The sequence below is a fragment of the Diadema antillarum genome, unplaced genomic scaffold (genome assembly GCF_040938485.1).
Source record: "Diadema antillarum isolate AM-2024a unplaced genomic scaffold, OU_Dant_1.0 seq00000442_RagTag, whole genome shotgun sequence".
NCBI lineage: Eukaryota > Metazoa > Echinodermata > Echinoidea > Diadematoida > Diadematidae > Diadema > Diadema antillarum.
In genome coordinates, this window is record NW_027271417.1 from 359,824 (window position 1) to 431,912 (window position 72,089).

The 72,089-nt window shown below is 38.7% G+C and overlaps 1 protein-coding gene and 3 long non-coding RNA genes across 4 annotated transcripts; 1 reads left to right on the forward strand and 3 right to left on the reverse strand.

Moving 5' to 3' along the window:
• Positions 1-8,472: 8,472 nt before the first annotated feature.
• On the reverse strand, positions 8,473-12,863 carry LOC139732648 (uncharacterized). The gene is made up of 3 exons (XR_011711035.1): positions 12,751-12,863; positions 11,005-11,161; positions 8,473-8,580 (listed from the first exon to the last, which is right to left on the reverse strand). It is a non-coding gene; the product is annotated as an uncharacterized lncRNA (long non-coding RNA).
• Positions 12,864-14,108: 1,245 nt separating this feature from the next.
• Positions 14,109-17,030, reverse strand: LOC139732649 (uncharacterized). The gene is made up of 3 exons (XR_011711036.1): positions 16,889-17,030; positions 16,017-16,156; positions 14,109-14,174 (listed from the first exon to the last, which is right to left on the reverse strand). It is a non-coding gene; the product is annotated as an uncharacterized lncRNA (long non-coding RNA).
• A 4,037-nt stretch (positions 17,031-21,067) lies between these two features.
• Positions 21,068-23,341, reverse strand: LOC139732651 (uncharacterized). The gene is made up of 3 exons (XR_011711037.1): positions 23,290-23,341; positions 21,823-21,873; positions 21,068-21,147 (listed from the first exon to the last, which is right to left on the reverse strand). It is a non-coding gene; the product is annotated as an uncharacterized lncRNA (long non-coding RNA).
• An 18,413-nt stretch (positions 23,342-41,754) lies between these two features.
• LOC139732680 (actin, plasmodial isoform-like) lies at positions 41,755-47,874 on the forward strand. Its single transcript, XM_071643535.1, has 5 exons — positions 41,755-41,823; positions 43,941-44,106; positions 45,222-45,455; positions 46,136-46,382; positions 47,390-47,874. The coding sequence occupies exons 2-5, from the start codon at positions 43,960-43,962 to the stop codon at positions 47,872-47,874; spliced, it is 1,113 nt and encodes a 370-aa protein (XP_071499636.1). The 5' UTR covers positions 41,755-41,823; positions 43,941-43,959.
• Positions 47,875-72,089: the final 24,215 nt, after the last annotated feature.

A 72,089-nucleotide genomic window follows, 5' to 3' on the forward strand; every position in this document is an offset into this window, starting at 1 on the left:
AGTTTTACTATGAGTCCTTTTGTCCAGAGCGTATCATACGCCTTCTCCAGGTCAATGAACACTGCTAGAGACTTCACACCAGTTTCTAAATTCTTCATTATTTCATTTTCCAAATGTACGATATTATCAAGAGTGCAACGGCCTTTTCTAAAGCCATGTTGAAAATTTGCGAGCAGATCGTGTTTTTCTATAAAATATTGCAATCTGTTTTTCACCAGCGTTTCCATTATTTTCATGAAACATGATGTCAACGCTATTGGGCGGTAAGAGCACAAATGGTGCGGGTCCTTACCCTGCTTGAGGAGAGGAATCAAAATCGAGTGTTTGCATGCTTTTGGAATATCTCCAGTATCCCATATTTGGTTGTACAATTTCAGTAATATCTCCTTTTTTGACTCTGGTAAATGTTTATACACTTCATATCCTATCTTATCTTCTCCCGGTGCTGAAGCCTTTTTATCTTGCAGAACTCTTTCCAATTCACTCATCACAAAAGGCTCGTTTAAGGCCAGTTGCAAGCCTTCCTTCTCCTGAACCTGGATCACATCAAATTCTTCCTCTATCTCTTTATAAATTTTACTTTCTGTATTCCCTTTCCCTGTATGCTTCAAATATCTTACAAATTCATTTGCTTTGTCTTTATCATCAACAATAATACGTTCACCTACATATAACACAGACATGCTATGGGTTTTATTCCGAGGAATACCGTTCATACTCTTAATGAATTTCCACAACGCCGAAACAGACGTGGATCGATTCAGACTTGCACAAAAGGCTTGCCAAAATCTGGTTCTTGCCTGCCGTATCGTTCGCTGCGTTTCTGCTTTCTTCTTTTTGTACCTGTACAAATTTTCCTCAGACCAACACCTAGAGAGTCTATTTTTCAATCTATTCCTTTCTTTAATTTTCAGAGAACATTCTTTTGTCCACCAAGGCTGTGACTTTTGGTGTCTATTTTTTCTTCTTTTAACTCCAACTGTATCTTCAAGTACCTCTGTAATGTGTGACATAAACATCTCATAAAACATTTTAGTATCCACGTTAATATTATCTATATTCATAACATTCTCACACAATTGAGCAAATTTTTGCCAATCCATATTTTTTAGATTCCAACCATTGCTTTCATTACTCATTTCTCGGAGGAGAGACTTTCCTCCCACACACAACTCAATACAAACAGGAAAATGATCGCTGCCTAGTTTGTCTGGCTTAACATTCCAAGTGCACTTACTTGCTAACTGAGATGAAATCAGAGACAGATCCAAACAAGATATTTTTCCTGAATGGGGGTCAAGTCTCGTGCCAGATCCGTCATTTAATATGACTAGATCATTTTGTAAAACAAATTCCTCAATCAATTTACAATTTCTATCCAGTTTATCACTACCCCAAAGGGGGTTATGAGAATTAAAATCACCTACAATCAATAATTTTGCAGGATCTTTAGCTTTACTTATAAACAAATCTACAGCCTCACAGCGTATCTCTCTGCAAGGGTTATAATAATTAACTACTGTGAGGAAAAACTTACCCCAAAAAATATCAATCACTTGCAATTCAACTTCAGACTCGCCGCCTTTATAATCGTAATATACAGAGTCATGTACATAGAAACAACACCCTCCTCTACTTTGTGTTGTTCTATTTTAAAACAAACAAGTATAATTTGGAATCTGCAAAACATTATCACTGTTAAACCATGTCTCCTGTATACATATCAAATGTACAATATCAGATTTATTTGTACTTAAAAATTGTATCAATTCTTGTCCGTGTCCACTCATTCCCTGAGCATTCCATTGGAGAACGAGGAAGACCGACATATATAAACTAGCAAGTTTCCCCAACATCAGCTGTCTTGTCCAAGAAGTTTACCGGCTGCTGCATTTATCAGGAGGCGAATTTCATCCTCTGATTTGTCTTTCATGAGATTCATGATCAAAATAACAATGAAGTTGATGAGCTCATTGTCTGTAGCCTGAGCTATACTTTATACAAAGTTTACACCTAACCTGTTTTTGGCAGGTCCCTCTCTTTCTTGGGGTAGCTTTTGCATGTTTTGCTGGGGCTGAGCTTGGTTTTTGCTTTGGTTGGGAATCAACGAAAAGGACCGTGTAGCTTTTGATGGGGGGTTGTTCACTTCAGCTGAATGTGGGGTATGACTCACGGGTTGGCTTGCCCGAGGGGTACCATGCTTCATTTCTTCAGGGCTCTCTTTAGTTTCTTTCACTGCAGGCTGAGGTATGGGTCGTGTCTCTTCTGCAACATTCGGCCTTTGCTCATGTTCTTGCCATTTGCGAGTGGCCTGTGCGTAGGTTAAGTTGTTCATTACTTTCAATTTTTGTATCTCTTTAGCCTTTTTCACCTCTCGGCATCCGCTGTATGCAGCCGAGTGGTTTTCTCCGCAATTAATGCATTTTGGAGTGTCTTTCTGTGGACATTCCTCAAAGGTATGCGGGTCGCCGCTTCTCACACATCTTTGTTTTGCCTTACAATTTGCAACTGCATGCCCAAACCTTTGACAATGGAAGCACCTGAGTACAGGGGGTATGTATTGTTTGACCTGGAATTTCTGGAAGTACAAATCAATGTCTTGGGGTAATGTGGTTGCTTCAAAAAATAGTATGACACTGCGTGTCGGGGTGAGCTTCATTTGCTCGTTTCCTGAGTTGTTTTGATTTTTCTTTTGTTCCTTTCTCATTATTCTTTTCACATGAGACACCTTTTGCTTTTTCAATTCCATCTGAATTTCTGTCTCAGACATTTCCGTGGGGATCCCAGATATTACTCCTTTAATGGTGTACATCTGATCTTGCACCTGGCATTGAACCAATAGATTGAAGTTCCATCAGTTTTCTGTACTGTTTCTCGTTTCTACATTTCACCATAATGTCATTTCGCGTAGACTTAACAAACTCTGGTGGGGATCCACAGCAAGTGTGGATGGCTTTGGCTACCGTAGCCAAGCTTGTGTTTTTTAGGGACCTTTTCTTGTTTATTGGACATATGTACAATCTCAGATCAGGTGGTTTAGATCGGGGGGTACCAAACTTTTCATTACCATTCATAGATTTATCATGATGGTCATCCTCCGAAGAGGAGTCTACTCTTGTCGCAAGGTCCTCAACATCAACACTTCCTTCGCGTATTTCCTCTTTTTCCGACGGACTTGTCTATCAGACACAACAGTTTGAAATTCGTCATCAGGTGTCGCAGTACCCACTTCCGAATCCATAAATAGATCCGGGGGGTTTGCGGCGGCCATATTGGCGCTACTCAATAGAAAGGGCGGGAGATTCAAAATCTATGTGTAAATCTATACTAGCTCTAATAGGTCTATACTAGAATCGTTAGTTGTGCAAAATGGGGTGCAAATGAAGCCCAGAATGATTGCTTACCTCTGAGTGATTCTATCCACAGTCATGAATCCATTTAGCCACAAAAATGGAAAAACAACGAGAGACCAACAACCAGCAACCACCCTGTCCTACGCTACTCGGCACGGGTTGTTGTTGTTGTTGTTTTTGTATTTGAGGCGCGTCATTCAAATATGAATATTTACGCCTTTATCTTTATAATATGATTATTTTACATATAATAAATAAATAAAAATAATAACTTTTGACTATCATTTTTATGCGCGCTATGTGTCTGCTGTTATACGGTTGGGGCAAATAAGTTCTGGTGCATGCTGATGGCAAACTCTGATCAGCCCGGCTCGTTACATTGAGCAGGCTTCTCGGTCGCGCACACAGACCTAGATCCCTCATTTGCCGCACTCAGGACCCTCTGCCCAACGCATGTATATATGGTGCACAAGCAGACTCCCGAATACGATATATAAACATCAAAATTATAATATTATTTCATATATACTTTCCATTAAATAAACATATAATTTACAATAATTCATTTTTTTTTCATTATGTAATAAGCAAACATCCGGTTGTGCAGTGTGCAAATCTAAATTAGATAAAACTCAAAAGATAATTATCTGTATAACTCTAGAAGACTTATATAAGTCTTTTAGAAAACCTTCTTGTTCTCTTCACATATGAGATTAATGCCCTCAAATGATCAACATTTTTTGTGGATAATACTTTTCTGATATCCCGTTGATCTTTGCCTCCAATGTCTGCGATCAACATGGCTCTCTCTATCAAATATTTCGGACAATCATATAAAAAATGACTTAAATTTTCCTTTTCGGGGCAATAGGGGCAGTTGCCTGTTTCATGCAAATTTACTTTCCACTTATCATAATTCAGTCCAATATTACCCATACGGACTTGATGAATAAGTATTTGTTCTTTCCTGTTTTTTAATCTGCATTCATATTTTCCACTTACATACTTCTGTACTTCTTTTAAAGGGGACTGTGTTTCTTCCCATCTTTTTGCCACTTCTTATTAAAATAACTACTCAAAACACATTTAACTTCCATCTTGTTGAGTCTTTATGAACGCGGTGAGCCTTTATGAACGCGGTGCGCTTATGAGCCTTTATGAACGCGGTGCGCTTAGTCTTTATTCAAGGCAGCAAAGGGAATATCCAAAGGGTTATGATGTCAACAGTTGTCACGCGGTGAGGTTAGTCTTTATTCAAGACGGCGAAGGGAATATCCAAAGCTTCTGATAGAGTGTATATCCCTTTATTTAAAAAAAAAAGAAGGAATTCCTCGTGAATTTTGCTGTATTTTTCAATTATTCATCATTTTTCGGTGAAAACGCTACGGTGAAAACGCTAATACCACGCCAATGTCGCTTTATTTCCATCCAACAATGAAAGATAATGCAAAAACGATGTACCAGTACACTACAGTACATTATGATAAATAATATTGGAAATGAACAGAGTGATTTTGGTTTAAAACTGATGTATTTGTTGAGAGGGTAGTATAAAAACAGTATAGAAAGTCCCTTTTATTAGGATCTTACGATATGATAACGGTACATTGTTTTGTTTTGTTTTTCTTTTTAGCAGAATTTAAGGCTTCTAGAATTGTCTCTCGACCCTGCAAAATCTTGCGTAGTTCTTACGATGTTCGCACGACGTTCGTCCATCCGCCTTGCGAGGAGAGGGTTTCGTACGAAGGTAAAAAAAAATCTTGAACAAGACCATTGACCAGGCTACGAACTTACGAACGGTCTACGAACGGTCAACGAATGCTGGTTTCGTACGGCCTTCCTAAGAAGATCGTGCGAAATTGTCTAAAAATCGTTCGTACGGCGTTCATAGCAGTTCGTAAAGGCATTTGTGACCGAGCCTTTATAGATACTGACCTGCGCATTTATTTCTGCATGTGCGTCAATCAAGCAGCGCACAATATCCTCTAAGCCTTTCCTAGCAGCATAATGGAGAGGCGTTTGTCCGGCCATATCCCTCACGTTTACATCGGCATTGTGCTGCAGAAGGATCTCAGTTATGTCGCCTCGATTCCTGTGAATAATTGTTGAACGTACATTATAGAAAAATTGAGGTAGTGTGATCCCAATCAGAGATAAATTGCGTAAATTTCGTTCTGAACGGCCGTTTTTGTTGACTCATTCTTGTTTATCGGCTTTAAAGTTTGACATTGTCTATACTGTCTATATAATGTATGGATATACATTTGATATTCAAAATATGAATTTCAATTTATTTCAATCAAAGCCGGCAGCAAAGATTTTGTACATAATTATATTAGGCAACATTAACAAGGCTGCATCTACAAAATAATTTGCTCAAAATAAATGTCTAAGTATTTGGTTATCAAAATAATCATGACATCTATGAGGAGTCGGCAGGCCTTGCATAGCATATAGTGACCTAAAATGAAGTTCAAAATCTTTGTCGTGCACGTTTTCTGCTGTCGACGAAGGAATCGGTTCTTCATATTATAAGCACCACATTGATAATGAAGCCAACTCTTTGGCAAGATATTCGCAAGTTTCTGATAATATCCATAAAAATCTTTGATTTGTGCTTGATTTCGATAACGGTCTTCGTCATATCCTGTTCAAACACAAAAGTTGGAAGTAATGGATCCATAAAATTATTTGGATTTTAGTTCAAATAGACTACTCACCGGGCGTACAGAGAAAAATATGAAAGAGGTAGGCCTACATCGGGGTTATCCCACTAGACCGACATCCACGAGTCATACGGCCCACGGGTTCGACACTGAAAATAGGTCCATAAGCCCACTAGCTCGACACAAAGCAAGTGAGACTCGTTACTTCGACGGGAGGAAACAAGGCCCACGAATTAGGCACTAGATAGAAAAGGCCCACGAGATCGACATTATATGACATTATAATTCACGAAATGTGTTAGTCTCCTGAGCATCTTTTTTTTTCTCCTTCTTCGTAGAATCGAACTCAGGGCTGTATGCGTGCGTGGGTGTCGAACTCGTGAATTGGCAACTGGCATGCCTCCGCAACAACGCATTCTCCCAATAGGTCTAGAGTACCTCTTGGCGATGTGAGAAAATAGATTTACGTAACTGCCCCCCCCCCCCGTAAAACACACACACACACACACACACACACACACACAAACAAACAAACAAACACATAAAGCAAAAAGCAAATGATTCGTTCGTCGAAAATGAGTCGAGTGTTTACTTTCTTTGAGCTGAATTTTATTTGGATGGATGTCTTCTTACTCTCGCTTGACCTTTGATCCCATGGCCAAAATTTTTCCCTACACATTGTACTGTAATTCATGAGTATATACATGTACGTTGTACCTAGTTTTATTACTTCAAAGCATTGATTTATTCTCCTAATATGGAGAAGAAGCGTAATTAAAATACTTGAATTTTAGCATTTCAACCTGACTGTTGACCCAATGGTTCAAAAATTTTGAATAGAATCAAAGTCAGGCAGTACATGCATATACCAAGTTTCATGATATCACCTTGAGCCATTTCCGAGACATGGGGAAAAAGTAAAATTTCAACTTCTTCATTTACCTTTAACCTTTGATATCTGACCCCACAGCCCAAAAGCTTATCAGAGCAGCTTCATCTTGTAATACATCATTATTACAAGATGAAAAAACTTATACATGTCATGTATACATCTAGTTAAAAAAAAAAAAACGCCTTCAGGCATTGCATATATACAGGGGAAATAGTGACAGTCTTAAGAATTCAACGTGACCTTTGACCCTTGACCTTTGACTCCATGACCCAAGAACTCCAAACAGAATCACTCAGGCAGCACATACGTATTCAATTGCATGACGATACCCTGAGTAATTTTCGAGATATGGAGATATAATGATTTTTTTTTTTTTTGCATTTGCACTTGACCTTTAAACTTTGACCAAATGGCCCGAAACTTTCCATAGTGAATCTGTATCTGGTGACGCATGTTTACACTATAAGTTTCAAGAAAATACCATCAGGCATTGCGTAGATATGGGGGAAATAGTGACAGTTTAAGTTGACCTTGACCTTTCACCTTTGATCGATCTTGAGCATTTTCGACAAAATGTTGATAGGCACAACTTCGTACACTCATACGCCAAGTTATATTTGGATACCTCAATGGTTCTTAAGTTATGTTAATGTAACACAGCAGGTTAGATACAATTGACACAGGACTCCATCATTTTGTTCAGTTTGTGGCAGACTTTATTTTGAGGGTGGCCCTCTTGAGCTCTCTTGAGATTTGACTCCGTGCAAAGTGACTTCCAAGTCACCCAGTGAACTTGAACTCAAGTTCAGATCTCTTGTTTCTCCACAAACTTTGTTGAAACTTCTGGAACTTTTGAGCTAAGACATGCTTCCATCCATCATGCTCCAAGTGTTTCCCTGGTCCCCAACCACATTTTGATGACTACACACAACCCTGAACACTGTATGGTCAATGCTTCATGTTTCACTAAAACAATAGGGTGTGTGAGACACACATTAGGTTTCTTTTGTACCTCAGCAAAAAGAAAACAAAAATGTGAGAGCGTAGTCTACACCTTTCAGACCCACAAGATTAGACTCAAAACTAGACTCGAGTAAGGCACTAATGCCAATTCAAATTGTACGTTGCTTGGTTGCAGAGATTACCCTAACTGGTCTGTTACATTATGTTGTCCACAAAATTGATTACGGACGGACGGACGGACAACGCGAAAACAATGTCTCCGGCGACACTTCATGGCGGAGGCATAAAAAGAATGTCTTCCAAAATGCCCGTTTCTTTCGGAAATGCCACAATGTCATCAAAACAGGGAGAGTGCACGTACATAAAATTTAGGGCCTATAATCCTTTTTTTTTTTTTGAAAACGTAGTCACCGAAAAAAAAAATCATTGTTCCTATCTGAAAGCTGAATCAAATATCTGGCTATCTATAAAAGGAGGAGAAGAATGAATGAGAAGTTTAAGACAATTAAAGACCGTTTTCTTTTTGTTTGATGGAGCAGAAATATTACTGCAAGGCGGAGGGATACCTTTTAATCGCGGAGTGGAGTGGAGTCAGGCCCTCGTCAGTCCTTTCGTCAACTTTGGCTCCAACCTTCAACAGTTCAAGCACACACTCTGCACGCCCACTTATGCACGCAAGGTAAAGTGGTGAAGAACCGTTTGCAGACTACAAGTATAGATCCGAAAAAGAGCATAAAAATAACAGAAAGTAAGACATTTAGGCCCGAATTCACGAAGGTGGTACAAATGAAACCATGGTTTAAACCATAGACAAAACCATGGAGAGCCAAGTGTCGCATGGAATATTTCGTTACGAAATCAGTCATTTCGTCTATAAAATGATTATTTTGCAACGAAATGACAATATTTTGTAACTAAATGAACATTTTCGTCCATTAAATGATAATTTCGTTAACGAAACGGTCATTTGGTCGACAAAATGACCAATTTCGTAACGAAATATTCCGTGCGACGCTTGGCTCTCCATAGTTTTTGTCCATGGTTTAAACCATGGTTTAATTTGTATCACCGTCGTAAATTCGGGCCTTACTGTTCAAAACAGGTGTAACGCATGAACATCCTGAACGTGTATGTAAGATTGTGAAACTTCCTAGATTCTCTCACAACATACGATCACACACCCACATCTATCACCCACTCCCCCCCCCCCTCCCCCACTTGTACACTAACGCACTCATACATAACATGTGATAGATGCTGATATAGCGTATTATTTGCATTACTCCAGCTTAAGGCCGTGTCACACCTTTCCGGGCAAGCTAACCGGTCTTGTTGCGTGGATGGATTTCCGCAAGCAGGAAAATTTTCCGCGGGCGGACAAGAATGTTTGCGAGTTTCGCACCTGTTTCTTACCTACCAGACACGTACTACTTACCTTCTACATGCGTATATTCCGTGTGACCTGCGTGAGAGCTTTGAAACCGATCCTTTTTCTGTTACGAGCGACTTACAGGTACTGAGATGTACCTGCGTCGGAGTTGCATGCGAGGTGCTGCTGGTAAGGGTCTCACACTGGTGATCTGCGTGTACCTCTGCGAGCGAATCCCCATAACTCACCCGGAACACGTTTTGAGCATGCTCAAGGCCTTGTTATACCGCATCTGGGGAAGTTTTGCGGCTTGACTTGCGGGGAAACGAATTTGCTACACGGAGCTCCCCACAGTTGGTCCGCACTTAACAGTACTTAGCGCGTATCTCGCCTGTAGTAGCCCAGAGGTGCGCACGCAAGTCCGATTTAACCGCAGCCAGGTTTTGAGCATGACCAAAAATCTTTTCCGGGTGATGAGTCGCGGGGATGCCCGGAGAGGTCCTCGCAGGACGCCAGTAGGAGGCCCTTATTAGCGGAAGCACCTCGCAGGCAACTCCAATGCAGGTACTTCGCAGTCCCGTATGCAGCCAAGATGATGATATTCTGTGGGACTTCTGACATTCTTTCAGAGGAATTCCTTCACTGAGTTGTCAGCCCCGACGCGACTGGTACAAAGGTCACACAGTAAACTCGTAAGTAGAACGCGTCCAGCAAGTAAGACACATGCACTGACTTGCTCAAATCCTTGTCAGCCCTCAGGAATTGTCAGGTATATGCTGGAATATTCCTACCCTCAACAAGCCCGCGTAACTTCCCCGGAAAGGTGTGACAGGGCCTAAACATAGTTGCGGGTAAAAAGATTTACGTGCGCACCTCCGGGCGACTACGGATGAGATACGTGCAATGCACTGTCATGTGCGGGTCATCTGCGGGGACCTCCGAGTATAGTAAAAATTGTTCTTCGCAAGTCGTATACGCAAGGCTTGCCCGGAAAGGTGTGACACGGCCTTTATAGACACTGTAAGTTGGGTTCTCCGTATCTTTATTTTTATGTTCCTTCTCATGATGCAACATGTTAGGCATACTTGACTTTAATAGCAAAAAATGTGCACTTTTCGTGAATCTGTACCAATAAACCTAAATGAGTCGTTCGGGATTTAAGGCCTCCTTTCACTGAAGTGTAAATAAAGTCTCCATGAGGAATGATTTTACCAGGGAGGTGTTTCCTCTCACCTCCCTGATTTTACGCACATTGCATAATTATATTTTGGTAAAAAGTGTTCAAGCCTTACATATGATTATCATAATCTGTTCATCTACTATCGCTAACTAATGTGAACGATACATTGTGAGATCAGAAGTATAAAAAAAGTAAAGTGTGCTTTGTTTTGCCGGAATATGGAAGTAGAATTTGAATCAAATTGAATTCATGATAGACACATCTCAATGTGGTTATCCTTATGATAATGACGTTTCACTAGATATGTTTTTGTGATATTGCTCGTCAGATGTGAATCTATCACATGCACAAATATGCCTAATGATATGGGGGGGAAAATGGCTTCTTCACTCCGTCATCTAGATTCTTTTCATTCTCTAGAGGTTACAGATGGAGTTTGAGCCGTCAGGCAGACACTTAATTTGAGCAGTAAACAATTTCATTTATTTTCGAAGATATTATGTTTGAACATAATAATAGCTCTTCCGAGATCCCGGTAAGGATTAGCCACTAACTACTTGCATAATTCTTTAGATACTGACCCGCGGATTTATTTCTGCATGTGCGTCACTAAAGTAGCGCACAAGACTCTTGTGGCCACCCTTAGCAGCATAATGGAGAGGAGTTAGTCCGTCCTTATCCCGCACGTTCACATCGGGCTTGTACTTCAGAAGGATAGGAGTTAAGTCACGTCGATTTCTAGGAATTGATAAATATAGACGGAAAAAAGGGGCAGGCAGTGTGATCCCATTCCAACTTTAACTGCGTAAAAGCCCCTTAGTAGGCCCAGTAGGCCCAATTGCAACGCTTCTACAGATGACACTAATTAAACAGGGCCTACATGCCTCTGTCGGTACATACGTGCACATTATTACGACATCATGTTTGCTACTGCTATTGCAATTATGTGAAATGCTTCCATTTGCAGCTTATTGATTGGCCAAGGAAAAACGGGGCACTCATCATTTAACCCGTGTGTAATACGGAATCTGTGGAATGCCAACGCGGGGTGATTCTTCGCCGGAGAACGCCCGGAGAGGTATTTTAAGACAGCGCAGACCTTTTTGTGTATTCGTTTTTACAAGGATATCATCAACCTTTTTATTTCAATTTTCTCCAACAGTTATATATATGAATTCAATTAATTTACCGAATGAGTCATCATGACAAGGGTATAATGATGATTTACACTGATGTATATACACGTACCTCTAGTTTTCTATGTAAATTTTGATTCATTGAATAACATTGTCATGACACTTAACATTATGACCCGAATTCACGAAGGTGGTACAATTGAAATCATGGTTTAAACAATGGTTTCAATATTATACTACATTCGTGAGTTCGAGCCTATATGGCTGTACCTTGTATATTCATATATTGCTTTCGGTTTATTCATTCATAGGCAGTGAAAAGGATAAGATTAGTGAAGGTTAAAATTTCAATATTCTGCCCACTTCCCACAAAAAAGCAGTGCGGTCCGATATGCATTTTTCACGAAATGAGATATCGATCATTTATGTTTCTATATACCCAAGCCGCTCGAAAGTAATGAGATTTTAAATGTAACTTCATCACGCAATTATGATATATTTACACGTAAGTGTAAATAGATTTAATTGCCACTTATCTGGGCTGTTGACTTACCATTCCAACATTCCAATATGATGCGACAGGTTTTAAGCATGCGCGAAATGATTGCATCTCCCCCTTGTTTGTTCTTTAGTTTTTTGTTTGTGTTTTTGTATTTGACATAATAACAAGCGAAGGAACAGAACACAAATATTTCGTTTGTGACTGTTTACAATGCATTTCCAACCGGGCCGTGATAAGCACCGTTGATAATAACATGTACTACAATTCACTCAAGTGCCCCACCATCAACTGGAACTGCATTGAAATCACGTATGGCTCTTAAAGGATATCACCCTCTACATGCTCTACATTCTGATATTAGAACAACAAAGAACGTCTCCCATACAGGTTTGTTTATTTTGTAATGCAACATAATCACTTGATAATCATGAAAAAAAAGAAGAGTGTATGTACATCATGACATGATCATAATATCCATCTTTTGAAAAACGCAGTCGCCGTAAAAATGCATAGTAACTGTTCCTGTCTCTTACAGTGAATCAATTATCTTCTTCATTAGATATCCAGCTTTCTTCATTGAAGTAAAAAGTATATAGAAGATGAATGAATAGCAAGCTTGTCAAATAGACAAAGGTCGCTTTCCATTTCCTTAATAGAGCAGAGATACCAACTGGAACGCGGAGGGATACCTTTTAGTCACAGGGTGAAGAGGAGTCAAGCCCTCGTCGGTCCTTTCGTCAACATTGGCTCCAGCTTTCAAAAGTTCATGCACACAGTTCACATGCCCATTTATGCACGCAAGGTAAAGGGGTGAAGAGCCGTTTGCAGACTACACAGGAACAAGAAGACAACAGAAAGTAATTTCTTGTACAAAAAAAAAAACAGTTATGAAATAGTAAAAGATTCTACCAACGAAAGAAAAACAGGAACAGAATAAAAGAAAAACCTATACACCTGAACATATCGAAAAAGTGTAAGATTGTGCGACTCAGTAAATTCTCTTATGAAAAAAACAAACAAACAACCCACACACACACACGCGCGCGCACCCTTACCCCCACACATATACGAACTCACAAATATAGTTTATATATAAATATACTTGTGTATATAATGTCTATTTGTTTAACTGTATAGCTTGTAAACGGAGAAATTTTGTTCCCCGGGTAACCTTTATAAGTTCTTTCGTATTCTAATATTATGAAGATGCAACCTGTTAGACCTATTTGACTATTTCTGTAGACGGAAGCCTAAACATTGCAGAAAACAACGGAACGATTTTTCGTACACTTCGTAACTGTGATTCGCTATATAATGTTTCATTATTCTTCCACATTATACTTTGTTCATCTCACATTTTTTTAAATGTGAATTAACGAAGTATCTGTAACATTAGAATATCCCATATATTAATATCATATATAATATACACTCACAAAGGATGTTTCTATCACGTTTTAATAACTCAGATGTCTTTTCAAGATCATTATCTTTGTCACATGTGGATACATATCATGCAGAAATTAACATCGTTATTGTTTTCTAATGTGTTTATTGTGTTCTAATTGTTCAATTTTTTCTAATGTGAACTAACGAAGTATTTGCGACATTAGAATATCACACGCACACAAACAAACACAGACATGCACACACATAAAGGGTGTATCTATCACGTTTTAACAGCTAGATGTCTTTTTATGATATCTTTGTAAGATGTGGACTCACTGCATGCAGACATATAATTAAGTATCAACATTGGTTTTTTCACTCCGATATGCAGACTTCTTTCAATTCTTTAGAGTTTAAAAATATAATTTGAAGGGTCAGCCAGACTTTTAATCAAAACTGTAAATATTCTTATGATTTTCTTGTAGTCTCAATGATATATTTTACGTATGATGAGTTCTTCCCTGATCCCAGGAAGGATAACTCCTTGCCTTATGTTTTTATACTGACCCGCGGATTTATTTCTGCGTGTGCGTTAATCAAGCACCGTACAATATCCTCTTGGCCATTCCTAGCAGCATAATGAAGGGGCGTTTGTCTGGTCTTATCCCGCACGTTCACATCGGCCTTGTGCTGCAGAAGGATCTCAGTTATGTCACCTCGATTACTATAAATGATTTTGTATACATAGACAAGAGAGAAGATCAGGTAGTTTAGATCTCATTTTAAGTTTAACTGCATAAACTTAGTTCCCAACGACCTGTTTGTTTATTCCTTTTTTTTTTTACACGGACACCATCAACCATTTTATTTCCATGTACGCCAAAAGTTTTGTTTTGCATTCATTAACATCTATTATACTGTATTTCTCAAAATGATTTGTTACCATGACATTTAATTGGAAGTAACTACATTTTCAAAAATAATTCGTTATCATCTCAACACAAGAAGACGTCAGAATTCTGAAAGGTTAAATATAAAAATCTGCTCAGAATATATTTGTCTATAGTTGTTTGCTAAATTTGGTGCTTGTAGACAAATTTGGAAGATACTGCTCTTTGCAATCATGAAAAAATTGGGTTTTCAACATGTTTTTCAGAAAATTGAATTCATCACATGAAAAAAGATTGTTCATTGAGTATTTTCATCCAAAAAATACAGATAATCGACATAAGTGTCAGATACTGCGGAGGTGTTTTTCGGGGGGGGGGGGGGTAGGCTTGGACAACCGCAAGAAGGCTGCATCAAGTAGAAACTGAATCAATATAAATGTCAGGGTATTGGTTATCAATCATCCTCGTGAAATTGACAGGCCTTGAATTGCAGTTTGTGTTATTCGGCTGGAATTCAACATTTCGTCGTGCTCATTCTTGTCAATTAAAATATCGGCTCTTCATGTCAGCAGCACTAACAAAAAAAAAGAAAAGACACCCCCTTGGTATTCGCCAGTTTTTGATAATACATGTACCGATAAAATTTATTTTTGATTTTGTGGTTGATTTTGATAACGGTCTTAGTCACATCCTTTTCAAGCATCAAGTTGAAAATAACGCCTCCGCGGGATTTTGATAAAGTTCAGAATGATAGACTACGTGTCAAATGTCTCTTGTGATAGGGAAGTGATAAACGAGGAACATGACAACTATGTACCTCTATCATGTCGATGTCGATCGCAAATCTTCCCTTTAGCCGTGTCAGCAATTAGCGCGGAAGTTATGCCATTTGTGGCGGCTCTTTAAGTAGTGCATATCTCATGCACAAACCAACATCCAATACCGTTAGGAACTTTACTGAGAAAAGCGATGGGACCGAACACAAATATTTCATAATGTTTATAATGCATTTCCATCCGGCCGGGTCCGCATAAGCACCGTTGATAATAACATGTTCTACTCAGATGACCCATCATCACCATGGAATGTGTGAAAGTTACAGAAGCTATCTGAATTGACTGAGCAAAACAAATTGGCAACAGCACACACATGCACACATCTAAATTTTTACCTATGTCGCCAAATACTTTCTCAATCAAGACTAGCCATGTATTTCAAGCAATATTGTCAAGTGATCAATCTATCCGCCTATTTCCATAAGCTCCTTGACACTTTGGCATGCAAAAAAGTGAAGGTAGGAAGGGGGAGTTCAATCAATGAGTAGACTGGTAACTACTAGTGCGACATTATGCGGTAAATTACCTTGATGGCATATGAAAACAAACCCGATCTACTATAGAAACAATGCCTAGCTCACTCTGGAGCTGTAGAAGGATATTGCCATCAACTGTGGTGCTAGGGGAAAAAAGTCTTCCATATTGATAAAAAACATAATCTTTCTTACAGTAATGCAACACAATAGTAAATAGGATGAATGTAAATCTCAAAGCTTGATACTGGGAATCTGGGATATCTTCAATAAGTTAAAAGGAGAAGACGAATGGATGAGTAGTAAAAGATAAACTGAAGACAATTGAAAGGCCTTTTTCGGTGGTTTTCGTTGGGTGGAGAGATACCTTTCAACCGCGGTGTGCAGAGGAGTCAAACCCTCGTCAGTCTTCTCGTCAACTTTGACCCCAGCTTTCACAAGTTCATACACGCAGTTCACATGCCCATTCTGGCAAGCAAGGTGGAGGGGAGAAGTACCGTCTCTAGACTAAACAAAAGTATCAAGATAAGATTAAATATAAAGATTTTTTTTTTTCAAGACAGCCGTAATGGAATGGTAAAAGATATTTTTACCAACAAAAGACACTGAAGAAGGAACGGAACAAATTTTTTTCCAATACAGATGAGCATCACGGAATAGTGTAAGATTTTGACTCCCTATAGATTCTCTCTCAAACACACACCCTCACACGCACACACACACACACACACACACACACACACATACATATCGTGTATGTAGCCCTACATTAGTATTTCTGTATAGCTTATAATCACAGTGAGTTGGGTTCCCCGTCAGTTAAGTTTCATCTCATTCTGTGAAGGTGCAACCTCTTATAGTAACCACGTATAATAATTTCATGTAATCTGTAAAAATTAAATAATTCCGGTATAAGTGTTTCCTTTGACGGAAGCGTTTAAAGACTCCTTGGGGATTTTTTTTTTCTTCTACATTCCACAATTGTGTTTCGTTATAAAATGTTTAAGTCTTGCATATTTTACTCTGTTCATCTCACATTGGTGACTATTATGTACACGATCGGCACTAATTTTAGGAGGTATTTCCATACTGTGTCAGTCAGACATCTTGATTTGAGCTGTAAGGATTTTATCTTGTTTTAAGCAAACGGATCCATTAGCACGTATCATGAGCTCTTCCGGGATCTCAGGAACATGAGAAAGGATTGCTGCTTGCATTATGCTTTATCTTGATACTGACCCACGAATCTATTTCTGCATGTGCGTCAATCAAGAAGCGCACAAAATCCTCTTGGCCATTAGTAGCAGCATAGTGGAGAGGCGTTTGTCCGTCCTTGTCCCGCACGTTTACATCGGCCTTGTGCTGCAGAAGGATCTCAAGTATGCCACCTCGATTCCTGTGAAATGATAAACATAGATGAGAGAAAGGATATATATGTATATATATATATATATATATATATATATATATATGTATATTTTTGCGAAAGAAGTCACCGCTACAACAGCTTTTTGGCTTCTCCTGAATAATTTTGCATATTTATGTAAGATATGAGAAAGGAAGGAGAAATCGGTGCGTAGCTTTGACATCATTATGCCTGAATCGCTATGACGTCTCCGTGGCCAAGCGGTTAAGGCGTCGGGGTTCCATGCCAAAGACCCGGGTTCGATCCCCGGCGGAGACCAATTTTTCAACTCTTGCGCGCCTCCCTTGGCTTCTCCTGAATAATTTTGCATATGTAAGATATGAGAAAGGAAGGAGAAATTCGGTGCGTAGCTTTGACATCATTATGCCTGAATCGCTATGACGTCTCCGTGGCCAAGCGGTTAAGGCGTCGGCGTTCCATGCCAAAGACCCGGGTTCGATCCCCGGCGGAGACCAATTTTTCAACTCTTGCGCTTTTCCAAAAAGGATGAACAGTAAGAGGAATAATGATGTCAAAGCTACGCACCGATTTCTCCTTCCTTTCTCATATCTTACATATTAAATATGTATGTATATATATTCACCATTCATTTCGGAACTGTACAAGTTTTTGGTGGCCATCTTGAACATCTCAAAACCCTCAACGATGCAAAAGTTGCATCATGCAGATTCGGATTCAGCACCCTCAAAACAGGGTAAACCCACCAACTGATTTCAAGTTTTCATCATTTATGAAGGAAATACCTGAGAATTTCCGTTTTAGGCGGCCATTCTTGCAGCCATCTTCAGCATTTGAAAAATCACCAAGAATGCATAAGCAGCGCCTTGAGATAGGGTATATCTATGCATCCTTGTTTTCAAATTTTTCACCATTTAGAAGGAAATACATGGGAATTTCTGTTTTGGCGGCCATTCTGGCGGCAATCTTGAATATCTCAAAATTCTCAAAGATGCAAGAGTTGCATCATACAGATTCGCATTCAGCTTCCCCGAAATAGGGTAAAATCATCAAAACAAAAATGGGTGGACGGTAAGACAAGGTAAGGCCCAAAATCTGACTTTGGCACCGGAACTATTGCTGGCCGGCATGGTAGAGGTAAGCGCTCTATTCATTCTGAATAGGTCCCGAATCAGAGCAGAATCGCCAATCTGGCTACATTCGCGAGGCTATTCTGGTCATTCTGACCGCTAATTCGACCTATTCGGCTGCTATTCGGCCGTATTCTGGCCTATTCGGTTCACTTGCTCTTGCTCTGTATTCGGATAATGATTCGGATGGATTCGGGGAGGTATTTGGGACATCCTGGGCAGATTCGGCTCTATTCGTGATATTCGGGTCTATTTGGCTAGATGATTCGGGCCGTTAGTCAGATAATGATACAAATAGGCCCGAATCTGCTCGGAATGCCCCGAATGCCTCCCCGAATCAAACCGAATTCCATCCGAATACAACCCGAATGTGGCCCGAATGAAATTTTTCGGGGACACATTCGGGAATAGTTTTGAGGGTATTCGGCTGGTTTTGACCATTTAAAAACGAGCCGAATTGTTCCAGAAACCCTTCTGATTTTTTGCCCATTTGGGGAAGGAGAACAGAATGCTTCCGAATCCACCCGAATCTTATTATGTGTATTCGCTTGGATTTGCAGCTCCGGTGTAACCGAGGCTTACTCGAGGCTTAATACTGATCTTTCGAAAGACGCAATCAACATAAAAATTCATTGTTCCTATCTGAAACTCTCTCTCTCTCTCTCTCTCTCTCTCTTTGATAAGATGAATCAACTAAGAATGAATGAGAAGTTCAAGACAATGACCGTTTTTCTTTTGTTTTGTAGAGCGCATGCAGATACCAACTAAAAGCAGAGGAATACCTTTTAATAACGGAGTGAAGAGGCGTGAATCCCCTCTCAGTCCTTTCGTCGACATTGGCTCCAGCCTTCAAAAGTTCATGCACACAGTTCACATGCCCATTTATGCACGCAAGGTAAAGGGGTGAAGAACCGTTTGCAGACTACACATGAGCATGAAAATAAAAGAAAGTAAGACATTGAACAAAACAGCTGTAACGAAATAGTAACAGATAATTCTCTTCACAAAAGAAAACCAAAGGAACAGAATGAAAAAAAAATCCTCCAGTACACATAAGCATCCCGAAATAGTGTGAAATTCTGAGACGTCATAGATTCTCTCACAAATCATACACAAACACACTGTCTCTTTTCTCTCTCTCTCTCACACTGCACATAGCATAATTATGTGTATGATTATGGGTATATGTATAGTTGTTAACTGCATGTAACTTGTAAAGAGAATAGCCTACATGCGGTTTTCGGTAAATCTCCAAGTTCCTTCTCATTTCATATGAAATCTTGTTAGGCATACTTTACCATTTACTTTGTTTTTCATGCAAACTGTACCAACGAAAAAGCCGACACTCTTTTTTATACTTTTTATGCGTACTTATTCATAATTATATTTCGTAATGAAATGTTTCATTAGTCCTGCATATTACACCCTATTCATCTCACATCGTTAACTGAAATGTGAACGATGTATTGTGAGATCAGAATATATCACAAAAATAATGAAGTATGTAACACTATATGTTTTGTCGAAACATAAAAAAACAACAATTGAATCGAATTTCGCATAAATTTGAAGTCCTGGATTTAAACACACCTGAATATGGTTATCCCCATATTACGTTTCAGTAGATATCTTCTCATAGTGATGTTTGTCATGCACACACACACACAAAAGAATCAACAAATTGGCTTCTTCACTCCGTCATGCAGATTCTTTCAATTCTTTAGATTTTATAGACGTAGTTTAAAGGGTCAGCCAGAATTATCTTCATTCAGGTTCAAGATTTGCATGTACGTATCATGAGCTCTTCCGGAATCCCAGGTAGGATTGCTGCTTGCGTTATACTTAAGATGGATATACTGACCCGTGGATTTATTTCTGCGTGTGCTCCAATCAAGCAGCGCACAATACCCTCTTGGCCATTTGTAGCAGCATAATGGAGAGGCGTTTGTCCGGCTTTATCCCGCACGTTTGCATCGGCCTTGTGCTTCAGAAGGAGCTCAGTTATATCTCTTTGATACCTGTGAAATGATGCACGAAGACGAGAGAAAATGTAATGTATTAGTATACTGTGATCCCATTCCAAGATAAACTGCGTAAACTTAGGACTAAATGACCGGTTTTGTTAATTCAAGATTGTGACAAGGACAATGCCAACTCTGTATATCAAGGATGACATCAGTATCACGTTCGCCAACAGTTTTGTTCAGATTTAATCAATACTGCTCACTCCACTCATCGTCGACAACAGAAAGGTGAAAATTCTGTCTGAATTTGACATAAAAAAAGAAGAAAAAACCAGTCAACTCCATGCACTCTGCGTGTGCCGTATATAATAAATAGGCAGCTATCACCCTATTTATCAGCCTAAGGAGCTCGATGTCGATTAAGTACTAATCACAAAACGTCTTCCACGCGATCAAACATAATCATGATTATCAGCGCAGAATTTATGCTATTTGTGGCAGTTTCTTCAATAATGCAAAAATTCTTAATTTTCATACATAAACCAAGAGCAGATATCAATTGAAAATGTGTTTCAGAAGCGAAAGGATAGAACAGATACATTTCTAACGCAACTTTAGTACACAAGGACACATACAAGCTATTCAGGTGCCCCATCATCACAGTGATGGCATTATGACAAAATTTGCAGAAGCTTGGTAATGGTTAACTAATCGAGCAAGACATCAGGAAAAGCATCGGAAGACACTTTAAAATCTAAAGCATTGAAGACGTATTTCATAAGTGTGATGCATCTTCTTTGGGACAATTTGTGCTCATTTCCAGAAGCAAGTCCGACAGTTTAGCAAGTGTTACCATCACAAAATAAAAGATCATTACCCTGCAGCTGACTCTTTGGCCAACGATGTGGACAAATTCAGAGCTGTCCGTCCACAGCGGTCTCTTTCTTCCACTTTGACATTCGAATTCAATAACATTTCCACTTGCTCAATTTGTCCCAATGATATCGCCTTATGAAGATCCTGTGAAAAATAACATGAGTAACGTAAGTATTGAAAGAGATAAGAACATGCACTGTTAATGCAAACGGAAATATTAGAACACGAAAAATGTGTCAAACTTAATATTTGTTGAAAGATGAAAAAACAACAAAACTCAGAATCAGCTGCAAAATACAAGCACATAACTTTTTTTTTGTAATGTGGTTAAGTTATTTTGCATTAAGGACATTTAAACCGTTCTATTAATAAATAAAAAAGTTATCTGAAGCATTCTATAGTGAGACTGTTAATTATTGCACAAAAGACACGAAGGTAATATTATAATAGGAACCACATCATCATGTTTGCAGAACGAATACTATTCTATCCTGTACAGTGACGGGGCGATCGTTAACGGGCTGTTAACGATCGCCCCGTCACTGTATACAGGCATGCTAACCTGGAAACATTAAACTGCACATTACTTGAATCTGAGACCCTTCTGAAGCACATAATTTCCACACAATAGATATATAATGTACAATAGATATAAAATGTACTCTTGATGAATCCCACAAGGATTGGAACAATCATCCCCTTTACTGCATTCACACTGATTCCCACTGATCAGTTACTAGCCATCCCCTTTAAACCATCAAGGTACGTACAATTTATATAACCATGTTTTACCTTTACACTATATAGATGAACACTTACCGAAGGCATTTCGTCTGTGTCGTGGTCCTCATACTGACGTAGCAAAACATTCTGCAGTTAAACAAGATTTTGAATATTACTGTCGCATTGGTTCCTTCTAAAATTTCTTAAACAAATAAATGAGCCATCAATTTAGACTTTCTTTAAATGATGACGTCTTCGAGCCATTTCGTTCTATTACGATATTCAAATGAAACATTCCTGATGAGAGCACATTTTTAGAATATTAGCTTATGTCATTGTATCAAGATAAGTATTGTGATTTCATTACGATGTAATATTTTTCTTGAAGTTATTTTGTATTTATTAAACATTCCTCTCATTTAGAAAGTAAAAGTGGACAATGTCAGTAAAGTCACGTATAAGATCGTAGACTGTGACTCAACGGCATCTTGTGCAAAGAAGACAATGACGTTCGATGTATATGTTCGGATACGTAAATAGAAATCATTATGATCAACCAACTGTCATTGACTGTTATTTTCACTGTGTCAGTATTGGCACTATTGTATTCCTCCGAAATTATTAGAAAAGGTACATTAGATATCAGATTTAATGTGGGCCTTATAATCATATGCTTTTGACCCTTTCGTAGATAGCCTTTTTGTCATTTATAATTCAATCCGAAGTCGTAAACATTCTTTTTTTTATTTTTATTTTTTGTGTATAATTCATAAGCCTTAAGTCGAAATGATTAAGACTCTTGCATACTCAGCACTAACAATTCAAGGTTATCAAAATGATACTCGGCTTTTTATTCATTTAATGACACTGAGATTCTATTACCCTGTTGGGTTGCGATGCATGCCAAGTTGGTGAAAATACGTCACGAGGTTATCAAGAAGTAAATAAAAATGTATAGGCCTACAAAGATTATGCAATACGCGCAGCGGACGACTGACTAGCACGACGCTAGCACGACGCTGATCGATCACAAGAGCTCACCTGTGGTTTAGACTGATATGTTTTGTTGTTTCCTTCTGACATTTTTAGTATAGATATATCTGTACAAGGCCTTGATACAGCTCTAAAAGGTTCTTTTAGCATTCCGTATAGGTATGGTTCTTGTGTTGTTTATGACTGATTCCAATAGAGCGTACGCTTGTTGTGTGTGTGTGTGGGGGGGGGGTTATTTGTATGGCTTCAATCAAAACGATTGTCACGTATATTTAGGAGTTTGTCAAACAATTTGGGGAAAGGCAGAAGGATAAACAAAGCCGAGGAAATTCGTTGCTTAAGCTAGTACTAGTGCAATTTTGGTATCCTTGGGGGATTTGAATGATTTTAATGACATTGTGTGTGAGAGGGTGTTTTTCAGATTTTTTCTGATGCCTCGCAAAATAGTGAAGCCATCCACCCACAACACGCTAAAAAGTAGATGATTTTTCATTGCTACATGAGAAACAATTGCTTAAAATATTTAAGTATAAATGTACCGTTTCTTCCCTACAGTACATTAACACTTACCGACAACATTTCGTCTGTTTCAGAGTCTTCATCCAGACTTAGCGAATTTGTCTGCAGACAAAATAGATTTTGAATATGACTGTCGCATTGGTTCCTTATGAAATTTCTGATACACTTAATTTCTTTTCTTTTTTCAAATTCATATGTCTGATACAAAAAAATTATTAATGCCCATGTATATTCGGCACGAACAATTCAGAATTATCCAAACAATATACAGATATATAAACCTGCAAGAAATATCAATTTACAGGTGCAGTACTGGTGTATTACGGAAAAAAAATAGAAAAGGCAGGATACACGAGGCTAAAGAAATTACCTGGTATCAAAACTGGTATCTTTGTCTACGTGGAGTTTTTCTGTTATTCAAATCGGATCTTCCGTTTCTTCTTAGTCTTTTGTGATACTTCTTAAAACACTGGAGCCACCCAACAACAACACGCCCAAAACTTTATGACTCCAGGTTCAGGTTTCAGTTCAGTTCAGTTTATTTTTTTTTATCAAACAAGAGGTGAAACAAAATAAAATATGATATAAAGCATGGGGAAAACAATCACATGGTTGGTTAATTTCCATCAATCAAAACAGAAAATCTAATACAAAACGAAAAGTGAATCGCATATACCTGTAGTATATAATAACATAATTAATATAACTGAGAACACTTAGTCATGCTCTGAAGGACAACAAAGTAGGTATAGAAAAAAAAAAGAGTGGTCCACCATGAAAAAAAAGCTAAGATTGTAATACATGGACCACTCAAAACAAACATCACTCAAACTGTAATTATTTTAAAGTGCAGGAAATACGATGAGAAACTCAAAAAAGTGCATGCATACATACACACATGCGCGTGCATTGCCTGCATTTGTTGCTATATGGCGTACATTGCCTAAATCACTAAGGTTTACCTTACCATGTTTCTCCCTTGCACTAGATAACCACTCACCGGGGATAGATCGTCTATTTCAGAGTCTTCACCCAGATTTGACGTATCTGCCTGCAATTAAACGAAATATTGAATATAGTTTGTTAGCGCACTGGTTCCTCTGAAATTCACACTTGCCATGGCCCATCAAAGCTTTCCAATGAAGTCCTCTTCAAGAACTTTAATCTATCACGTGGACAACTTTTACGATATATGAAACATTTCTGCTGACAGCACATTTTTAGAACATGAGTGTATGTGAATATTATAATTCATGATTGGTGTTCGAGTAGTAGTGTTTATTTGAAATGTTGATTTCAACATTCCTCTCATTGAAAAGTAGAAGAAAACGGTGTCAGTAAACTCACATTCAAGTTTGTAAAATCGTAGAATATGACTGTATCTTATGTAGAGAAGACATTCAATATACATTGTAGTAGTCATATATACTATATGCACGCACTGAGAGGTTCTATAGTTGAAATTTTGGATTCTGAGGCGACATAGCATAGCACTATTTTCATGATTTTTTGAGGGGCGCAGCCCCGAAGAAAATACTGCTATGCCAGTCATGAAAATACTCCATATCTTCAGATGGAACCTCGAAAGGAGTAAATGGCATTAGAATAATCTACATGTATATTCTACAAGAGAAAAATCTAGACTTAGATAAAGATAGTAATGATATAGATGAGTAAAAACTGAATTGTAGCGATAGCAACTTTACAAGTTTTACATTTTTAGCTACTACAAGCCCTAACGATACAGCAATAACGATGAAAAAACAAAGTTGAATTGAAGTAAATAAAACCCCGGTCACACAGCAATTTACGGCTTAATCACGACCAAAACACGTCAAAAAGTGGTTTCCCGTGAAGCAGACGATGTTGTTCGCGTTGATGTCGAGTTTAAGACGAGCTACGGTCGATTTATAGACGTGGCAGGACGCGGGGAAAAATCTGAACTGAACGGCGTCGGACGCCGTAAAAAGTTTTTAACTGTTCAAAATTGTATTCCGCGGACAACCACGGGCGGCACACGTGGTAAAGACGTGCAACACACGTGAAACAAACGTGATAATCCGTGTTCCGGCAGTGATTAAAACTTGGGGAGACGCGGTAAAGACGCGAAAGTTTAGCGGTCTGTCACGGATATAGAGCACGGTCATCTGATGCGTGTTACGCGTTGGCATCACGGGAAATAGCGTGTGTTTAGCGGCTTATCGCTGACAAATGGATTTTTCCGCGTACACACACGTGGCTGGACGTGGTTAGCCGTGCTTAGGCAGTGCTTCAGCAGTGGAACAGCCGCCAACGGCCATACCCCGTACAAAGCATGGCCAAACCAAAACTGACCAAAAAATTACCACTTGCAACCACGCCCACCAGATTTTCATAACTTTTTGTACGTGATTTGGACGTGGAGTGCTATGTTACCGGGGCGAAGAAACGAGTAAAACTGGAATACGAGACGTCATTTACAATGTCTATCTATACAATCAGTTGTTCGTGAGTGCGGTTGTGGGAGTGCAGGGTATATTGCTCGTGCACAGAGTGCATGCAGTGTACAGTGCGAGAGCGGCGCACACATTGTAGGAGCGCAGTGCACTGGTACAGCGCAGTATGGTGTAGTGCAGGCGCTCGTCGCTGGCTCAGCGAAGCCTCATCGAGATTGCATTCACTTTGTCGAGATATCAATAGCTGTAAAATATCATGTTATTGTCAAGAAATGACATCAAAATATCAATAAATTGAAAAAAAAATAAAACGAGGCTGACGTCACGAAACATGAAATTGTTTTAAGTCACATAAGAAGTACCCGGCCAATCCTAGTTCAAGAGAATTTGATGCGGTAGGAAATGATGATCAATGTACGCCTATTTTAAGTTTGTATGCATGAATGTATGTATTATGACTTTCATTCAAATTGCATCTTTAATTAAGAAAGCATTTTATTTCTCTATCTTTCTTTATTGCATTGTTGAATTCATCTGAAATTATAAATGAAAGGAACACCAGATTCAGGGCTTTCATATGACAATTATGCTTTTAACCCTTTTCAAAGAAAGTCTTATACTGACGTATGACTCATTCCGAGGTTAGACCTTTTTTTGTCAAATTCATAATATGCGTGATATCAAAATGATAAATTCTCGAGCGTAACCGGAACGAGCGATTCGGGATTATACAACGATACATGAAACTGCAGAGTGTAGGCCTATCTGATTTAGATACTAGAGCTTGTAATACATGGATCACTCAAAACATGATAAATAAATATACATCATCTTTATTCAAACTGTAATTATTCTAAAGTGCAGAAAATACAGTGAAAAATTCACAGTAGTATAGATACATATAGTACGTGTCAACACACATTCACGTGCATTGCCTACACTCGTTAAAAAGGAGAACAACCAAAAAAGAAAAGATAGATATAATTGAAGAGTTTGTTCGCAAAAACCGATAAGTCCATTTTTGAAGATTTTAATGTACGGTCTCTGTCATAGAGTAGAAAATAATAGCTTTTAAATGATATATTGGTCACTACATATGAAGGTACATTTTTAAAGTTATGGTCAAAAGAAGCAAAAAAAATCTTATTATTCTCTTTATTTTTCTTGACATTTAATCGCATATATCTCCATTTGGCAAATATGGATTTATCAGTTTTTGCGAACAAACTCTTCAATTATTGACAAGAACGAAACATCGCACAAGAAAGACAACTTAGAACACTACAAAACTACAGAGAGAACAGAAGAGAGGAAAAGAAGGACAGAAGAATGCAGAAGAGTCTGCATATTTCAGAACACGCCACCCCATCGGCGCGTCAAGCGAAACCACGAATATCATTATATGAAAATTAAAAGGTATTACATGCCAAAAAGTAAATATTTTCTCAATTTATATATAAACATAGTAAGTTTACAAGATCTCTTTAATACTGTCTTGACTGCAACGGTTGCCAAGGTTATTCCAAAGTTCTGGTTCAGTAGAGTATGCGAATTCATCTTGGGTATACACTGTTCTGAATAAGGGAAGATGGAATTCAATCGATTGTTGCATGATATGACCATTTCTGTGAAATAAATCTTGAAATATTTTGCGGAGATGTTTACTCTTATAATTGGACTTAAATTGGCCAAGCTAAAGTGAACAAAAACCCTTTATCTTCAAGATTTTGTGATCGGAAAAGAGAAACAAGCAGTGTGCGTTATAGTGAGTGGAGGTTAAAAACAATTATGAGGGTCTTATTTTGCAATAATGAAAGATTATTTAATTTGATTTGATTTGATTATTTGATTTGATTATCTAACATATTATTTCTGATAAGTATTACCCCAAGCTAATACTCCGTAATTCATATACGGTATACCAAACTTGAATATACCATCATTACTGTTGATGAAGGAAGCCAATATCTTAATTTATTTATTACACCTATATATTACGTGAAATGATTTTACAAATATAATGTGATATTTCCCTGAAAGTTTATTATCAACACAAACACCTAAAAATTGGAATGGAAGAAACTACTTCTAAGGTAGCACTATTTGATATAAATTTTACCTGGTGGCTTATCTAACGAACTATACTTAAAAATATACATTAGTCTTTGTTATATTCAGTAATAATTCTTATTCGCGTAAATATATTGTGTAACATTCTTTGACTTACTGTTCTTATCAAAACAGCAGGGTCAGGGTGAGAATAAAAAAAGATATAATATCATTCTAATGGACAAAAAAAAGTATCCTCAGGTGAGTTGAATAGGTCATTGCTAGGGCCAAGTAACCGACTGGAAGGTGAATATAATGCATGCAAAGCTAACTGCATGGGAAGTGTCAATTTATTATGTGATACGAGGGAAATCTGTTACATTACGCTGTTAATTATAAAGGTTCGAGCTGAAATATCGTATTGGTATTCATATCATAGGCCCTAACGGAGGTGTATCGGCAGACAGGGTAACAAAAAGGTATACGTTTCGAGGGCAAACGGCGATTCAGTCCACGCTTTGAAACATCTAAATGATTTAGGTGAATCATTCATTATAACACTCAGCTTTTCACCCACTTTTAAATGAAATTGATATCATATTACGCTGGGGATCGAAGCGGCCTGGTATATAAATTCGATGACAATCTGTCGTGTGTTTTTTCTTTGTTTTTGTTTTCGTATGTTTGTTTGTTTGTTTTTGTTGTGTGTGTGTGTGTGTGTGTGTGTGTGTGTGTGCTTTAACTGAAAGGGTAACAAGTTTATATTAATACGCACGACGCAAGACGGACGCCCGAAGGTGAGCTCGAGCGTCACGCTCAGGTGAGCTAAAAATGCTATACATGTATAATCTTATAGTCTATCTGTTTCCGTATTGTTCACCTCTGATAAACAGTTTGACAAAAGGATACACGGGGCTGAAGACATTTACTAGTATATTTGTTTGGTTTTTTCGTTTTTTTTAATGATTTTTCGTTGTTGAATTTGATTTTTCATTTCATAAATCTTTTCGAATACTTTGCAAAACACTGAAGCCACACAACACGCAAAATTACACGATATTTTTTTTACTATTTTTAATAAAGCACCTTATTTTCCCTGACATTAGTATAACCACTCACCGAGGATAGATCGTCTTCTTCAGAGTCTTCATCCAGATTTGACGTATCTGCCTGCTTTAAAAAACAGAATACGATTTTGAGTATCACTGTTATCGCATTGGTTCCTCTTGAAATTTCTAATCCATTGAAATCAGTCATCAGCTGTATATTTTGAGCTGAAATTCTGTGAGGGATAAACCGAGAGTGAACTTTGGTAATAGACACGCGATACTCCCGAGTGCTATCCGTTATGTTCCTGCTGCGGCAGGGAATTGACAGACTGTGGAACCGACGGTACATTAAATCAGTGAGGGCACACGACAATTTTTCGCCCTTTGAAATATGGAAGTAAAGCATCTAGGGCCTATTATGATATTTCTTTCTGAACAAACATTTTTAAAGAGAAATTTGTGTAAAGTGTGGAATGGATATTCTGAGATTAAATTCATAATTATTAAATCTGATATTAACTTGTAAAAAATGACTGAAGCGACATAGTGAGTGATCCGCTTGACACCTGCGAATTAGGTTGCCTACTGGTATCTGTGTGTTGTTACTAATTTACGGGGTGTATCAAAATAAACGTTACACTTTTGAAAAAATTGTCTAAATTACATTTCAAAATACTTTACAGATTTTTTCACATTTATGGATGCCTAGTAGTCTAATCTATCAAGTGCAATCAACAAAACAAACTTTTATTCACGCTTGGCTGAACACTGACGCTCTTTGTCCAGAGTGTGAAAAATGACTTGCGCCAAATTGAAAGAAGATGGAAAATTCAGTCAGCGGTCAAAATAAGTGCTCCTATTCAAACAAATTGCTTTTTTGCTTAAAGCTTTGATTATGTTATGATAGTCTGAGATTTGTTTGTCTGTTTTATCGTAGTTTTAATGATTTCAAAATGATTTCTAAATCAATTGGTGAGAATTAGAGTGTGTAATTGCTTCAAGATCTTTAAAGCACAGTTTTCACAATACACGGACACATCAATACCATATGCCAGTTATTCATTAATGTGGTAATGGTACCAAATTCATCAACATTCAAATTCATCCTATTAATCAATCAATTGATTGACCAATCAATCAACCAATCAATCAGCCCATCAATACACCAACCGATATATCAGTTAGTTAGTTAGTCATTGAGTAGTTCAATTAGTGAATCAACTAAATAATCAATCACCTTTCAATCATTGAAATAATTAATCGGCTAATTGAATGAATAAATCAACAAATTAATCAGTTTTTCAAACATTGATTAGCCTTTAGGGGGGGGAGGTGATATTCCCTATGTCGATCTGCTACTTTTTATGAAACATACATACAATTGTGATTGACTGATTGATTGATTAAATGAATGATTGATTGATGGATTGATTGATTAATTGATTGATTGATTGATTGATTGATTGATTGATTGAAAGCTTGATTGATTGGATTGATTGTATTGATTGAATGATATGAGGATGCATTAATTTTGTACTTTTCTTCTTGACTGAGTGACTGGCATGTGGGTTCGATATGTCTGTGCATGATTTGTGATAACCGTGCTTAAAAGATCTTGATGTTGTTAATCAACCTTCCGTAACACAATGGAATCATTTAAAACGACAGAAAATTGCCAGAAAATTCTTAAACTATCATGACATAATCAAAACTGTGAGCAAACGAGCAATTTGTTTGAATGAGAACACCTATTTGGGCTTCTGGCTGAATTTCCCATCTTCTTTCAATTTGGCGCAAGTCATTTTTCACACTCTGGACAAAGAGCGTCAGTGTTCAGCCAAGCGTGAACAAAAATTTGTTTTGTTGATTGCACTTGATAGATTAGACTATTGGACATCCACTAATATGAAAAAATCTGCAAAATATTTTGAAATGGAATTCAGACAATTTTTTAAAAGTATAACTTTTTTATACACCCTGTATATATTTTTTTTTTCGGGGGGGGGGGGAAGGTCATCTACATCTTAACTTCGGAGTAAACTTTTGCCTTGAGAGAAGAAAGTTGTAATTATTCGATTGAACGATCTAAAGAAGCATACAGAAGACTCACAAAATGTCGCTGCATCTTGTATATATACCAATATCATATTGTACACACACATTAACATACACACACACACACACACACACACACATTAATCATATCTATAGGTTTTGCCTTTTCGTCGGTTAGCCAGTCAAATTGATATTGCAGTTTAATTTCGAGCTTTCGGCCATACTCGGCTGTTTTGTTGTTCAAATTCACTTTCGATCACTAGAATCTGTATTCATGTCTGTTATGTACTGCTACTATAACACTTATGTACCAGCACATGATAATCTGAGAGAACAATCAAATACGTTGACAAAGGAGAGCTGCAGATTTAAGAGTGGTTTATCGGCTGTTTATTACCAACTACACACGCGCGCAGCTTGCGTGGTTTTGGTGTCATTAGAAAACAGTTACACGGGATTCTGTGTACATACATAGTATAACAATGTCAATCAAATCCGAAATGTTGTCACTCAAATTCGTAGAAAGTATATTCCAACTTCACGAAGCGGTCATTCAGTTTAGTGAGAGACAATTCAGGATGTGATTGCGCAATGCTGTTTTCAGCATTCAAATTCGTTTTGGTGCAATCTATATAATATAAATTTAATACTTCAAGAATTCAAATTAATTAGTATACATGATAGGCTACTGGTCATTTCCTTTCCTGTCTATTGTTCTTCGTAGACTTGTATTGTTACCGTCTTCTCTCCTCTCGGTACTGTCTCGCGTCCAACAGTGTATATGCGTGTGGGTAATTGAATGTGTGTACGAATGTATTGTCCTTGTCTTATTTTCCCGGTACATGTGGTTCAATGAACAGTGTCCGGGCACTATAGCATTGGTATTCTATATTTTTTTTCCCGACCTGTGTATCTCAAAATAACTACATGTATATTGTTATAGAATAGTATATCATTCACTCATTATTTATCTAGCGATCCACGTCCGACAAGCTTTGCTTTTTAGTGGATCACTATTTTCCATGATCGAATTTATTTTCCGCTCGCCCACGTAGTATTTGTACAGTGTTCCTCTTTATTATTGTACATATATGTTGTTCTATAATTTGTCTCGTATATTACATGAATCTTTTGCAAGCGTTTGAACAATATCAGTTAATGACATGTATACATTGTACTATGTTTTTGATTTTCGTTGATTGGAAATAAACTATGATTGAAATTGAAATTGAAATTGAAAATGTTTTATAATTACCAGTATCATTAATTGTTTGTTATACTTTTATCGTGCCCATGTCCTTTCCATTTACTCCCTTTTATTGAAAGAAACATTGAGATTGAAAAAATAAAGTTGCATGACTATCCCCATTGTCAATTTGAATAACAAACTTCCGAAAATGACTGCCATTCAAAGTAACAAGAAGTGCCTAAAATTGAGTCACGCTTTCCTGACATTAATTCGCTCATATAAGGATCTATATACAGCCACAAAGCACAACGGGTCTACCCTTTTCTGTACCAATGTTCTTTACGACATGAGACTTCTGCAGAACATGGTTCTCAAATCTCAATCCTACGATATAAATTATACTCCTCTATTATACGGCACAAAATACTTACCGGGCTGGCCAGCCTACGAATTTTGCCCGAGATGGGCCGGCGCGGGCTGGAAGGGCCTGGGCTGTCCCGGACACGGTACTCGGACAGTTTTAGCGCGGATGGTGACAAGACACCTTTTGCTTCTCCTTTCGGGTCTTGTGACGTCATTATGTGTGTTCCTCTCTCAAGATCTTGCTTTCCCTCAGCGTCTAAAGTTTCAAAGACAAAAGCAATTTCATTAGTAAATCTTAACGCGGACTCTTGTAATTCATGAAATTTGACTATATATCATTTGAACACCGTGACTATTTAGCGGAATTAATTCTTTTCCCCATTGGGACATTTATTATTCTACATCATAATATTTCAAACAGAAAGTAATTTGACGAACAGGCAATGAAATATATCTTGACTCAGACCATCATACATATCAAGAGAACAGATGTCCAAACAGACACCATTTTTTTTTACGCTTGTAGCTTTAATGATTATTTCTCGCAATAACTATTGCCTTATCATAATATTCCCTTATACTATAATCTTTAATCAAATCACATCGATGAATTACTCATTTTATTTTACAAAATGAATTTCATATGTCACAAGCTATTACTGATACAATTCAATGCCGAATTGTTGGTACCCCAAAAAGCAAATAGTTCATTTTTCGTCGCAAATGTTATTTCTAACCCGGCATTCACATTAATCCACAATCTTACTTCAACCCATCAACATATTGAAACTCACTCAAAAATATATATACATAGGCCTATCAAAGTTTCAACATAATTAACTTGTTGCCAAGAATAATCAGGTTTACGCCTATTTTGACCTTGACCGATGAATCTGCCTCTGTTCGGCCGCCTCTTGTAAACTGCACGGTTGTAATACGGTCGGCCCCTGACAGCAGACAGATATCTTCCATTCACTCAGCTGGGGATGTGCGGACTGCGATCTTGTACACACGCGAGTTCAGCGGTTTGAACGCGGCGAGAATACGGCGAGCAGAAAAGCAAGCAAAATGGTGTATGAGAGGAATAGATCATGAAATTAGGGAGCTTGACTCGTTCCGTCAGTATATAAAGGAATGTATATGCCAATTTTTGTGATCTCTCATGCACTAAAAAAAGGGGGGGGGGGCAATTAATGGAGATTTCTACTCCGTTTCAACTTCAATAGTCGTTGTTCGTCAAGGGTTTAGTAAGTCCGCAAATTAGAGTGGAAGGAAGGTGTGCATGTCTGTTTCGAGGGGCCGACCATATTATTATTTCCGATCGAACAATAACGAACAAGAGACAGATCTGATTTAACATGTTTGACCTAGCTTTTGACCTACGTATAGGCTTATGACAATCGCAACGTGAGACGGCTTCAAGAATCTCGCTCTCTGCGTTTTGCGTATGCCTTTGATGCGGCATGATATGGCTACTCAAAGTTTTCAGAATATAGTCCTCAACAAAACATCATTTCTTCTCTCGATATACTGTCTTTATACAGTTGGTATAAATAAATTAATACCATGATGACATAAGGGGTTAACATAAAATGAGGAAAATAGTGTCATATTGTATAGTTACCCGAGTGTCATACTTCAGTCCAATTTAAGGTGATTTGCGAAATACGCATAATAGTATGATAGTCAACTTCCCTGTCACACCAGTTGTTTGCTGTATACGTCCCGCAGCATTCATGCAAAAGCAGTCATCACTCGCAACAAAAATACAAATGGCAAGGGAATATTCAACTTCCCTGTCACACCAATTGCGTGCTACGTCCCGCTGCATTCATGTAGAAGCAATACAGCAATCACTTGCAGAAAAAAAAAGACAAATGACGAGGGAATAAAGCGGAACCTTCACAACAGCTAGCGCCAGTCGTGTTGCCATCTTCCTATTGGTCCGTTTGGACAATGCATCTCTTGAGCAAATATAGCACCAGGTCATGGTGTTACGCTCAACCAAAGAAATTGTTCAAAATCATTCATACATTTTAGCTCCTGTTAACGTACTACAGGACAATCCAGGGGCTTCATTGTTAGACAGAATTGATAACCCGCAAAATCTGGGTGCTTGTTTCAAATTCTACCCTGGTATAGTTGTGTGCAAGAGCAATTTATGTTTTACTACATCATGTACCACAAATTCGACGAAAGATTTGATCAAGTTTTGATCAAATCTTTCGTCGCAACGATGCGGTACACTCCAATCCTACTCGACGTTCCAGTGAATATTATTTACCATTATTACGAACAATTCTTGCCCAAAGCACATTCATTCTCACTGGCCCCAGATTCTGGAACAGCTTTGACCACACCATTAGGCTCTTATATAATGCTCTGACTTTTCCTTTCTTTAAATCAAAACTGAAAAAAAAATCTTTTGTCATCCTCACAAAAACGAGCTAATAAATAAAGATGATTGTTTTTGCAATCCTCATGAAAATAAACAAATACATATATAAATAATTATTTGTTTTTATTAAGAGTTGTTGTGTCTTATTTGGCAATTTTTTAATGAATTTCAAGCTATACCTGAATGCCTTGGCGACCTTACCTAAAATCGAATTGTAGACCACTCGTTTTTGTTTCTCTTCCTTTCTTTGTCATGCCTATCTTTAGTTTGTTTTCCAGACTGTTCTGTCCCTGCTTTCATTCTTGTCCTTGTCATAGTCCTTTCTTTCTTTTTGTTTCGCCTGACGTCATGATATTAAAATTTTTATACATGGAGTCCTTCAGCGAAACTTTTCCTGCCACTTCCGGGTTTCATCACGTCACATGAAAAAAAAAAAAGAGTCTTTAGCGCACAACTTTCTTATTCCACTTCCGGGTTTCTTCAGCTGACAAACAAACAAACAAACAAACAAACAAAAAGCCTTACCCGCGCTCATCCCAAAAACCAATCAGTCAAACAAACAAATAAAAAAGGCCTGAGTTGAGAAATCCGCACAGATCTCCCCCTCCTCTCGCAGGAGGCATGACTACTAATATGCCATATTTAGCAAGTTTATTGTATTTTATTGTTTTATTCATTTTTTCCTTCAAATTTGGACTTCCTAACAACTTTGTCAGTGGTTAAATTTGCAGTTATGGAGTACAGTACTTAATGAATGGGAAAATGTGAATGCCATATTCATGTTTGGATCAGCACGGGCGTAAGTCCGTACCGAGGAGTGAGGGATGCTCGGCGATGGACTCGGCGATAGTCACCTGTCACCATCACATAAATATACTAGTAATCACGATTACAAGCCCATAGCTGGACCGGCGAAGCTTTTTTTTTTGGGGGGGGGGGGAGGGAGGAGGAGCTTGGTTGGGGGCTGCAAAAGATAAATTTAACACAATCAAGAACATGGATTCAGTTGCAAAAATATACCTATGATCTCTATATAAAATATCTTTGAAGCCCAAAACATTAATAAAGGCTAAAGATAATGGAGAAAAATGAAGAATATTATGTCAAATCCAAATTTAAATGAAGTGAGAGAAGGAGCAACATTAAAAAAATAGTAGAATTTTGAATTGATTTCTCAAATCAGGAAAATTGTAAATCATATTTGGTTCTTGAATTTGTTTAATGAATTCTTAAATTACTCATTTGAATGAATGAAATAAAGATATTCTGTTCATTTAATCATCTCTGTGCCCTTACTCCCTATGTCATTTGAAGTTTGAGGTGACAGAAAATTCTTATTTTATCCCTTTAATTTCCCACTTTGAATTTGTTTGAGGTTATATAGAGATAAAGAGAAGAGAAAACTTATTTTTGCTATTTCATTTATGTCTGTCATTGTGCTATATGTGTTCTTTTAAGAATTTTGGCAATTTTTACTTTTGCGCCTTGGAGGACAAAACCAAATGTGTTCACTCCCTAAAGTTTCCCTTTATTGACCTTGCTAGTTTGATAACCAAATGGAATTACCTTTATATTGCATATAATGCATTGATTTTCATCAAAATCCTCTGAAAATGTTGAACTCAAAGAAGTGTTTACTTTTTTTTTTTTGCTGAGTGTATACATAATGCTTACATGAGTACAAAATTTTTTAAGGCACTTTGAATCACATAAGTTTAAACAAAACGTTGATGCATTTATAATGATATCAACTTTGTTTATAGATAAATAAACAAGCAATATGATCTTATTTTAAAACTCTATGGAAAAAGAGAAATTCGCAAGAAAAGTATATAGCTAGTAAATTCTGTGAATTACTCTAGATGAAGATGTTGTCTCAAGATCCGTCAAGGACTGCAGTGTTTAAAACTTTGGTATCATAATGACGTCAGGCGAAACAAACCGAAAGAAAGGCAGTGGCGGATCTGCAGGGGGAGTGGGAATCGGGGGTTTAAACCCCCTCCTTGGGCTGCCAAGTAAAAACAAAAAAAAACAAAAACAAACCCCAAACAAACAAACAAACAAACAAACAACAAATAATTAATCCATAAAGACCAAAATGAACATATAAACGGGCCGAAAATAATAATACACTAACAATTACATTATCATATCTATACACTAATATCTACCTATGAGTAAATTTAGTATAATTATATCAAGATGGTAGCCTTGCGTCCTCGAGTGTGACACTTGGAACATAACTTTAGTAAATCCTACATTAAGCTTTCTCGTAGGAGATGCAGGAGATCGAGTTGAGCCATTTTTTTCTATTTTTTGAAATATTTCCTAATTAATCCTTGCTTACAACAAGTGGTTGTTACCAAATTGAAGTACAACTATTAACATGTCTTGTACCTATGAAATTTTATTCTAGGTCATTGCCTAATTTCATGAACTTCTCTTTGAAAAATAAATGTCAAATGGCTCAACACTCCCGCAGAGTGAGGAGATTTGAACCATGTCTTGAGGAGAATTGAGCCACCATCGGAAGACATGTAGCCTACTTGCACTTGTTGGAGATTTGAACCATGATGTCAACCGATAGAGAATGAATTAAAAATGGGCTTACAGGTAGCCAGAAATAAACATAAGCTAACAAAATTGGTTTTATCTTAAAATCAAGCACAGAACCATCTGAAAATTTAAAAAGTTCAAACACTCATTGTAGGCCCTTCATGTGTTAGATTGCAGTGTATGGCTCAACTCTCCTTAAGGTGGCCATTTTTGATTTCCCTAAAATGTATAATCAAAATCAGAAAAATCAAACATCCATCAAATTTATCAAAATGAAAGACTACAATGCATCATGGATACTACAACACACATAAATCACTGAATAACCAACTGCTGGCACGTGAGCAATAGAAGGGGTGATACCTAAAATTCAGAAATTGCTGTCTTTTGATGTTTTTTGTGTCCTGTGTTTTTGTTGTTCTGTACCACCTCTGCTTGCTTGTGCTAAAGTGACAGAGATGTTTAACACTAAGGTGACCAACAGAGAGCACAAGTGCTTGCACCTGTGAACTCTAAATACAAGTTTAAGGGTGGTTCAACCCTCCTTGTGGCTCAACTCTCCTCCATCTCCACTAATATAAGAATAATTTTATTGCTCGAACAATGTGATTGCTCTTTATCTTTTAATGAATACATTTCAGACGAATGGCAAAGTGAGAGTGGCTCGTTCGCTCTGCCTGTACTAATATAGTGAAATGAAGTTTGCATAAGTTTAGACAGAAAGATCCGTCTTTTATTTTTTTTTTTTTTTTGACGTTATCGCTCTCCTCCGTAGACAGGGGATCCGTGAAGCCAGACGCAGTCTCCGCGGTAGTCTGAGAGCTGGCTGCTGGTCAATTTACCCCATCAAGCCCAAAAGGTTTGACCCCTCAGAGTTGCTGGGGCCACCCTTCTCATTAAAAAAATGCCCGTCAGCCTGGTCCCTGAGGGCGGGTTCGGCCCCCAGGGACCCCCCGAAAAGGCCCTCCGGCGGGTGTAATTTACCCCATGGAGCCCATGGACCAAACTTGGCCTATATGAATGTCCTATGGGTGTACATAATCAAAATATAAAAACTGACAAAATATCTGGTCGGGAAAGGGGTTGCCAGACCGCTTGTTTGCAGGCATAAAACCTTGTTTTTGGTCAAGGTGTCTGCGCCAAGACTACACTGTCCCATAGGCCCTGTACTGTAGCGTCTCCCTACAGGCTGACGGACAGTGCCGGTTAGTGCATGTAGTAGTCTTGGCGCAGACTCCTTTACGCGCAACAAGGGTTTGTGCCTGCAAACTACCCGTTATACAATGGGACCCAGGGTAGTTTGCATGAATAAATTGACCACACACACACATCCACACACCCCCCCCCCCCCGACACACAGACATACACACACACACACACACACACACATTATGTTGACACCTGACTCTATGTACAACTGTATAGGCCTATACCATAACACTAAACATGTTACAATTAATAGATTTCTCATTAATGCAGCCATAATACATTGCATATAATGAATGTCAAACCTATAAGATGTTCATACCTTTTGAACGTTTTTCATGGATACTACCAATATGCCTTTAAGGAACACTGAAGAAATTTGAAATTTGTGTGAATTGTATTAGGTTTTATTGGCCACACAGCCTACTCTTTCTGTATGATGTATTCACCTTATGAGACTCAAATAGAGCTTTTCAGAAAATGCTGAAATAAAACGTTTGTTGTGAGTAAACTTCAGTTTAAGACCAACCTTACAGCCCTAAAGGCTAGTTGTATAACACATTTAAGTAAACATTTTCATCAACCGTGCATTAAACATAACTTTAATATAGTTTATGTCAACAAGTGATATGCAGCTCACTTCTTTTTCTCCTGCTTGATATCCTCTTTTATATACAAATACTATTAACAAGTCTCAATCCTAATATAAGATTCTTTTGAAAACCTCAAACTAATAACTTTTTGTGTTTTTGGCTGATAAAACCACTCTTTGATGTATAAAATAGGCAAGGATTACAGCATCCATGCCAACATTTCCTTTATTTCGCTCTAATAAATTCCAAATCATAATAAACTGCATAACATAAGGAAGGAGCTTAATGGTTTTTGAAATGATATTGATCCATTTTCATACTCAGTAGTGCATGTCACCTCATAGTTTTGGGCAAATATCTGCATATCTATAATACTAATGAACATGTTATTATGGTGTTCTATATATACATACATGTATTTCTTCCTTGGAACCTCAAATAACAAGCTTCACAATAGAATGCTAACTTTCTGTAATGAAAATACACAGGCCAAGAGCATTTACTTTGATCTTGTGTTCTCTTCATCTCTTCAGCGCTTTTTTTTTTTGTCATCTTCTTATTTCTGGAGATATATTTTATTTATAATACTCTGTAGTTCCCAGCCCCACACAAATGGTGTCACATACTGCAAACACTGCCAATGACCGTGACCAGTACACACCAAGTTGAAACATGATAGCTCTCTTTTTATATAGCATATAGGCTGAAAGTACTAACTTGGTCTTGTGGTCTCTTTATATCAGCAGTTTTGTCAACTCCTTATTTCTAGAGATACACTGTACTTCATCTTCAGTTCCCCAGCCCCACACAAACAAAACTCAACCTTGTATATGGTGTCACACACTGCAAAGAGCGTATCATGATTGCCGTTAACCCGGGACATATACACACAACGTGAAACATAAAATTACCAGCTGAATGAAATGTTAGCTTATTTTTTTTTAGATAAAAAAAATATGGCATGCACGTTGAGAGCATTTACATGTTGTGTTCTCTTTTGTATCAGAATTTTTGTCAACTCCTCATTGAGATACTTTGTCTACCCCCCCCCCCCCCAAAAAAAAGATAATACTTCCAGGGTGTCACATACAGTTACAATGCAGGTCCTAGTTCATATTTATAATTTAGTTGCCATTCAAAACCATGGCAATTACACATCAAACCATGCATCATACTCTATGGAAGACTAAAGCTTACATAAATTATGTATAATGTAGGCCCATAATAAGCATTGCACATGTTTCAGTTGCAGTCTTATGATTCCTGAACTGACCAGTATTTGGCATGAATTTATTTCATATAATATCAAACATAATTTCACATTTTAGTCTATCATACAGTATAATGCATGATTTGAGAAACTGAAGTCTACTCACAACAAAGGGTTTATTTCAGCATATTCCAAAAATATGTGTATATATATAATATATACATGTTTGTCTTGTATGGTGGATACATAATAAAGGGTAAGCAGGTTGTGTGGCCATTAAAACACAATACAATTTCACACAAATTTCAAAATCTCTTCAGTGTTCCTGCTTGAAGGTTCACTGATAGTATCGATGTAAAACATTCAAAAGTTATGAACATAATAATTATAGGTCTGACATTTAATATGTGCAAGGTATCATTGCTGTATGGAGAAACCACTGAACATGTTTTGTGTTACGGTATACTTAGTATACATAGAGTCATGTGTGAATGTGTGTGTGTGTGCGTGTGTGTGTGTGTGTGTGTGTGTGTGTGTGTGTGTGTGTGTGGTTAATTTGTGCATGCAAACAACCCTGGGTCCAAGGGTATAACGGGTAGTTTGCAGGCACAAACCCTTGTTCGCGTAAAGGAGTCTGCGCCAAGACTACTACATGCACTAACTGGCACTGTCCGTCAGCCTGTAGGGAGACGCTACAGTGCAGGGCCTATGGGACAGTGTAGTCTTGGCACAGACTCCTTGACCAAAATCAAAGTTTTATGCCTGCAAACAAGCGGTCTGGCAACCCCTTTCCCGACCAGATATTTTGTCAGTTTTTATATTTTGATTATGTACACCCATAGGACATTCATATAGGCCAAGTTTGGTCCATGGGCTCCATGGGGTAAATTACACCCGCCGGAGTGCCTTTTCGGGGGGTCCCTGGGGGCCGAACCCGCCCTCAGGGACCAGGCTGACGGGCATTTTTTCAATGAGGAAGGTGGCCCCAGCAACTCTGAGGGGTCAAACCTTTTGGGCTTGATGGGGTAAATTGACCAGCAGCCAGCTCTCAGACGACGGAACATTTCCCCGACGACCCAGATACAGACCGATCTTTCGGTCAAGCATAATAGTTAAAGTTATGATCATAGTCCTTCGCAGTGATTTTTGTTTTACTATGTTTAATTCAAGTACGCTTTTTTTTTCTTGTTTGTTTTTTTGCTTGTCAGCTGAAGTAACCCTGAAGTGGAATAAGAAAGTTCGCACTAAAACCTTTTTTTTTTTTTGTCTTCTTGTTAGGTAATGACACCCAGAAGTTAGGCAGGAAAAGTCGACAGTCGACGAGATGATCGTGGTACGACAATCGTAGACTAGACTAGTACAGTAATCATCTGTAAATAGACCGATGACGCAATGGAGCTACCATTGACTCGCTGGTACGGTCTGCTGCTGCTCGCCTGAGACGCTCCGAGGGAAGTTCCAGTCAAAGTCGTCTTTAACAATGTAACTTATCTGATTTTTCTCAGAAGCAGTGCCGTGAAATGTACAGCGTAAACCGTTTGGCCGCACAATTTAACAGACGTCACTCACTTTAGGATACGATTATTAATAGCGGTCTGTGATTGATGACCGACACTAAGTGACAGGAAGAAATTTATACAGTCCCATATATTCAATTTTCAGTGTGGTAGCCTTCGCCTAGAAAGAAGTTTTTTGTTTTGATCAGCGCATATTCTATATAGGCCTACTTTAGGCTGATAGCAGATAGGTAACCCCGTACATGTACATGTACGTGTTAGGGTCGCTGGTGCGATTAATTTTGAGAACACTAAGGGCTCGAGACTAATGTGAGTTTAAAGGGATAGTACAGTATTGGTAGAGATGAGAATTGGGCTTTTAACTTTTTCTGAGATACCAAGGAAAACACTTATGAAATAGTACAGAGCTTACCATTTTAAGAGGAATTCAAAGTTTATTTGATGAAAATTGGGTTTGGAATGACTGAAACATCCATAAACAAAGTAAAACAAAGCGATCGTAATGAGATGTGGGTCCCACACTTTATTGAATCGCTCTGTTTTGGATATTTCAGCCATTTTAAAACCAATTTTCATCAAATAAACATTGAATTCCTCATGGACTTACACGCTTTTTCATATTTCATAAGAGGTTTCTCATTATCTCACCAAAAAATGTTAGAAACCTGAAATTAGGTCTCAACCAAAACTATACGATCCCTTTAAACTGTAAGCTGCTGAGGGTATTTTTGGCATTTTTACTATATTTTAGTTGTGGAACCGCACAAAAAAATGTTTGGGAAATTAAATTAAAACGTTAAATATTGTGGAAATTACAGAATACTGGTTTGCAAATCTAGTAGGCCTACTAGTTTAGGTAGAAATGGCTCTTCTCTATATGAGTAGAGTCTACTAGGAATTTTGTCTTAGTTGTTGATGATGGAACTGTAAATTAACCAATTATGGAATTAAGATTGATTCTTACGACACTTCTCAGCCAGTGCCCATGCCCTTGTTTGCCCAGTACCAAAAAATCTGATTATGACTCTGTCTACTCTTGTCTAGAGTATTTTACTCCAGCAAAAGCTTAGTAACAAGGCTTGGTAAGACAAAATAAGACAAACGAGTGAACGACAAAATGATTCATGATTAGATCACTATACTCTCTGTAGTTTAAAATGTAAAAGTGACATTTTTTGCACTTGGTGAGATGGATTTCATGTGTTTTTAACTCTGCAGAATCAGGACATTAACTTTGTAACTGGAACATCCTGGCATGCAAAAAAAAAATTTGTGTGCTTTCATTTTTGTGCTAGCATCTGGTTGCCCGAAATGTGCGAAAAATTTCCACTTTTTCACTGTATTAGTAATAATCTGCCATGATCAAGTAGATCTAGCATCTAAACAAAGGGTGTATACATATTCCAGCTTAAAAGATAGTTTTTGTCTTCTGCACTTTACTCGGTAGGAAACATGAATTTGACAATCATGCAAGTGAGAATAATGTGAATGTTTTATACATTGTATATTATATAGGGCCTAATGCCTGAAGAGATCCTTGTCATTTGATCGGTTATTTGACATTGATCATTCGGCCCATTTCACTATATGACGTCATCATCCGTGCAATTGGGCTCCATTTACCATGCAATTTTGGATCCATACCATTTGCTCCATTGCACGCTTGCTGAGAGCCTGGCACACTGCGCCTGTTAAACGTGCTTGAGTTTGCAGTGTGTGTATGCGCCAGCGCGCTAGTATAAAGCGCTCAGTGAGCACTCTTGGGAACCAAGATTCTCTCTTGTTTCAAAATTAACATTAAATAAAACATCAAATGACAAGGATTTATTTTAGGCGTTATATAAAACAAATAATAAATGTTTTCCATTTTTGCAATGGACTGAATATTTCATTCAGTGAAAGATGAAATGTTTGATCCATTCAACGAGGCAGCGCCTCGTTGAATGGATCTTTTCATCTTGCACCTCATGAAATATTCTGTCCATTGCACTCAAAAACATTAATTATTTGTATACCATTGCATTGTCTTTTAGCTGTAGCAAACTCAACCTTCCTTCTGTTTTGTTTTAACTGCAAACACAGTAATCTACAAGACACGATAATGGCTGCCCAGAACCAGAGACTTCCTCTAGTGTTTGACAATGGCAGTGCACTGTTCAAGGCAGGCTTCGCTGGTGAGGAGGAGCCAAAGGTCATCTTTCCATCCATCGTGGGAAAACCCCGCCACGCCAATTTAAAAGAGTTTCAGGTGAAAATTGCTGCAACCAAATTTCTACCTTGTTAGCCTCTGTCAAAAGCCTTCACTCATTGTACTGACAGTCCTGAACAAAGAGATCAGCTGATCTCAGCTGTTAGAGGCTGAGCACAATAGTACAAGGGCATTGCAAAATCTGCAAAGGTTGCTAGGATTTGTGTGGTAGTGAAGGAAAGCCTAGCCTGTTCACTTCTCCTTCTGAATAATCAGCACAGAATACAGTCTTCTTCTTCTTCTCCTCCTACTCCTCCTCCTCCTCCTTCTTCTTCTTCTTCACCTTGTCCTTCTCCTTCTTCTTCTTCTCCTTCTTCTTCTAGTTCAGTCTGCCTCTTTCAAACTTGAAAATTCCTGCAGTTAGCTCTGTGTTAGTTGATCTTGATTTGAATGAGGAAAACGCATTGACTTTGATGATCAAACTTGTGCATGTACAGTGTACAGAAGAATAACTCTCATGAGTCTATGAATGTCTAAATGGGACTTTTTATTTTCAAGCACTTGGCCGATGATATGACTTTCATGCGAAATCGACTAACACCAATTAGTATGTAGTTTTTGTAGTCACTTTGACCAATGAAATTGCTAGATTCTCCATTGAGCAGTATAATCGTAAGATAGGTATGTATTCAAGCTACTTTGGACAGAGCTTGACTGCTTGGTTGTGATTAATTTTTGCTACCAAATGGCAATGTTGGTGAAAAAAAGAAAATCAAACAAATGAACAAAGACCTGAGATGAGAGAGAAAAAATAGAAGAAGTGCAGAAATGTATTATATTCTACAAATCTCTTCAATTCTAGAAAATTGATTGATGTGGTTACAAATCAATCAATGACACCAATGAATTTTCATTCATTTTCAGTAGGTTTGGAACATTAGAAAGATTAGTTTCATGTCTTGTTATCTTGTTTGACATCTTGTTTTCCACACATGCCCATCATAAATTTGTGAATTTCCCCTGCATTTATAAGGTCAGCTATGGTGATAAGAATTGCATGAATTGATTGATGGCTAATCTGACAGGTACATTAAGACAAATGGCTGCTAGTTATCATCCACAATGGTTTATTCAGAATTCACATTACCCAGCATGTGTTATGTATGGCTTTTTAGGAGGCACTTGCCAAAATGAAGAAGCACTATGTTGGCCATGAAGCAGTGCAGAAGAGGGGAATTCTCTGTCTGAGGTACCCCATAGAGGGCGGTGTTATCAATAAGTGGGAAGATATGGAGGCACTGTGGCAGCATGCCTTTGACAATGAGCTGCAAGTCAAGCCTGAGGAACACCCCATCCTGCTCACAGAGTCTCCAATGAACACCAAGGAAAATAGGACCAAGATCTTAGAGGTACAATTTATCCTTCCATTATTTCTAGCATTGACTCATTATGTTTGATTGTCATGAATTTCTTCATGCCTGGTCGAGGTGGTTATCATCATTTTGTTTCATTTCCATCCAAGAAGATGGCTTGAAAGTCCATACTCAGCTGCACCAGCTGGTTTTCCAATTGATGCAGTTAGATGTGAGGTAGCCTTCCAACAATTTAAATGTCTTTGTTAATTTAGTTTGGACTATTGAGACACTGTTATGTAGTTTCTGCCTTTTCCAAGAATTCTGAATGTAAAGTTTTTGATTGAGAATAAATAGTAATGTTTGTGAATGCTCGGCAGGTTGCATTTTTCTTTTTTATCAACATCCTGCATCAAATGCATGAGTAGCAGCAAAATTAATGATTAGGGTCTATATTTTATCTTCTTGCAGAGTTCTCCTGCTACCATAAACAGGATTACAGCAAAATTCTAACACAACGAAATAAAGATTCAAGTCCAAAAATTATTGTCATTATATTCTATGATGCAAATTCCCTTCAGTTTTCATGGAATTTCAATATGAGGAGAGAAAACTGCTTGTCCAGAAAAACTTCTCTATAATTGGTCACGGGTGCATAACAGATAGCCTCAATAATTTAAAACAGAGATATATTACTTACCTTGGTACATGCTATTTGTTATTCTCCCTTTATCCAGATCATGTTTGAAAAGTTTAAGTCACCGTCCGTCTTCATGGCAAATCCTGCCGTCATGTCCCTGTATGCCTCCGGCCAAACCAATGGTCTCGTTGTTGATATCGGAGCGGGTGCAGCTCACATCGTACCTGTCCATAAAGGATATGCAGTCTCAGACGCTACTCAGCACTTTGATGTGTGTGGCAGGGAGCTCACAGACTACATGATGAAAATACTCATAGAGAGGGACATTGAATTTTGCAATGCAGGTGAGCTTCAGTTCTTAATGTACAAACTAAGTATGTTTTGCCAACTTGTACATGTGTTGTATTGTTTGACTGAAGTTTTCCTATTTATCTGGAGCTATTTATGTTGAGATATTCTCATATAAATGCACATATTGGCTGAAAGAATATTGTAGATATGGAAATTGGGGATTTTGTGGCCGTCTTACTGTCTTGCCCTCTCTCAATTATTCACATCATCACCCTGAACCCATGATAGTCACCAGGTAAGGTTTTGAATTCAGTTGAGATTTAGAAAGGGCAGTTTCACAGTCTGAAATTTTCATATAAGCTGTCAAGAGTGGCTGTATCTATTCAACAGCAACAACAACAAAAATGAGATGGATAATTCTGCATAGAGGAACATTACCTTTGAGAGAGCAAAGAAATATATGTTAATCGTCTCTAAAAGCATCCTGACTTACATGTTCTCCCTATTCTTTGTCACTGTATGGAATACATGGGAATTTAAAACCCTTAGTTAATGCTTTGAAGGTATTGTAAGGTGCAGCCAGAAACTGGATATGCTCTGTGTGCACATTGTAATTGTGATCATTTGAAGGAATTAATGATAATGTTTTGTGTTTCTGTACTGTATTTTTCTTTCTCTGTTTATGTACAATGTTGTAGGTTTTTTCCTCACACGCTTACCTGCCTCATTAAGGGAAAATAGAGAAACCAACGTTGAATAAAGAAATATGGTGTACATGTATAACAACAGAGCCAAAATGCTGAAGCACTTTCTCTACTTAGCTTTTGATTTCCAGTTCTTAGATAATTGCCTCTTGCAGATCATAACAAAACCACAACCAACCTTCTTCACCCAAAATTTCCAGGCCAGCTTAACTAGATCTTAACCCTGGGAACTCTTTGCGGAGATATGTGATTTGCGATGCATGGTTATAAAAGTCAACGAAATGCACCAGCTGATGAGCCAGTTGGTAAATTATTTATGACGACTGTTAGGAACATCTTCTTTCCTAACTTCATAGGTGACTGGAGAACTGCTCGTGCAATCAAGGAGCAGCTAGGCTATGTCGCTTTGGACTATGACAGAGAACTGCAGTCTGATGAGGCTGAGATCAAGAAGACCTACGAGCTTCTCAATGAGGAAACAGTCACTGTTGGCAAGGAGCGATTCCGTGCTGCCGAGCCACTCTTCCAGCCATCCCTGCTGGAGAAGGGGCATCCAGGACTCCACCAGGCGATCTGGGACACTGTTCAGAGGTGCGATGAGAGCATCCGGAGTGCTGTCTTCTCTAACGTTGTGCTTGCAGGAGGATCCACGCTCTTCCCGGGGATCAAAGAGAGACTGGAGAAGGAAATCAAGCAGATAACTTCAGCAACGTTTAAGATAAGAGCCCCTGAGCACAGAGCCACCTCGGCCTGGATTGGGGGATCAATCTTCGCCTGCAACGATGCCTTCCTAGGTATGAGCATCACCAGGGAGAAGTATGAAGAGACAGGCTCATCCTAAAAACAACTCTACCACTCCATCACTTCTTCATTTTTTAATTTTTATATTATATGACTGAAATAACTAGAAAAGCACTCAGAGAGCACAGATCTCTTCCAAAGCAACTCAGTTTTACCCATACACACATGCTGAAATTTGTCCTGCATATTTCCCAGTAACAAAGAAGCCTTTTTAGTGTCTCAGGGCCTACCTCAGCTTCCTGCTGCTGTGCCTATCAAACTTTTAATAATTAGTCTCTTGTGTCATTATCAACTTTTCCTGTAAGATTCAACCAACTTTATTCACAACTTTTTTGAGTTACAGTATTTGCAAACCAGGAGACAGACAGACAAACAAACCAATGCCAGCAAAAAACATAACCTTCTGGAAAGAGGTAATAATACCACATAAGAGAGGATCAGCAGATAAAACTGTATTTTTTTATACCTTACCATGCTTCATTTGCTGATTGGCGCATCCACACCAGTGTTTTCTTCACAGAGTAACACAGATGTCTGCAAACTGTATTTTACCAGTGAATAGAGACTCAAAAAAAAAAAGAAAAAAAAAGCCTTATCCCTCTTGTGTCACCATGATTTCCTGTTGGACTGACATATCGCTGTGATGAGCAGACTGTTTGACCTTTTGTAAGGTCAAACTTAGAAGATCAATAAAAAGAAACACTGCTTTGGAAATATAGAAAAGAAAAAGAGTGGCTAGCTGTAGGTCTGCACCTTTTCATATCAGAGTTAAGAAAACTTATGTAGACTTTCCTGCCTTTATCTTGCAATGTCAAAGTGCTTGTAGATCTAGAGTTCTTGCCATGTGGATTTATTTTTATATTTATCATGTATGTAATGTATACAAATACTTTCTTTCTTGGTATATGAATTGTAATGATAAATGTATGCTAAAATGCTTTATAGACAATTTATTATAAAGTTGCTGAAATTAAATATGTATATAAGTATAAACTCTGTATAGATGCATGCAAATTATGTAATCACAATATAATGGAGAGAGGGAGATAGACAGAGACAGAGAGAAAAAAAGAGTGATAAAGAGAGGCACACAGATAAAATGGTTTTATGGAAAATATGAAATACTGCAGTATGTCATTATCATTAAAGACACAAACAAATGGGATGAATTATATAATCGAGTTCAAAGTCGTGACTATTTTTTTTTTTTTTTTTGGGGGGGGGGGGTCCTCAGTAAATCAATCATGTAAGAATATCAGTCTTGCATATGATGATTAGAACTGTTTTTAAAATGAACTGATGGAATTCAATGTAATGCCCATAGGTTGACATTTTTGCCAATGTTTGGGACAATTGTTTACAACGAGGAAGGAGGAAATCTTGAGATTGAGTGAAACTCGACCTATCAACGAAATGAGTTGCATTTATTTTGTGTGTGAAATTTGATGTGGCCAGATATGACTTGGGCGCTGCTGTCATAATTCTACCCAGACAGCCTCTATGCCATTTAACTCTTCTGTGATAGAAACATAAGACCCTCAGGCTGAAAGTAATACACTGTACTTGTTTATCTCATATTTTGTATTAGTTCATCATGGGATGCCTACTGGTATTGTGCTCATGATCACATTACTCCACCCCCCCCCCCCCCCCCCCCCTTTGTGACACTTTCTGTGACTTGTAGGTATTACTTCAATGACAATAGTAATACTCTTCATGGTGCCTGTAGTTTTCAAGTAGTTTTCAGTTTTCAGTATAGGCCTATTCATGTAAAAGTGTATACCAGGGCATTACAAAATATATTTATTAATACATTTTTGTCAGAATGGGAATTAAGGCAAGAGCCCAGAACTTTTGGCAGCCAAGTGCCTATACATTTTAATTTTCCAACAATGAGTTTTATAAGCCCTAGGCAATAAAGAAGGCACGCTCGTGATAATAAATCTGTATGCATTGTACTGTACCCTCCTTATCATTTACACCACAGCACATAAAGAGGTAAAGACCCAGTAGGTAGTATGAGGATTCATGGGAGTGGGGAGGCTGGCGCTGTTTGGATATATTTGGGAATCCCCGTAATGAATCATGTAGAGCTTTATCACTATTCTCTATGTATAAAGCATGGAGCTGCAATAGCTCCATGATGTAAGTACGCACACAACTGGAGAATGTCAACTAGAGACAACTTTTACCGTCATACAGTGGACTCCCGTTATAACGAAGTCCTCCACCGGCACTTTCCTTTCGTTTCCTTTCAAAATGTTGTTATAACCGAACAAATAAACAATAAAAAGATATTGAGCTGGTAATGTTACTGTCTTGATTTTTACTTCGTTCTGACCAATATTTCATTATAAACATGTTTGTTAATAACGGGAGTGCACTGTATTCACTGACAGGTGTTATTCAGGGTTTCCTAATGTACTCTGGTGGGCAGTAAATGAATTGGGTCACCCACGAGTCCTCCCGCTTCCTGGTCTTAAAAATACATTTTTAAACTTGTATTCTTCTGTTGGATTTTTACTTTGCATGAAATAATTGTTGACCATTTCATCCCTCGGGTGACAAGTATCATCAGGCGCCATCTATGAAAATAAACCCTCATAATTCAGTTTTGAATATCAGAACAAAAGATGATTCTGAGTTGTAAAACAAAACAGTAGTATGTAAGTGAAAACAATGTTTCTGCATTATTCAGTTTGTTGGTAAGAATGTATAATGTAGTGTGTGTAATACATAATGTATATTAAAGTGCTTTTTAGTACAGAGTGTACTGAAATATTTTGTAGCAAGTATTGTATATTTAATGTTATACTAAGTATAGTGTGCTCTTCATATCTTACAAAGTTGACACTGACAGTACATTGATCAGGGTGTTAAATGTAGATGTTATGTGTTATGTCAGCGTGTACTGCATGTGTAGACACAAAGTTTACACTACGGTACCTGCTTTTTAGTCTTTCAGTTGTGCATGTTTCTAGAATGAAATATTTTTCTGCCATTATTTTGATTGTAAGAGTAGAAAAGGTTATGATAAAGTTTGTATATCTTTCATGTTACAGAATATTTTCAAATGAGCATGTGGTTTTAAAATCATCAGATAACTTAGAATAAATTCTATTTTATATACCTTGGTACCCTATAAATATTTTGTTCTTGGGTTACCTAAAAAGGGAGAATGACATTATAATTGGTTACAAATTTAACATTGTGGTGGATGTTTGTGTATTCACAGAGGTTTGTGAAAACTGTGTATGTGTGTGCATGGGGACGGGTATGTGGCTTTATGTACAGTATGTTCGTGTTTGTTTATGTTCATTTATGTTTGTATGCATGAATGAATGAAATTTTTATGTGTGATCATATGTATACAAAAATGTAATGTATGCTTGGGATACATTTAGCATACTGTTAGCATGTTTTTATACCCCCGCCAAACGAAGTTTGAAGGGGGTATATAGGAATCAGCGGACGGTCGGTCAGGCGGTCGGTCAAGCGGTCGGGCGGTCGGGCGGGCGGTCGGTCGGGCGGTCGGTCCGTTGCAAATCTTGCGTCGCGAACTACTTCCTCAGTTTTCAACCGATTCCCATAAAACTTGGCACAGATGTGTGCCTTGGGTTGTAGATGTGCAAGACATATTTTTTGACAGTACCCAAAAGTACGTTGCCATGGTAACGGCATATTATGGGCATAAATGGGTACAAATCTTGCGTCACGAACTCCTCCCAAAGTTTTTGATCAATTTTTATGAAATTAGGTACAGATGTTCATCTGAATATGTTAATGTGCAAGACACATGTTTCCGCAGTGGCAAAAAGTGCATTGCCATGGTAACGGCATGTTATTGGTAAAATATAGGGCAAAATGCTTCATGGCAAAACTGCTTCATCAGTGTTCTTCCAATTCTCATGGAATTCATATTGAATGTTTGTCTTAGGATATAGGTCAGCATGACATTTCTTGACAGTGACAAAAAGTATGTTGCCATGGTAACAGCTCACATATGAGCCAAAATGATGGAAAATTTTGTGTTGCAAACTACTTCCTCAGTTTTTGCCCAATTTCCATGAAATTTGGTACAGATGTGTGCCTTTGGTCGTAGATGTGCAAGACGCATTTTTCGACAGTACCCGAAAGTACGTTGCCATGGTAACGGCATATTAATGGCAGAAGATCAAGGAAAGATCTTGCGGATTTAACTACTTCCTCAGTTTTTTGACCAAAGCTTATGAAATGTTGTTTGGCGGGGGTATAACCAGTCGCTGTAGCGACATTTCTAGTTACTATATGTTTTGATTTGTGGTTTTTAATTTTCGTTTTTGTTTTTTTCGTTTTTTCTTTTGATGTGAAAGAATGTGTGCAGCCATGTTAAATGAAGTGTTTCTGTGTGTGTCTGTGTGTCTGTGTGTGTAATTATATGGCACAAGCATATATTATGTGCTTTAAATAAAAGAGAAAATAACCTTACTTTATCAATCAGCCTAAATAACATTTTTGGATGAATATGAAACGTTACAACTGTAATTGAAATTTGATATATGAATTAGTTGAGTTTCACACTAAGACTAAGGATGGAAGGTACACAGCAATTGATAATTAAGACACAACTCGAGAAAGAAACAAAGAAATTAAAGAGACCTTGCTCAATTCTTTGACATATCCAGTGCAGTGCATTATATGGTGAAATTGCAAAGAGACAGATGTGATTGAATACTGTGTTGACAATATTTTTATAACATGTGTATATCCAGCCGTGTACTATTGTATCATCTGAACCATCCAAACCATGTCTCTGTGGAGGCGTTGTTAGATACTAGTAGAAAGTACTGTAGTTGAGTTGCAATAGATTACAAATATTTACGTTTTAACCCTAATCAGGCTGGGCTTTTTCGGCTATGCTACTGTATATCTGGGGGGGGGGGGGGGCGGATTTCGCCCCCCCCCCCCCCTCAGATCTCGCCTATGGAACGCGTGATCGCGCCGAAAATCGGCACACGTGACGCCCGCGACGTATACTATCAAAATGTATGGTTGCTTTCTCCGAAAAATTTTTCTTATATTTTATATTAATTAATTATTGTAATTTATGCATAAAATCAGTTTGGGGCTCTAAATCACTTATTAATGCTCTGATTAAGCTAATTTCTTTTTAAAAATGTTTCTTGGATCATTCTCCTGAGACATAGGATAAAAAAAAACTGTATCGAAATTAATTTCTTATGTATTTCTTTGTTTTTCGACCTTTTGTTTTTGTTTGTTTTTTGGCCAAAATTTGTCACAGACATTTTTCGAAGCTTTATTATGCTAAAATAAATTAATTTCTTCCATTCTAAGTCAAGATATGAATTTTTATGTGAATTAATTGAAAAAACACAATTTGCATTGGATTTGTACACAAAATCACGTTTTGGAGCAATTTTGGGGTTGACAAATTTTTTTCGAACGGGCGTCGCGTCAAAACGGTACGCGCGGGCGCAACAATTTTGGTCTCAAAAGTTGCGCGATACTTGAAAGAAAAAAGTCATGAAACATCGCAGCGGGATCGAGCTTATCGCGCTGCGAAGATATTGCGCGAAATGTCGAGGGGGGCGGATTCGCCCCCCCCCCCCCCCCAGCCTGATTAGGGTTACTAGTAACCTTTTTTATAACAAACCTTTTGAGTGATTGATAGCTCAATTGCAACATGCAACCTATTGCAATCATTTTGTAAGTTTTCGTGGCAGTTATATGCCTGCAATCAATTTTTTTTTATTGTGAAACTATTGTTGGATCGCAGTTGATAGCATCTTTCTTGTAACAGAATAGAGATGGTAATTTGCAGAATTGAGGGATTTTTCAATTGATAAAACAGCCACAAAGACAGGCTTAATGAAAGGTACTCTGATTGCAATTTTCTGCATACACCAGAGATCATTTTAGCCGAGTCCAGCTGACGATTGTGCAGGGGACCATCAATTATAATGTATACAAGGCTATCATGTTGGTCTTTATAAATTGTTTAAAGACATGGAAAACAAAATGATTTATTTGCATGGAATCAACAAAATGATTTATTTGCATGGAATCAATAAACATTTCTGACTAAGGAGTTGTCGGAAATATTACTTCTTCCTTTTTTGGGGGGGGGGGGAGGATGATATATACGCCACGTTACATAGGGCCTACATAAAAAACAGCAGCTGCAACAACAACTACAATAACGGGGACGACGTCGACGAGGACGACGACGACGGCGACGGCGATGGGGTTTGCTTGATTCGGAGACCGGTCCGTACCCGGGCCCCTGGCTGGCTCTGGCTGGGTATTCCTGGCTACAGTATTCCTCTTGTAAGCCCTTCTTCGTCACCCCGCGTCATTTAATACGCAATCGATTCTTTGTCCCATTCAAAGAGGTTCTACAGTATTTTTACTGTGGCACTGCCCGTAAGTTGTGCAGGGGTCGCCGCGGCGCGCCGCGGCGCTATGTGTTCGATCTTCGCGAGGTTCGCTCGCCTATAGCGTGCGTCTGTTTTGTCTTAGTGTACTCTAGTAGTCGATCGAGTCATTGAGCTGAGTGGTGTGTCTGCTCCACAGAGGACGGAGGAAAATATAAAATGTACGTACACCTGTACCTGTGAATATTTTGTCGTCGGATTGGATAGTATGCTGTATGTGTGCGTGTGTTCCATAGATGGTCGGTATCATGTCGAAATGTGTGGGTGAGGAGAAACTGTGCCCGAAAAACGAGACCTCTATCGTTTCCTCATTGTCGGCCAAATAACATTTCTGTATGTAGTCCGACGTATTGATATTCGCGTTTCACGGCCGGCCGTCGCAATTGCATTGATTCGTGTAGGCCTAGCCTAGCCGCCCTAGCCTGCACCTGTGGTTAGGCACTACTTAGGGTCTATGTAAAACCTAGACAGAAAGATCCGTCTGTCCGGAGGACTCTTTTATATTTTGCCATTTGCATTAACGCTGTCCTCCGGAGGGGATCCGTGAAGCCAGACGCAGTCTTCGCAGAACATTCCCCGACGGACAGATACAGACCGATCTTTCGGTCAATGTAAAACCTAGCTATGTATGGCCACATTCACATAGTGCATAAACTCAGTCCGGGAAACCCGCTCATGAGGACCGCCCCCGCGTACGAGGACTGTCCCTCCTCATGAGGACCTCCCCCCCCCCCCCCCCCCCGCCTCATGAGGCCCCCCATTCACTTCTTATTCATCTCACATCTGACGTATAAATTGTCGCAACTTTGCACATTGATTTTTTGTTACACACACATGTCCACTATCCATGATGAAAAGAAGAAAAAATCCTGTCAGTTTTTTTTTTCAAAAATCGAGTTTTAATCAACCGATGCAGAGCGCCCATCAAAACACGGGCGCCAGCGCGTTCGCACAATGCAAGACTGCCACACCTAGCGGCCTGATCTGACTAAATATATTTTCGATGCTTTTTTCTGCGGCTCTCACCTCTCCGCGCACGAATCAGCCTCGTGAAGCTGAAGTCTGACATCTTTTTACACAAATTCGTAACGAGAAAAATTAAATCAGTACTAACCTGATCTTGTCCATATATTCCAAATTACTATTCCACACTGATAGAGTAGGTGGGTAGATGACATACTCCAGTTTGTTAGCAAAATAATCACTTTGTAGGTATGACGAGTTCACTTTCTTCGTCAATTCCGCCCACGATTCCGCCGTTTGGGCGCTTTTTCTGGAATCATCCCGCACGTCGCATCACATCACGCATCCAGCACATACCAGACTGGTATGTGCTGGATGCGTGATGTGATGCGACGTACAATTGTACGTCGCATCGCGGGATGATTCCAGAGAAAGCGCCCAAACGGTAAGCGGGCGGCGGAATCGTTGGCGGAATTGACGAAGAAAGTGAACTCGTCATACCTACAAAGTGATTAGTTTGCTAACAAACTGGAGTACCCACCTACTCTATCAGTGTGGAATAGTAATTTGGAATATATGGACAAGATCAGGTTAGTACTGATTTAATTTTTCTCGTTACGAATTTGTGTAAAAAGATGTCAGACTTCTGCTTCACGAGGCTGATTCGTGCGCGGAGAGGTGAGAGCCGTAGAAAAAAGCATCGAAAATATTTAGTCGGATCAGGCCACTAGGTGCGGCAGTCTTGCATTGTGCGAACACGCTGGCGCCCGTGTTTTGATGGGCGCTCTGCATCGGTTGATTAAAACTTGATTAAAAAAAAAAAAAAAAACAGACAGGATTTTTTCTTCTTTTCATCATGGATAGTGGACATGTGTGTGTAACAAAAAATCACCGTGCAAAGTTGCGACAATTTATACGTCAGATGTGAGATGAATAAGAAGTGAATGGGGGGCCTCATGAGGCGTTCCCCGGGGGGCCTCATGAGGCGGGGGGGAAGGTCCTCATGAGGAGGGACAGTCCTCGTACGCGGGGGCGGTCCTCATGAGCGGGTTTCCCGGACTGAAACTATTCGTTTCCAATCATGAATGTCATTTTATTACCAAACAAACGTTCTCCTCAGTCAGACTGTATAGAGTCTACAATAGCCTTTTGCTGGACAGAACAGATAGATTCTATCAGTAAATTATGCGGGTCACACTGACTAAAATTTACGAGGTGGCCTGTTTTAGTTTTACTTTAAAATGAAAGAAGAAGAAGAAGAAACAGGACCGAATCTGAGAGAGTCACTTCTGACTTTCAGGTAGAATAAATAGGTCTAGGCCTAGATCTCTTTCTATAGACGTAACTCGGACCGTACCTGAAGCTGACACTAGTAATCATGTTAATTACTGGCTAAGATTAAGATGGGCGATGGGCTGGCTGTATTGCCAAATGATAGACAAGCATGACAATGATACAATATAGAGATCAAGGCTGCTTATCCCTTATCTCATGCCGAGTCATGGCACTGAAAAATCTTTATTTAAATTCTAGAGCTAAGCCTGACCTATCCTTCATTGTCCTTTTTTTTTAGTCTGCACACTTCATTTTCTTTTTTAATTTCTACATACCTATGAACAGATTGCATACGATTGGTGCTTTTTACTAAGGGTCAAATCAGCCATGTACAGTCCACTGTCGAGTGTATTAGTAGTCAAGCTCTTTGGCAGACCTGTTTTGGTGCACATTATGTATGTATGTGTGAATATAATTTTGTATGTAGGGCCTACGCAAATACTTTTTATGCCTCCGCCACGAAGTGGTGCCAGAGGCATTATGTTTTTGGGTTGTCCGTCCGTCCTTCCGTCCGTACTGTACTTCCGTCCGTCCATCCTTCCATCCATAATGAATTTTGTGGACACTGACAGCGTAACTAAAAAACCTTTTGAGGTATCCTAATGAAACTTGGCATGTATGTGTATTAGGGGGTGAAGTTGTGCCCATCAACATTTGGGTGCACATGCTCAAGGTCAAAGGTCAAAAGGTCAAGGTCAAATGCTTAAAATTTCACTATTTCTCCCATATCTATGCAATGCCTAAAGATATTTTCTTGAAACTTAGTGTATACATGTATTACCCAATTAAGATTATCTGGTGAAAGTTTGGGGTCATGAAGCCAAAAGGTCAAAGGTCAAAAGGTCAAGTAAAATGTTACAATTTCACTTTTTTTCTCTGTATCTTGGAAATTGTTCAAGGTATCTTCATGGAACATAGTATATCCCAGTTTATGCATGTACTGACTGGCAGTGGTTATCTAGGGAATTTGGGGTTCATGGGGTCAAAGGTCAGGGATCAAAGGTCAAGGGCAATACTTCAAAATTTTACTTTTTTCCTTATATTTATGCAATGCCAGCAGGATGTATGCATACTTGATGTATGCATACTTGATGTATGCATACTCATAACCTAGTAGAGATTCTCTGGGATATTTTTTTTTTTGCCAAGAAGGTCAAAGGTCAAAAGGTCAAAGATCAAGTGAAAGTGCTGAAATTACTTCTTTCTCCATATCTCAGAAGTGGCTCAAGTTATCTTGAAACTTAGTACATATCAGTATGTTCTGCCTGACAGTGATTCTCTTATAAATCAAAGGCCAGATGAAAATGATAACAATTTACTGTTCAATACAGAAATTGCACTTTTTCTCCATACCTTGAAAATTACTTGTCGTATAAACTTATGAAAGGGTCAAAGTCAAGTTAAAGTTCTTAAATCCCCAAATACATGCTCTCCTATTCATCCAATCAAGGAGGTACTAGGGCTTGCCTAGTACCTCCTTGATCCAATTAAACATTGGTCAAGGAAGGTGAACATTCAATACATTTGTGACAAACATGTCATTTAATATTTTGCCAATTTTTTCAAAATGTAATCACACATTGTCCACATGTATTATAGACCTATTAGGAGAATCATGCATTATGGCGGAGGCATTCCAGTCGCCATAGGGACATTTCTAGTTGTTGTTTTTTTTTGTATCTATAGAACACAGTGACTCTCAACATGACAAGTCAAGCTTTCATAAAGAAGACTGCAATCTGATACGCTGAGCTCTGATCAAGAAGGCTAGCCTATATAATAATTAGACTAATATTGTAAAATGAATATTTTCATGTGAGTGATTTTGCATGCTCACTCAGATATTCAGATGAATTTCGTACACATTGTTAATTCCACAGAATCAAGATGATAATTTGCCTTGATTTGTAGTGGAGCATCTGGCAAAGTAAGCATTTTTTTTTTATTTTGTGCTACATGTAGTTTTGTGGTTGCAGGAAATGCATGAACATTTCCACCTTTACAGTAACTATGAAATATGATACATAATTTATAATTTACTGTTTGATGGTGGTAGCTAACAGGAAGAGGAAGAAGGATCCAAAGCCTTTATAGATAGATCAAGTGACAGATCAGACCTAGACTGTTTCTATGTGAAATTACACTCTGTAATAGTTACCAATAAATAATTTAATTAAATGGAATTTTACATTGTCAGATTTTTCTTCCAATCAGAGAGATTCTGTTCACTGCAATAATCTAAAGAAAGAGTGAAGACTCAGAAAAACACAATTACTCTGTCAGTACCTATCATTCAATAGCCTATAATATATCGGTATGGTTAGCTTTTTTTTGACATCATTTTGTAATCTATTTTCTTATGATATTGTTTCAGCTACATATAATATAGAAAAATATGTTAATTTTTCTCAGAATGTTGAAAAGTGGTCTTAAGATCTGATAAAAAGGAGACAAATAATAAATGTAATATATGTTTGCATCTTCTCCTTGTTCTCATGGTGTAGTAGAATAGAATGCTCCAACTGAGAAGGCAGTGGAGGAAAGTACCCAGTCTATGCTGTCTATGAAGGGGAGAAGCTGCAGACAAGGGAAGACATGGAGGTGCAGGAAGTGCAGATTAAAAGAGAAATGGACGCAGAGGAAGGATGGATGGAGATGGGAATTCAAGTAAAGCAGGAGGACGAAGGGGAAGAGGAGCTGAGAATGAGAAATATGTTGATAGGACAGGAAGAACATGCAGGGAGGGAGATGGAGAGTGATAACACAGAGGAGCAGATAAGAGTGAAGATGGAGGAGGATGAGGATGATGAAATCCAGAGACACCAGCAGGAGTCAAGGTCAGTCTATTGGGAGTGTCCCACTGTAGTTGTCATGGAAACTTATGACATCTTTATTGCACTCATCAATGTACCATGAAGTGGAGTAGGGTCATGATAGTAAAATTGTGTCCTTTGATTTTGCATTTCCACAAGAAAGCACCTGTATTCATCTAGATAAGTGACTGTATAGCACGGTATATTCGCGGCATGAAAATTTGGCGAATTGGAGCTGACGGGCTTTCTTGGAGCTGACGGGCTTTCTTGCAGCATAAAATTTTTGCAATTGCCAAAGACATCCAATGCATATTGTGTAGGCAAGAACTTTCTCTTACATTTCAATTTAGCGAATATTGGCACTCGCGAAATTCACGAAATTAAAATGCACGCAAACATTCCTTGTTTTACAGTATAGGTGTTTAAAGGGGATGGCTAGTAACTGATCAGTGGGAATCAGTGGTTATGCTTCGGGATGATTGTTCCAATCCTCTAACGACCCCCCGGACACTGTACAGGCATGCTAACCTGGAAACACTGAGAACTGCACATTACTTGAATATGAGACCATTCTGAAGCAAATAATTTTCACACAAAAATATGTAATGTACTCTTAAATTGGAACAAGGATTGGAACAATCATCCCCCAGCATTCCTACTGATTCCCACTGATCAGTTACTACTACTAGCCATCGATCCCCTTTAAAATGCCTGTTAATCAAGTAGACCAACTAAGATATTAAGTCACTCTTGTCTTTTGCAGTGCACAATATGATCCCAGACAGATAAACCAAGACTTGTTGATTGCCAAATTTTGCACATGGTGTGTCAAGGGGATGATACTTTGAAAGTGTTCCCAACATACAGTGTATGTGGTGTCTTATTTTACACTTCTTTATCATGCGTGCAATGGGGAAGGTAGGCATCACTTTTTCAAAGCTCAAAACTGTGATGAGCTGTCCCTGATATTGTATTGGACCGTACATGTACCAGAACAAGTATGAAAGTACTATTGTACTAGATGCTTTCATGCAATTGCTGCAAGCACAAGCACAAGCTTGTAAAGCAAAAGGTCAAGTTCAAGTACACTGTAAATGCATGCAGCTGATTGTGTGCTCTCAATGGATTGTGTGCATAAAAAGTAGCAATCGCTTGTGCTAGCATTTTATCTTGAATCTGCATGCATAAAAACAATCAATCGTGAACAAAATCTTTTGCAAGCTTGTTTTTTGCATGCAATTGCTTCAAGACCAAGCATTTGCTTTTAAAGGAGCATATAATACATAAAACAGACCTCTTGCTCATTCTTACTTGCAGCTGCTTACGTTTTTTCAAGCTCTGTAAAATGAGCTGGGAGGTTTTGCTTTTGTGGGATGCTCACTTTAAAGCATCACGTTCGTGCTCATAAATTTTTTGCAAGATTAGAATAATCGACACAGCAAGAATTTTCTCCAGGGATGTATCAGAAACTGTTTTGTTTCAACATTTAATGATATTCATGGGTAGCACCCAAAACATAATGAGAAACGGGTAGGATGTCTGACATGTATGGACAGCATGGAGACCTCTCTCTGCAATTTGGCAGAAGGTCAATTCCAGCGTAACGGACATGACATTCAGACCACTTTTTTGTGATTCAAACCATCACACAGTGAAATTTGGAAGCTCCAAAAGATTCTAATTGAGTTTATCAGACACATTTAAGTATATGTAACGTACACAGAAAATTTCATGGAAATTTATCAAGTGGTTGTTGAGATATTGCATTTTTAGCGAGCGTAACGGACATGACACTAAATGGACAAGGCATTTTGATCTACTTACCATTATGAAAATTCCTGTGAATTTTTGCATAAGATGCAGCTGGTTTTGGTCTTGATCAAACCTTTAGGTCATGCTTTACTCATAAAGTCCTAATTTAGAGTAGTTTTACTGTTCATTCTTTTTTAATAGTTTAAAATATTGCGTAACGGACATGACACTTCGAGTGTAACGGACATGACAGTTTTGTCCACTTTTTGTAAGCTAAGAGAATTTTTTTATTACAAGGTATAGCAGATATTCAATCATTGTCATAGTATTAGGTTAGAACATAGGGACACACATCATAATTGCAATCATGTAATATTTCTTATATTCATATCATTTTAGGGGGGTTAGTCTGTTTATATATTTATAAAACAAACAAATATAAAACAAATTCGCTCCTTCACCAGCTAGCTGCAATTAGTGAGAAATTTCCAGTTACTACCACCCACCATAGCAAAACAGGACATATTACCATCTTATACTACGGTTATTTTTTTCGTAGTGGCCTAATATTTGATACTTAGTATTATACACTGGCGTAACGGACATGACACCCTTGTAAGGTGAACCATATTTTCACTTCTTTGTTTCAAAATAAAAAGATTAAAATAACTGCACACTGCTAACTACATTATGTTCTTGAACAAAACATTAAAAAGTCCTTTTATTGCAGGTTTCAGTGATCTCACAGCTACTCTAAAGCACATGGAGTGCAATGCCCAGAGTACCACAATGGCATACATGTACAACACAGAAGACCATGTCTCCATTATATCTGCGGATAGGCAAAGAAAACAGAACAAACCAGATCTATATGAAATAGAAAGCTTGAATACAACATCATTAAAATGCACTCAGGATTGCATCAACTTTTATGCAATGAAACTGGACCACAAAACTGTTTGGTACCATTATCAAATTAGTGTTATCATCTGAAAGAAATAAGGTATGTATATTTCATTTCTGCAAAGTTCTTTCATTTGGCATTAATGTCATCCTTGGAGTAGAATCATCAGCTGTTATCCAATCTTGGATAGACTATTGTAAAACTTCCACTGCCAGTAGTACCAGTACTTTATCATTGTCAACAAATGCTTTCTTTTCGTGGCTAGAAGTGAATGATCAAGCCCCTTATTTTCTGAGAATTTTCACAACGTAAAATCAATTTCCATGGAGAGTGGTCACCTGGGCAACAAAATTTTTCTTGTTTTCTTCACAGCAAATTCAACTCGTACAAATTGTATAATCAACTTATTGCTTGCTTCAAAGGCACTTCTTGAGGCTTGCCAGAGTGGTGTATTGGTTACATTATTCTCACCAGCTGGTGAGTAGGACTTTTTGAAATACTGGATGCTTTCCCTACCATCTGGTTGTAACTGATGAAGAAATACCATGTACCTTTCAGTGGATAAACATCTTCTCATACAATGTAGCATCTCAAAATTTTGCTTTTTGTATGATGCTGTGTGCTGTCATATATACCGGTATATTCCTTGGCATAGAGGTACATCTAGTTAATAGTTGTATTGATGAAATGGATAGGCAGCATTCAGTACCAAAGATGTACTTTCAACAGGCTTAATAAAGCAAACAATTCCATTCTCAGCCCTCTTGGCAAGTGATATCTAACGTGTCACTGAAGGTGTGGATTCTAGTCATAGAGATGAGAGAGGTACATTGTACATGTATGGATGCAGCACAAACTTTTTTTTTTAATTATGAGGCAACACCATCATTGAAGACATTGATGCTGGTGACATTTGGATTCTTTCTTGATGTATCATCAGTGATCACGTTCATTGGATGCACGAGGATCCATTTGTGCAGGAGTTCCTGGCTGTTGTGTTGACTCCATGGCGGATATGTGTTAAATGTGGTCTACAATGTACTTATAAACAACTATGTAGAAAGTGCTCATTTCAAGTACCAGTATTAAAGGGAAGGCCAACAGTGAAAACTCCATTGTCTAAATACTCCTTGGAATGCCTGCTGTTTTATCAGTCAGGATTACAAGAGGTGGGAATGGATCAAACCGGTGTAACAGGGTAGCAAGATAGTCTAAAATCAACAGTCTTCAAGTGGCAGAAAGCAAAGTCTGCTTGTTTTTGATTTATTGAGTGGTAAGCAGACTTAACTATTTACTCAAGTATAGAAATGGCCTACTATCCTCAAGCAATTAAAACTAATCACAACCCTGTTTCACTGGGCCACAGTGTTATTTCTGCCACTTGTCTTATATGAGGTGTCATGTCCGTTACGCAAAGTGTCATGTCTGTTACGCTATTTACAGGAAAACTAGAAGTGGTATAGAAAAGTGGTTTCCACTCATGCAAGGGGATTCAATCCTAACATAGAAAATGAATTTGCAGCAACTTTACACTTATTTCCTCTGGGCTTTGAAAACTTATAGTAAAAAACGTAACGGACATGACACTTCAAATGTTATAGAAATCACGCAACTTTGAGGATCAATGGGTCAAAAACTGATGAATGCTTAGGAAGTTTGTTGTGATTTTCCGTTGATATATACACTGGACTATAATTTAAAAGCTGAACAAGGCCTCTAGGACATATCTGGCTTTCTTTAGAGACAGAAACACTAAACTCTTTAAAAATAGCCAAATTTTTGTGCCATTGCAACACATCATACAGTATTTTCATTGACTGAGAAAAATACAAAATTTTGTAATGACAAAGATGCGACTAGTGAAAAATGAAAATATACATGTTACTCTTTTAGAATATTTGAGAACTTAAGTGAAACTCAAAACTTCATTTTTTCACTAAAGTGAACATTTCTCATGGAATTGCCCAGATCCGAGTTATCAAGCAGCAGCTGGGGATGTGATTTGAATCAGCAAGTATATTATGTCAAGTGTGTGTGTGTTTATGTGTTTATGAGTGTGCTTTTATAGTTCTGCTGCTATTTCAGGAAATGTTTTCACACACACACACACACACATGTCTGTTCAAATACATCTAACCTGCCTTTGTTTTTAGTGTTCGAACCTGTAGGCAAGACATAACTTCTGTTGAAATCACTAGCAATTGCTTGTTGAGGGCAAGCAAAAGGTTATTGCTTGAGCTTGATCTTTTGCATGACAAGCTTGTTCTTGTGCTTGAAGGAATTGCAACTTATCATGCATGGACAAACAAAAAACAAAAACAAAACAAAAACAAAAACTTTTTGCAGGTTTGAGCTATAGCCACAAAAGTTAAGTCAGATAAGGTCAAAGGTCAATTGATGTACAGTGAAAAACACTATTGTAAAACATTGTTTGGAGTTTTCTTTCTTTTACACAAAATAAATGTTTATGGTCAGGTTTTCTGCAAGGACTTGACATCAGTGATATCCTGGAGGTAAACAGAAAACAGTGTTTTACCTGAGTACATGTGCAAACCTCCTCTGTAAGTTTACTTAAATTCTACTTTGTTACATTTTTTCTGTGTTTTGGCAGAGTACGGTGGAACAACATTTATTGCTTTGTTTCTGTTCTTGATGTGTGACATTTTGCAGGCAGCTAGTTCAACAAGGGCATGAATTACTCGCAAGTTTGCAGACTCTACAACAAGGACTACGGGATCTGCAACAGCAACAACCTTGTGTAAGCTGCATGTTGATGACTTAAAGGGGACCTCCGGATGATTTTCAGATTTTTACACTTGAGCAACTATAAATTAGTTAAACTGAGTACAGAGTTTCAGAATTTATAGTGCTTGGGATGAGGAATGAGAATGTTTTCAAAATCTATAACGAATTGCAATGAACAAGGATGATGACATCGCAGCCTCACCATAAGAATGTGCGAGTTGGTGCTCAAGGAAGCAGAACAAAAGAAGAAGACATGCATAGATTTTTCACAGAACTTTTTGAGCAAGCGGTATTGTAATGGAATTACAATTCTACATTTCTGAAATATATGAGGCTCTGAAGTCAACACTGTTCAGTGTAATTTGTTTAAGATTTCCAGTTTATTGGTTTCTCTGCTCAAGGACCACAATAAATTCCACAAATCTATACTTGGATCTGTCGATTTATGTACTACATAATGTGAAATTATGAAAATCGTCCGGAATGCCCCTTTAACCCTACAATGCATTCCTTTGTGTGAGAATAATTTGACATACTTTGTTGACGTACACAATGAATAAGAGTCTAGTCAGCTTTCAGTTATCATGAGTGCCTGTGATAATAGTTACAAATTAAAAAGTAAATCACAATATTTCCAAGCAATCTGTATAATTGCATACTGTAGTGATGCTAAACATATGAAACCAAACAAATACTCAGTGTTTGACAAGACAGTTTTATTTCTTGTGACCATGCATCACAAAGCCACCAAACACAATCACACAATCTGGATTTACGTGAGGACTTTTTAAAGTATTAAAGTGAAATGAGTCAACCTTGTCAATTGTTAGTATTTTATATTTTCTGAAAGAGCAAGTCTTCTACATAATTTAAAAGTCTTGGATCATAATGAATGCTAAATTGCATTGTGTGCAGTTTTTTTTCGAGAACATATATATATATATATATATATATATATATATTTTTTTTTTTTTTTTTGTAGAGAGAGAGAATAGTGTGAATAGGTATGTGTACTGTTACAGGCCCCATTTCTTATCTTAATCCTTTGAAGACTAGTCCCGAGTATACTCGGGCAGGTGTCTGTAGGAAATGCATGTTATCAGTTCATCCTTAATGGTTTAAACACCCCTTTACACACCCTTCACTTTCAACTTTGATATCTTCTGAAAGGATGGTACTGCATTAAAACTCTTAGTCATGATTAGAATGTGCTATAATAGATTGTCAGTATGAAGCGCCATGTAAATGCAATTATTATTATTATTATCATTATTGTGAACCCTTCCTTGTGGTTGCTGTGGGGTTTTGCATCCTGTTTTTTGTTTTTCTTTTGGCCCCATTCATTTTACAGAGCACAGCTTGAAGAGATTAAGCACTTGAATGTATCACGAATTTCAAAGCCTCTTTTCTCAGTAAACGAGTTTTATGATTGTGTACCTTCTTTCTGCTTTTTAGATACTGTAAAAGTGGAAATTTTCTAGGCATTGATTTTTTTTTTTTTTTTTTTGCATTTCGCGCAGCCAGAAACCAAATGGGAAAATAAAAGCATGTGAATGTTTTTCCTTGCCATATGTTCCAGCACTTGATGTCTTCAGTCCGCAGAATTAAGAACAGTATGCAAAACTCTTTTTGTCCAGCCAAGAGCAAAAAATTAGTTGAGCGAAAATATCCGCTTATACAGTAGGATAGGATTCAAGTCCATTTGTACTGAGTTTATACATAATTTTAAAGCTTTATAGAGTCTGCTCTGCCAGAATCTGCCCTTGAATAAAAATCGATGTAAGGCAACTTTTTGTTGGTTTTGTGATGCATTGTGACTTTTGATATGCACTATTGCAATTTGTGTCTCACCACAGACTTCATCAGGGGGGTCTAATGAAACACTTTTGACTGGTTTGAAAGTTACCCATCCTCCCTCCGTGGCAACGAAGAGTGATGATCTCCCTAGGCAGAACTCATCTCAGACATCAGGGCATATGGCTGCAAGCTCTCCAACTTCATATGCATCTAGTGGTAGAACCACTCGCATGATAACCAGGTCAGTGTCGAACAGAATCAAGAACCTCAAAAGTTTGAGGATAATTCCCAAATCATAAACTATGTTTGGCTTGATATTGTAACAAAATGAAAGTCACGATGGTGTGTGTATGCACGTTCGAGTATATGGATACGGACGGGGCGTGCGTGTTGTCGCGCACGTTACGGATAAAAGTCTGTATGTGTACTGAGTAAGGGGCAGTTGCATGCTAGCCACGTCTGGGGAAGGACGGGTGTGTAGGGAGCTAGTACGAGCCCCGGTTAAGGGTAGTCGGTTACAGAGTAAAAGGCTGCTGGCAACGGTGACTTCGTGGTATGCTTCCCTCCATTAATTCATCAAGCTGTCAAGAGTATGTAAAGGCAAGTGAAGCACTTGTGTCATTGCTTTTCAATTACCTTTGCTATACCGGTGTAATTATTTGTACTTTCTTGTTCCATACGAATGTGGTGATGAGAGAGAATGATTCCCATGTATGCAAAGACGTGAAAGCCCTGGCATCAACACACTACGACCCAGTTGTGTTACATTTGGTGGCAGCGGTGGGATCTGTCATGCATATGAAGGATTTTGATTAAATTGGTTTCATATCATTTGCAAGACTTTCCAATCTCATTCGGACTTCATATCTCGCTTCATTTACACGACTTATTTAGATTTCATACTTACTTCATTTACACGACGCCTAAATGCGCCGTCACCGAGGTAACAATCTATTGCGTTGAGTTCAAGTCGCCGTTAAGCCCTTTCACGTACGCAGTACGCAAAGGTGTCTTAACCTCTACTGTACATTGTATTCGTCAGACGTATTTCCTTGAGGCTCGCCTAGAGTCACTTCACCTACACATCACCTGCTGGCGTCACTTCACCTACACGTCACCTGCAGGCGTCACTTCACCTACACGTTACCTGCAGGCACCACTTCATCTACACGTCACCTGCAGGTGCTACAGCTTTACCTACACATCACCTTCAGGCGCTATAGCCTCACTCATAGACCTCCTGGGCAGGAGTTAACCCTACCTACAGGGCATCCTCAGGCTCAAGGTGCCTTCGATTCAGGTGCCATCATCTCGTCGCTTGTATGCATTCCAGTTTCATTCCAGTTTCGTCAGGTTGCTTCATTCCATTTTCTGCAGGAGTTTGTACTTCTACAGTACCAAAAACAAAGCTTTTTACAATAGCGGAAAATTCAGCTCTAGACCCTAAAGAAGAACTTGACATGCTGACAGCAGAGGTGCAGCGATGTGATGAAGAACTGGAACACTCTCGAGATAAGAATCAGCTGCTACTTGACATACTTCTGTGAAGGAAGTCCAAATTCTTTTTTGCACTTGCTTCATATTACCACGGATTCATCGCAGGATTCTTGTACATGGCTCGCCCTCTACACAGATTGATGGATAAGGGTCAACCGTTTTAATACATGGTCTGAAGTTTGGGATGCTTGCTTTCACAGAGTTGAAAGAACGATTACAAGAGGCACCAATTTTGGGGTATCCTATTCCTGACTGTGAATACATCTTAGACACAGATGCTAGTAATGAAAGCATAGGAACTTTGCTATAATAGGTGATCGATGGGAAGGAAAGAGTCATTTCCTATGCTAGGGGGGCCTTTAACAAAGCCAAGAAGAACTACTGTACAACCCGTAAGGAATTACTGGCTGTCGTTGTATTCCTGTCATTTTATTCCTCAAACAGTTCCGGCCATATCTGTATGGGCAACGGACAACAGTCAGGACAGACCATGGAGCTCTCTGCTGGCTTCTGAACTTCCGAGATGTCCATGGCTAGATGGCTCCAAGTCATCTCAGAGTATGACCTTGAAATCATGCATCGTGCGGGAAGGTCACATGCGAACGCTTACGGTCTTTCCAGATGACCGTGTAGGGATTGTACTCAGTGCGATAATGTCAAAGGGGATTGTCCACAGCCAAACACAAGACATAAGGCGGACCTGATATGGAACTCGGAATTCCACCCGCAGGTAAAGGCAGTCTACATTTAACCCTCCATCACCATCTCTGATTTTAGAGTGGCACAACTTGCGGATGACACCATCAGATCGATAATTGAATGTAAAGAAAAGGATGGTATCCAACCAGACTGGTCCAATGTGGAGTCGCCAGTGAACAATGCAAAGTCGTACTGGCCTATGTGGAACCAATTGTGAATGATACGACGCGTCCTTCATCGACGTTGGGAATCTGATAGTGGAGATGTCTTAGGGCCTACAGTGGAAGATTATTCTCCCAGAGAAGTACCGGAAGCAAGAAGTGGCGGAACTGCATGCTGGTCATACAGGAGGTCATTTTGGGACTAAGAAAACAATTGCAAAAGTTCGCCTGAGGTATCACTGGCCAAAATGGATGCAGACGTAAGATCAGTCATTCGTATGTGTGATACATGTGTCGGCAAGAAGTCTCGTGGTAGAACAAGACGCGCACCTCTACAGCAACGATCAGTCGGGATGCCCATGGAACGTGTTGCCTTGATATCGTTGGCCTCTTCCCAGAGACAGAGAGAGGCAACAAATATCTGTTGGTTATAGGGGATTACTTCACAAAATGGGTAGAGGTGTATCCCATCCCTGATCAAACGGCTAAGACAGTGGCTGAGAAATTTGTCCATGAATTTGTGTGCAGATTCGGAGTGCCTCACGTATTGCACTCGGACCAAGGACGAAATTTCGAATCCCAAGTGTTTGCAGAGATGTGCTCCATCCTTGGAATCGACAAAACATGCACAATGCCATATAGCCCAAAATTTGACAGGTTCATAGAAAGGTTCAACCGCACGCTCGTATCCATGGTGTCTATGATGATCGACCCGACCAGAAGGCAACGTGACTGGGACGGGCAAGTTCCCCTGGCCTTAGTTGGCTATCGATCGTCACCCCAAGAGTCCACAGGAGAGTCACGGAATATGTTGATGTTAGGTCATGAGGTATGTCTTCCCAGTGATCTTACTATGGAAACGACTAACGAAGACGAGAAAATTGCCCCTGAAATGAAGTGTGACTATGCGTACGAGCTGAGGGAGGAGATGAGGACAGCACATCAAAGAGCTAGAGGGAATTTAGCTAGAGCAGCTAGACACCAGAAATGGACATGACAAGAGAGCAGAAAAGGATGGTGTACAAGTCGCGAAATTTGTGTGGTATTTCAACCCCGCAAAGACGAAGGGCTTGTCTCCAAAACTACAGTGAAGATGGAAAGGACCGGATCTCATGACACATAAGCTCTCAGACATTGTCAACAGATTTCAAATGAAACCTAATGGCAAAATGGTAGTTATTCACTCAGACCGTTTGAAGCCTTATCATGGGGAACCGATGGAATCTTGGATGGAAGAGCCGGAAGTAGAATCAAGCTACTGTCCTGGTGAGAAGGATGAGACAGAGCAGGAGATCAGGGAGGAGATTCGGACATCATCAGACACCGAATCGGAAGTGACACCCCCTGACGAAGAATCCGAACTGGATGTCCCCATCCCAGCACCTAGGCGAATGTCTATCCCTGCATCACGTTGAAACCCTCCAAGGCAGAGAATGGCCCCAAAGCAATTGGTTCTTGAAATGTGGTGAATAAATGAGATATTTGTGTTCGTTTTGGTTTACAAGCATAATACTTGGGTTGGGTGTATTAACTGAAGGAACCAGCGTTGTTCCTTTCTTTCTGTTTTCTGATGCAGGGTCCCACGTTTCAATATGGGCGGAAACTTCAGGTGTTACAAGTGTCTAAAGTATTTTGTACACCACCGGAGTCTACAGAGGCACATCGAAAGTCAACATAGGCATCCAAGACGTTTTGAGTGCCATAAATGCAACCGCAGTTATGGCAGGATCGACAACCTTCGGGCCCATGAGAAGGCACACCATGACATGCAAGCGGGAGAGAGTCCAGTGGGCAGAGGGAGGAGCCCCCATAGGAGAAGTCCTCATAGGAGGACCCCCAGAAGCAGGAGCCCACAGCGGAGGACAAGCCCACTGCGGAAGAGTCATGAGACTGGGAAACCGGGGAGAATGGGTCGGTCTGTAGCTACCCCAAAGGAAACACAGGAGGAGACAGAGGTGCGGAAGCAGCCCTCGAATGTCACCCCAACTGGAGATGCCAGAAGAGATGATGAAGGTGGAGATGAGCTAGTAATGGGAGTATCACCCATTACCTGTCAGTACGTCGAGGAGGGGAGTAAAACACCTCTGTCAGGAAAAGCAAGAGGGATGCGGGCCCTACAGGAGGCAGAACATCGGGCAGCGGACAATACATCCGAGGATGTGACTAAGTCAGATGGCCCTGGCGATGGATCTGGCGATGTGCTTCCAACGGATATCAGACGTGTCCAGCTAGGAAAGGAAATTGGAAGCCTGGATGTGCACCGTACGTTGGTGGGACTGCCTGTCAAAGTTAAGGAGCACAGTACCGCTACATGGTACGGTGCGCAAGGCACGAAGGTCTTCCAGGAAGGAAAAGAGAGGGAATATCGAATGGTGATGCAACATCCCGCTGACAAAAATCGGCAAACCAGTGGCATCACCAAACTGCACAAAGTCAACCGGGTGGAAGTAGACGTGCCACTCACTACAAACGACCTAGAAGAAGAGTGCGTAGGGAGAGTGAAGAACATCAGGCAAACAGTGAAGAGGAAAACCTTTCGGGAGGGAGTCCTCGTCTGTCAGGAGGAAACCGTCACAGACTTTGAAGTCGACTTGGAAGCAAGATTCCTGACCAAGGATTGCCATTGAGTTCAGCGAGCTATGAATTTAAAAAGGCGTATTTATTTAATTTACCCAACCTTACGATCTGTAATTAGAGAACACAAGGGCATTTTCAAAGTAGTGGAATCCAGAAATAAAGTATGTTTTAATTTGTGTATCATCTTTGTCAAAGTGAGACTATAATATAACACGTTCTATAATGACATCATAGCAATGATGAGTATTGTTTAACCCTAAAAAGACTGGGGGGGCCTTTTAGGCCCCCCCCCCTCAACATTTCGCACGATTACTCTGCAACACGCAATGCTCTCGCCGCGATGCTCGATGACTTTTTTCTTTCGAGTTTCACGCACATTTTGACACCAAATTTGTGATGCCCGGGGGGTACGGTTCTGAAGTTACATAACTTTTTGTACATGCATGTGAGGCCGAAAATGGCTCAAAAATGTGATTTTGTGTACAAAGTCAATGCAAATTGAGTTTTTTCACATGGTTCATATAAATATGCTTATTTTTACTCTCAATGGCTAAAATTAATTTGTTTTAGGAGTATTA

What these genes read in the sequence shown, in the direction of transcription:
- LOC139732680 (XM_071643535.1), top strand. Translation starts at nt 43,960, where the DNA reads ATGGCTGCCCAGAACCAGAGACTTCCTCTAGTGTTTGACAATGGCAGT. An exon ending in ATAGGACCAAGATCTTAGAG is followed by an intron (nt 45,456 to 46,135) that starts GTACAATTTATC and finishes CCCTTTATCCAG; the next exon opens with ATCATGTTTGAAAAGTTTAA. An exon ending in CATTGAATTTTGCAATGCAG is followed by an intron (nt 46,383 to 47,389) that starts GTGAGCTTCAGT and finishes CTAACTTCATAG; the next exon opens with GTGACTGGAGAACTGCTCGT.